At 39.1% G+C, this 60,948-nt stretch overlaps 5 protein-coding genes across 5 annotated transcripts; 1 reads left to right on the top strand and 4 right to left on the bottom strand.

Annotated features, from left to right (window-relative positions):
* Window positions 1–1,080: 1,080 nt before the first annotated feature.
* scamp2 (secretory carrier membrane protein 2) lies at window positions 1,081–24,025 on the bottom strand. The gene is made up of 9 exons (XM_028585028.1): window positions 23,845–24,025; window positions 16,929–17,006; window positions 16,635–16,721; window positions 14,767–14,878; window positions 14,204–14,332; window positions 9,668–9,827; window positions 8,701–8,802; window positions 5,964–6,081; window positions 1,081–2,072 (listed from the first exon to the last, which is right to left on the bottom strand). The coding sequence occupies exons 1-9, from the start codon at window positions 23,899–23,901 to the stop codon at window positions 1,926–1,928; spliced, it is 990 nt and encodes a 329-aa protein (XP_028440829.1). The 5' UTR covers window positions 23,902–24,025; the 3' UTR covers window positions 1,081–1,925.
* Window positions 24,026–25,982: 1,957 nt separating this feature from the next.
* On the top strand, window positions 25,983–34,135 carry mpi (mannose phosphate isomerase). The gene is made up of 8 exons (XM_028585705.1): window positions 25,983–26,046; window positions 26,852–26,979; window positions 28,731–28,931; window positions 29,710–29,851; window positions 30,508–30,687; window positions 31,210–31,383; window positions 33,114–33,322; window positions 33,533–34,135. The coding sequence occupies exons 1-8, from the start codon at window positions 26,031–26,033 to the stop codon at window positions 33,749–33,751; spliced, it is 1,269 nt and encodes a 422-aa protein (XP_028441506.1). The 5' UTR covers window positions 25,983–26,030; the 3' UTR covers window positions 33,752–34,135.
* A 4,293-nt stretch (window positions 34,136–38,428) lies between these two features.
* Window positions 38,429–43,459, bottom strand: LOC114560270 (protein PML). Its single transcript, XM_028585544.1, has 2 exons — window positions 43,026–43,459; window positions 38,429–39,923 (listed from the first exon to the last, which is right to left on the bottom strand). The coding sequence occupies exons 1-2, from the start codon at window positions 43,102–43,104 to the stop codon at window positions 39,271–39,273; spliced, it is 732 nt and encodes a 243-aa protein (XP_028441345.1). The 5' UTR covers window positions 43,105–43,459; the 3' UTR covers window positions 38,429–39,270.
* A 1,136-nt stretch (window positions 43,460–44,595) lies between these two features.
* On the bottom strand, window positions 44,596–47,519 carry LOC114560662 (uncharacterized). The gene is made up of 3 exons (XM_028586195.1): window positions 47,150–47,519; window positions 46,907–46,952; window positions 44,596–45,198 (listed from the first exon to the last, which is right to left on the bottom strand). Exons 1-3 carry the CDS (start codon window positions 47,195–47,197, stop codon window positions 44,672–44,674), a joined length of 621 nt encoding a protein of 206 aa, XP_028441996.1. The 5' UTR covers window positions 47,198–47,519; the 3' UTR covers window positions 44,596–44,671.
* Window positions 47,520–49,787: 2,268 nt separating this feature from the next.
* Window positions 49,788–59,787, bottom strand: LOC114560459 (exonuclease DPD1, chloroplastic/mitochondrial). Its single transcript, XM_028585845.1, has 3 exons — window positions 59,444–59,787; window positions 54,877–54,928; window positions 49,788–50,958 (listed from the first exon to the last, which is right to left on the bottom strand). Exons 2-3 carry the CDS (start codon window positions 54,926–54,928, stop codon window positions 50,420–50,422), a joined length of 591 nt encoding a protein of 196 aa, XP_028441646.1. The 5' UTR covers window positions 59,444–59,787; the 3' UTR covers window positions 49,788–50,419.
* Window positions 59,788–60,948: the final 1,161 nt, after the last annotated feature.

The raw sequence follows: 60,948 nt of genomic DNA, 5'->3' as shown, positions 1-60,948 counted from the left end.
GTGAATTCATACAAGTCTTGTACTATATAATCAATGTAAGCTTAAATTAAGCCGCCGTCTGTTGCGAGAACATCACACCCATGATCGAAGTTTGCAGTTGTTTTCCAGGAATGCTAACGTGTGTTACATCCAAGCTGATGTTTTAAAACAGTACATCAAATAAACACACGACCATGTTTTCCAACACAAGAAATCACATAGAAAATATACATCGGTACACAAATAATTTAGAGCTTTGTGGTCGTTTTAAAGAGGTACTAGGAAGACTTGAAATTCTTTCCAGAAGTAAAACAATCTATAAGAAAACAGCAAGAACATGCAATACCTTAGCTGCATACTGGTGATGTTGAGACACTGGTTTTCTTCAAAGGAAGGTTAAGTGTTAACTTGTGGCAAGATTACACCGCTGTACTAGAAATTTCAAATCAGATACACATCAGGGAAATCTGATTTAGGTCCTGCTTCTCCTGTCAAACCTCACTAGAGCTGAACACGGGTACATTTCTACACTGTTAATCTTCATGAAAAATAAAACGTTCCTCCTCTTGCATTCACCGTTAGTCGTGAAATTAATATAATAGGCTCAGCCCATTAAACCAAACTGTATGAATTGATGTCAATCTAACTTTAGTGCATTTTATTAGCAAAATGTTCAATTTTTAATATAATCCGTAATGCTTTGGTTTCCTTAGAAACAACTCTTGAAAGGCAGTTATCAAAGAAGTTGAAGATACTTCATAATGATATTTATGATAAGAAACACATATCTGATGCTTTAATATGTATTACGTAAAATTTGGCCTCAAGTGAAATCAAATTATATACTCTGTATTCTTAATTACAGTAGAAATTAAATTAGCTGTTTACAAGCATGACATGCAAAACACTCTAATTTCCTCTTGGATGGGATCTTTATGTAGAAGCTTTTTCATGTGATACCAAATAACAAAATATACAGTATTTCCACTTAGTTTTTGACACCACAGTAGTTTTTCAGAAAGATCTTGGCAAAAGTTTGGCTTCAGACAAAAGTCAAAAGGCACATGTTTAAAAACATAGTACTACAATCTGAAAGTGATGGGGGGCAGTTTGAGTATTTTTTCTTATTGAATAATTAACCACAGATTTAAATGAATAGTTACAGTAACATCCCAAAGTCTAAGGCCAGACAGATTACAATAAACTGCATGATTTATCGGTTACTTTTCTTCCTTATTAGACTGAAACTTTGTGACACACAAAAGAGATGTTTTGCCAAAATAGGTTCAACATCTTAGAAATGCCTTGGAGACATAACAAAAATGCAGAAACACTTAATCTTGTTTATATAACAGGATCCAATAGTGATGTGGAGAAACAAAAGTGTACTGCACCCACATGAAGACATGTGATCAACACACACACACACACACACACACACACACACACACACACACACACACACACACACACACACACACACACACACACAGAAGAGCATTGCCAAAAAAGTGCGCACAAAATATACAAAGCCAGGACAAACTGAAATAGCTATCACTCAACTTCATTCATGCTTTCCACCCCAGAATGCACTTGATGTGACTTTCCCCTCAACTGCTTTTTACAAACAGAGCCGACGCAGTCACTTTGCAGGAGACATGCGGAATGTGAGAAGCAAAGTTAACATGGGGAACTACATGTGCATCGATAGTTGGGGTGAAAGGAGGGAGGCTAATAATATAGCCTCACCTAGCTCAAGGTCCATACATTAAAAGGTTAGATTATACAGCCTCTGGCTACAGAAGACCAGTTTACAGAGTCACAAAAACTCTCAATGAACCTCAACTTCCTGATTCTTTTTTTTTTTTTCTTTTTTTACTGAATCATCTAGACCTGATAACATATAGACCATTAAATAAATGGAGCTTCGCTCGGTCTTCCATTAGTTAGTTTCTCTGGAAGGCTCCCTGTGCAGCGGAGGATGCTGCTCCAGCAGCAGCTGTTTGGAAGGTTCTACTGGTGAAGACGCCCTGCGAGAATTCCTGCTGCGCCATCTGGAAACTGGCCCCGGTCCGGCGGTATACGCTGTGGACCTGAAGAGAAAAGAGAATGTGAGCAAATGGCCTTTGAAACCAAACCTTAGCTCTATGCTCACATGTTTAGCCACACTGGCAAAATGGCTCTATGAATGGATATATGCTGGTCAGTCCACCACTTTGGTCCAGACTGAGATATCTCAACAACTATCAGAGAGATTGCCATGACATTTTGTAAAGACATTCATGTCCTTCTAAGGATTTCGGATTTGTTTTGGAATAACTTTACCGCCAGCGGGTCAAAACTTCAGTTTGGTAATTAATTTGGTTGGCACCTCCATCACTCTCAGCTGTACTTTGTGTTTAGCGCTAAGGAGCAAATGTTAGCATCCATAAAACATTCTAAGCATTGGCATGTTTTCACATTGCAATTGTGAGCAGGTTAGCATTGAGCTGAAAGAACTGCTGTGCAGAAGTACAACCAGGGTTTCCTGCAGCACTCTGCAGCTAAGGCGGCCGCCTAAGCAACACACGCCTGCCGCCTTAATTACGTCGTCAAATAAAATGTATATGAGCAATATCCGCTCAATGGTTAATGATCGGTTAACATTTCATTTCATTGTTCTATCTTTTGGAAGGCTGGCTGCCAAAAATCGCCACTTACTAGCTGATTAATTAGCCTGAGGTAAACGATAGCCATCAGTAAACAGAAGTGACGTGGTGGTTGGCGTCTGGTGTGTGCACAAGTGTTTGTGTGCGTCGGCCCGCCCTCCGAAGCTCCGACTTGCAGACAGCAGAGCAACAGAAGAATGGCAACCCCAACGCACCCTACTATGGAGCTAAATCAGGGCAAAATGTTTTGTTCATTTGAAAAAAATATATATAGTTGAAAAAATAAAGCTTGAAATTGAAAATTTAAGTTTTGGTCAAAACTTGGAAAAAATAAAACCATGTATTCAAACTTAAAATAAGTGTACCAATTTTTCTTTCAGTTTGAATAAAATATAGATTAAATTCTGGAATTATTTTGAATAAATTATAAATTTTCATTTTTCACTTTAATATTTGTTTTCAGTTCCACATTTCATGTTTTCAGATTCAAAAGTTATTTTTTTTACGCCTTCAAATCTTTTTTTTCGGTTTCAAATCTTTGTTTTTCGTTTTCAGATCTGTTTTTCACTTTCAGATAATTTTTTTTCGGTTTCAGACTTTTGGCCCGGATTTTGCGTGGGGGGCGTGGCTTCAACTCAGAGGGGCGTGGTATTATGAGTGACAGCCTAACAACGAAGGCAGAAGACTCCTCTGTCATGTTGACTTCAGGAAATGGTGTTACTGTGAGAACTATGACTGAATGCTTTCTATCCACTATATACATGTGATGTTTACTTAAACTGATGCAAGTGACAAAGTTCCATTTAAAAAATTGTATTGGACAACACATGGTACCAATTACACTATAAGAGCAATAAACTGATTGTGCAGTTCGGCAGGAACAATGACTTCTCCCACTTCCATGTATGACATTGAATGTAGCACCACAGTATTCACTCGGCAGTCAGCATAGCGTCCGCTCCATTAAGGCAACCTGCTGGCGCAGCCCACAGGTAAGACATGTGAAAGATATTAGCCTTTTTGAATAGATACTTTGGGACATTATCCCCGCAGTGGCATTTTTTTGTCATTAACACATAAAGGGAAAATAGGTGCACAGCTGGAAATGAAGCATCGCTAGCACAAAAGTTAGCATTAACTAACGTTAGCTTCACACTAGCTGGTGTTTTTACACCAATTTTAGTGTCCAGCTCAAGTTTTTTGACTTTAACGTGTAGTGGTCTTTGTTAACCTCTGTTTGTCAGAATGACCATAACTCGACAGTGGCTGCCTGCAGCCGTACAGCCTTATAAATGTAAAACATTATAGATAACTAACATTGCTAGTGTTACCTTTTCATGGTTAGTTTAAACAACATAACTTGTCCTGGTCCGCTTTGTTAATCAATCAATCAATCAATCAATCAATCAAAGCTTTTATTACGGACACACACGGTCCAGAAAACAGACAGTAAGACATACAAATACAAAAAGACAAGTTAGTGTATTCTGATACTTAAGTTAGGCTGTGGTAGAAGCCTTCAAAGTTTGCCCACTTGGCATATTTTGTAAGGCATAACTGTCATGCTGTTACATGTAACGTTATAGTGTAAAACGTAATTTATCAGGCCAGAGCATTAATGTAAAGTCATATTTGTCTACTCTATAAAAGGAGACCTTCTTCACTGCAGCCAGTGTCAAGTTATGGTCATTCTGACAAACCGGAGGTTAACAAAGACCAATACACGTTAAAGTAAAAAAAACTTGAGCTGGACACTGAAATTAGTGTAAAAACACCAGCTAGTGTGAAGCTAACGTTAGTTAATGCTAACTTTAGTGCTAGCGATGCTTGATTGCCAGCTTTGTCCAGCTGTCCACCTATTTTCCTTTTATGTGTTAATCAAAAAAAAAATGCCACTGAGGGGATAACGTCGCAAAGTATCTATTCAAAAATGCTAATATCTTTCACATGTCCTACCTGTGGGCTGGTGCCAGTGAATACTGTGGTGCTATAAGTCATACATGGAAGTGGGAGAAGTCATTGTTCCTGCTGAACTGCACAATCTGGCACAGTTTATTGCTCTTATAATGTAATTGGTACCATTTGTTGTCCAAAAATTTTTTTTAAAATGGAACTTTGTCACTGGCATCAGTTTAAGTAAAAATCACACGATATAGTGGATAGAAAGCATTCAGTCATAGTTCTCACAGTAACACCATTTCCTGAAGTCAACATGACAGAGGAGTCTTCTGCCTTCTTTGATAGGCTGTCACTCATAATGCCACGCCCCTCTGAGTTGAAGCCACGCCCCACACGCCAAATCAGGGCCAAAAGTCTCAAACCGAAAAAAAAATATCTGAAAGTGAAAAACAGATCTGAAACGAAAAAAAAAAAAAGATTTGAAGCCGAAAAAAAAAAGATTTGAAGCCGTAAAAAAATAACTTGAATCTGAAAACATGAAATGTGGAACTGAAAACAAATATAAAAGTGAAAAATGAAAATTTATAATTTATTCAAAATAATTCCAGAATTTAATCTATATTTTATTCAAACTGAAAGAAAAATTGGTACACTTATTTTTAGTTCAAATACATGGTTTTATTTTTTCCAAGTTTTGACCAAAACTTAAATTTTCAATTTCAAGCTTTATTTTTTCAACTATATATATTTTTTTCGAATGAACAAAACATTTGGCCCCGAATTAGCTCCATACCCTACCACCTTAACTAATACATATTCTGCGGGAAACCCTGACCGCATCACAGATCTGCTAGCGTGGCTGTAGACTCTTGTTGTTAAAACTCTGCACTTCCAACAAGTTGGACAGAAAATACTGTTCCAATAGATCCAATATGTTATGGGTTAACCTTTAAACCACTGTTGTTGCTGCTGGAAATGTGTTGCTGTCAGTTTTGGCAACTGTTCATAGAGGATGGAGATGTGACATAACAGGTGTTACAAAACATTTTCTTCTCAAACCAAAAAAAAAAGCAAATGACAAAGCAGTTATTTTTTAGTGTTTGCTGTGTATACGGCTTCTTTATTTCCTCATCTGTGGACTGAAGTTGCAATTTTAACCACTGATAAGGATTAATGAGTTTAATTTACTGCATGAATTACTATATACTCAATTCACATAAAATGGTAGGCATGCATCAAAACTCCCTATGCCAAAGTTGTTCTGAGATTTGAATGCAAACCTCAATTTGGGGGTCACAATTCCAGACTTGTATGTTAATATAACAAAAACTAAATCCCCAATCCGTCTCACAAGTAAAAGCACAGATTAATCAAAGGACATAGCTGCTAACCCACACGTTAAAACTGAAAATATGAAGAAAGATAATGAAGTCTCACCATCTTGAGCAGGATGACTGACAGCACAGCGCAGATGGTGAAGAGGATGGCCACTACAATCATGATGGCTCCCACTGCTTTGTTTGTACTGATGGCAGTGAAGGCAGTGATCCAACCACTGGAGTCAACAAACATTACGTTTTAGATGATCTCACAAACACTGATTAAACTGAAGGTCATCTTCAACAGTCTGAAACATTTGTGTACAGGTACACACAGTGTCCATGTATTCTGGACGAGAGTTGGGTTACATTAAGGGAGGGAAGGAGAATGTGTTGAAGAAGCAGCGTGAAAGAAAAGCCGAGAAGAAGAGGCAGAATAAAAGGTTGCCAATCGTAAATGGGACATTTCATATCACTTAATAATGAACATAATAGAAGTGGTATTATTACAACATAAATGCATGCTCCAAAAGATCAAATAAAACGCATTTCAAAGTGTGGGTACATTTTCATATTAACATCCTAACAGTGCCTTTGTTGTTCACAGAGTAGGTTGTTCAAATTGTGCTGCTTTGTAATTTGCATCTCATCTGCGGGGGAAGCGCTACAAAACAAGAAAGGGTCCCCTTGACTGTGTCTGTTTTGATATTGTGCGAAGCCATGACAAAATGAGAAGCATCATTCTAAAAAGGGAAATGAGGAAAATTAAGTGCCAATAGGACATGGGTCATTCTAGAAAGTGCCGTTTTGAAATCAAACGGCGTATTTAAAGTGTACATCACCAAAAGAGTCTCTGCACACTTTACAGGCTAAAATATAACATCAGACACACAACTATGAGCCTTCACATGTAAAATACACACTAATGGGCCCCTGGTTAGCTTACCTGGTAGAGCGGGCAACCATATATAATAGGGGTGGGAAAAAAAAATTGATACAGCATAGTATCGCAATATTTTTCATGGCAATACTGTATCGATACACAGACGCCAAGTATCGATCTTTTATGATATATGTGTTGGTCAGTCTGTCTGCTTGACAATCCCATATTACAACATTTAAAATTGAGGTGAGATGAACAAACAGAGAAAAGTATCTTTTTCAATAAAACAGATGTTGACAACATTTTCCTTTGGGGACATCATTTGAAATTGGGAAAAATCTGAAGTTGGAAAAAAGGTAATACATTGCAGTATATCGCAGAATATTGCAATAAGTTTAAAATCGCAATAATATCGTATCGTGACATAAGTATCGTGATGATATCGTATCGTGATGATATCGTATCGTGAGGCCTCTGGTGATTCCCACCCCTAATATATAGAGGTTACTCCTCGAACCAGCGGCAGCAGCTTCGACTCCGACCTGCGACCCTTTGCTGCAGGTCATTCCCCTTGTCTCTCCCCTTTCAAGTCTAAGCTGTCCTATCCAAATAAAGGCCTAATAATGCCCAAAAAATACACACTCATACATAAAGACAGAATCCCAAACACATATGTAAGAATGTTAATATAACATGTCTGTTAGTGCAAGTTAGGACATTAAAAAAGTTCATACATGGGGCAGCCTCTAGCTCACCCAGTAAGAGCGTCAGTTGAGTCCGACCTGCTGCCCTTTGCTGCGTGTCATTCCCCATCTCTCTCCCCCTTTCATGTCTATCCACTGTCACTTCATAATAAAGGGAAAAGCCCCAAATCAAATAATTTTAAAAAGTTCATATATTGTAGCAACAATAACTAAATCCCTGTGTTCACAGTGCCCTTGTCTTTGTTGTTTCATGTAGCTAACCATATGCTTGTTTTTTAGTTACATGCTTACTTGTGTTTAATTTGTAGATTTCAGAACTTTTGTTATTTCTTTAGGTGAGATTCCTTCTATAAGCCCCTAGAGATTTTTTTTTTTGGCATTATAGGCCTTTATTTGATAGGACTGAGCCTCTGCATATGGGCATGCGCTCTACCCAGTGAGCAACCAGGGGCCCCTTAGGGGTTTTCTTAATCTCACCTGCACAATCTTTTTTTCCTGTTGTGTTCCTGCTGCCTTCATTTTATTGTGCAAAAATGAATACTAATACTCTCCGTAATGATGGTATTAAAAATTGTTGTTACCATCAGAATGTTTTACCACGTTATATAGTAAACCGGTACACTGGCACATTGTATAAAGCCCATAATTTTTCCACTTAACTCGTATTTTCGAAAACCAAAATACAAGTTAATAAAGACAAAGCAAGAAGAGAATGAGTGTTGGCAGAACGTAGCAGAGACAGAGAGCAGCAGAAACTTACAGAGTAACCAGCAGACAGATAGGCAGCAGGCTAGAGGCTGAAGGATGAAAAGTCTGTCAGAAGAGATGAAAGAATGCAGAAAATGAGTAAAAGAGAAAAAGAGAGAGATGACAGTAGCTTATAGGCCAGCTGATTGGCAGTGCTTCTGATACTAAAGGCAAGGAACCAAAAGTGCACAGAACACTCCTTCAAATCACTCAGGAGTCAATGAGTAAATTGTTATTATCATGTTCAGATGAGCCATTATTTAATTGCAAATGTGCCAATTTGGATGTAAATAAACACAATTAATTTTCATGTTTTGTTCTGATGGTGTGTTATTGTGCACACAATTTTTTTTTTTACGTTTTTTAAAATGTACAAACCACTGTTTTTTTACAATGTATTTGTTTATGAATCCCTACATCAAATTTGGTGGCCAAATCTAACTAAATGACTGGGATTGAGAATTGCCATTATTATGTGAACCCTCCAAATGTCAACATGAAACATACAGCGTGTGACTCACCTGTTGCCCCAATTGGGGATGCCTACAGACTGGATGATGAAGATCACCACTTGGCAGAAAAACACAAAGAAGAAGAAGAAGAAGCTGAAGGAGCTGTCAGTCCTGAAAATGAGAAAACAAACATTTCACTCAAAACATTGCAGGTTTGAAAATATCTTTTCAAAGGGTCGCTGACAATTTCAAAATAAATGTGACGAAATTATCATCTAACGTGTTGTTGTGTTATGATTTTTTTCTTCAAGTTACATCTTCTTGGCAGTCCCTCCAGAAAAACGTGATTATGCGATCGCATAATTCAATGCATAATCAGCCAAAGTCCACATATTTATGCGGGGCCGCATTTTTTCAAATACGCCGCACAAATTGCCGATTTCTGCGCAAAATATGCGGGACTTGCATGATTTCATAATCCCCCTATTTTCGTTGCAAAAAAGTCACATATATCTTAGCAGAAAGTTGAAAAATGTTGCGTTTACTTCACACAAGAGCAGCCATTTTTCCCTGTTGCCATGGGAATGTTATGAAGTGACGTTATAAAGTGACTTTATGAAGTGACGTGATTGAGCGACGTGAACATCATCAAAAGCAGGGTGTTGGGGGAATCAGTTTTTGCAAGTTCCCACAATTTCATCACATCAAATTGCATAAATATCCCGCATATGCTTACTGTGCATTAAAGGATAAAACAATAAGCCACAGAGCTTTAATAGATATGTCCTTAAATAACTTGTACATATGTATGTGTTGCTCTTAATTACAGATGAGTGGTTGACATGGAAACATAACGGTTAGAATTATAAGATTTGATCTCACAGTTATTTAGCATTGATTTCCTCTTAAAGAAACGGGCAAGGTTATTATAATTATTATACTTATTATAGACTGCTACATTAATCGACTGTGGTATTGCAAAGGCCACACATACAGATTTTCAGCCACATGGTGTCATTGATGAAGGGAGACTCACTTGAAGGCCTTGTAGATGGGCCGGTACCAGCAGAGGAAGGAGCAGGGAGCAAAGAGGACAAGCCAGAGAATGGAGAGACCAAAATCCACACCATAGGACGTTGCAGTGGTGAAGAAGGCCAAACAGGCCAGCAGGTTGAGGAACAGAGTCACACAGTTGACTGCAGAAACAGTGGAGAGAGACAAGAGTCAATAATAATACTACTAATGTAGCTCAGCGTAAATTCTTTGAGGGAGATTTCAATAACTTTATCACTTTTCTCGTAAACGGATAAGCTGTTTTCAAGAGTTGATTTTCAGTTAAACCAATCAGATTCGGCCTCGTATTTCACAAGCCAATCACAGCATGACATCCTTGTCTTAACCCTTGTGTTGTCTTCCCGTCAACCTTGAAAAAAACACTTTTTTGACGCCTTTATTTTTTCCACAGTTTGTATTTGTTTTTTTCAACGTTTTAAATTGTTACATTTTTCTTCTACACATTTTCAGCGCTTATTTCTACGTATAAAACAAAAATTGAAAACGGGTCAATTTGACCCGAAGTCAACACATGGGTTAAATCTCTCCTCTGCGGCTGTCAGTTGTCATTTCAGGCAAGAGTTTGACCCCCCTCCTCCCCTTCCCCCTCCAGGCATCTTCACCCACGGCACTCTCGGTTTTCTTTCCAGCTGACAGCTCTCTTCGACTCCTTCGTTCTGGTCTTCGTGCCCCTTTCACCACCACCACCACCAGTGTCTAGACTCCATCGGGGATATGTCTGGGTTTTTTCTAACCCTAAATATATAAATCTTATACGATGGAGTCTAATCTCCAAAGACTATGTACATTTCATATTTACAAATAAATCTTGCATATCTGCATCAGTTTCTCCTGATTGAAATATCAACATCCTCTTCATTTATATAGCAGAAATACCTCAATTCCAACCGCTGTAAATACTGATAAACATAACAAAACTTAATAACATTATAGTAATTGTTACTAAGCACTTAAGAAACATAATGGGATATTAAGCAGTACCAATACCACTGTGGAGATCTAAAAACAATATGACGTCATAAAGAGTTAAAGTGCTCATATTATGCTAATTTTCAGGTTCATAATTGTATTTAGAGGTTATATCAGAATAGGTTTACATGGTTTACTTTTCCTGCTACAGATTTCCCATAGTGGTCAGAAAGCATGGGGGAGACACTTTGTTTCCCTCACTATTCCCCCCCTCAATGCTAATGTCAGTATTTTTTCTTTTTGAAATATATTCCGTGACGGAATTTATGTTTATGTTTTGATCTGTGTGTTGTTATCAACGGCCCAGTTTGACAGGCAGGCCGGGTTGCCAGATATACCTGTAAAAACGTAAACCCAGCACGCTACAGCTGTAACGGTAGTACAGCCATGAAAGCAGCAAACAAACGAACAGGATCAACGGAGATAGATTCTACATGACATAAAAAAAGAAAACAGCATGTTTCTAACAGTTGCGTGACCAGAGACGTAACAACCCCCTGGTAAATATTGGAGATGTATTTGAAAGATGGAGACAGCTTAGATCCCAAAAGGACGCAGAGTTGGCTTATTTTCTCCTGAACAGGTAAGCATAAGCTTCAGGCTAATTTATCACAGCTACTAGGGATGGGCATTTTTTGTCATTTCAACATTTGTGTACTCACATTGAATTATATAGCTAGAGTAACCGAGTTGGTTACTCGCAAAAACAATTGAGACATAGCCAGTAAAGTGATCCCGACTGGTCCTGGCTAACGCCGCCATGCTAACCCTGCTAACTGCTAACGTTACCGGGAGGACCAGGCAGGCAGCCCATGGCTGTTTACAACATGTAGTTCAGAGGCTGGAACCGACAACGGTGAGTTATTTTAAGCCACGAGAGGGGGGCTGTAAATCGGAAAGAGAGGACTGTGAGTTTGCAGTGTGTTTAGCGATTGTTGCCATAATTCTAAGCCAATGAAGTGTGTGTCCGTCGGCAAGGTAGTGGTATTTTTAGCGTTTCGTATTGTAATTCTAAGCCGAGGAAGTGTGCCTGACTGGCGTGTGGAGAGGACAGTGAGGTTGTTGTGTTTTTAGCGGTTCATACGGTCATTTTAAGCCTAAAAAGTGTGTCTGTCAGTTGGTTACAGAGCTCCACGTGAGCACGGGCTTTTATGACAGCATCTAACGTTAGCTACTCCGCTGTGCTGTGGAGTAATGTCTGGCTATGTGAGACTAGCATCTATCGTTAGCTACTCCGCTGTGCTGTGGAGTAATGTCTGGCTATGTGAGACTAGCATCTAACGTTAGCTACTCCGCTGTGCTGTGGAGTAATGTCTGGCTATGTGAGACTAGCATCTAACGTTAGCTACTCTGCTGTGCTGTGGAGTAATGTCTGGCTATGTGAGACTAGCATCTATCGTTAGCTACTCCGCTGTGCTGTGGAGTAATGTCTGGCTATGTGAGACTAGCATCTACCGTTAGCTACTCTGCTGTGCTGTGGAGTAATGTCTGGCTATGTGAGACTAGCATCTACCGTTAGCTACTCCGCTGTGCTGTGGAGTAATGTCTGGCTATGTGAGACTAGCATCTACCGTTAGCTACTCTGCTGTGCTGTGGAGTAATGTCTGGCTATGCGAGACTAGCATCTAACGTTAGCTACTCCGCTGTGCTGTGGAGTAATGTCTGGCTATGTGAGAAAAGCATCTAGCAACATTGTTGTGAATGCTGCGGTCTCAGCCTGGCAACCTCCGTGAACTTCGAGTCTGGGCAGGAGGGGGCGGGGGAAACGCCTCTCCAGTATTTTGAATTGGTAGTGCAGTAACTATTTTAACCGCTAGCTGCCAGTATTACACACAATATTACATATTGCACCTTTAAATCAAAAGTCACATTGTCCACTACGGAGCGCAGGAGGAGGAGATGGCCCAACTGCATGGAATACAGGAAATCATCAAATACCCTAGCATATAACTGCAGAACACAGTGTAAATAACTAAATATCTGTCTTTAAAACTGTGCTTGTATCATCAAATGTCAAAGTCTGGAAATACAGCCGTTAAGCTATCGCGAAATCGTTACGCTCTATGTCCTCGTTATCAGTCCGAACTTTAATACTGTTCATAACAAAACCTGCATGAAGAAAAGTGTGTTTGCCTATTACATTTCGATTTCAAATTGTATCTCAGAGTGGGGGATACCACTAGTTGTTGATTTTAGCAAGGTGTTAATAATCGCAAATTGTTGTAGGTTAAACATATAAATACTGCAGTGAACCAGTGCGTAATGCTGCATGATGGCACTGCTGGCCCTGCAGGAGAACAGCAATGGAAGAATCAGGAGAGAAAGAGACTTCAGGGACCATGACGATGACTGGCTTATATGCCGATTTAAATTCCCTAATATATCTGTAATAGTAATATAGCTTCGCTCTTGGATCTATGTACTGAATTGGGTCCAGTAGAGAGGGCAACGCGCCGGAACCGTGCCATCCCGGTCCAAATACAGGTCCTCGCCACTTTGGGTGAAACCGGCTGTTTCCAGAGGGAAATGTCAGACAGCTAAGTGTTTTTTTAAATAAATATTACATATAATCTTCAACTTCATTACCAAGGCTTGTTTGGATATAATATACAGCTCTTATTATATACGTCTGGTATATCGAAGCTGTCCCCGAGTGCCGTAATGCCTGCCGTTTTGGAAGATTTTATTAATAAAGGTAGTCTATAGATCCGGTTTCCCTACACTGTGCGACAACAGGCCGAAATTATAATTTGATTGCCAGCAATTCCCGAGCGTCTGAGAGGTTGTTTTTTTTGTTTGTTTTTTTTCTCCGCCAGTCGTCATAATTCGGCATGATTCGAAAGAATAACTGCCAGGGTTATTAACATACTTATCAGCATTCACGAGGTGCCCTGCATTGACTATTTATGGTTAAAAATGGGCGTGTACAGGGCAGGATAAGAGGCTGATCCACGTACACACACTTGTAGTCAATCTGTGATTTATAAAGGGAACATTGCTTACAGGTGTGTGTACACACGGTTTTATAAATCTGACTTTTTTTTAGCGTATGCCAATTTGGGCTTTTGGGCGCACGTACATTTATAGTAAGGATCCTACGCACAGTTTTATAAATGAGACCCCAGGCCACTACGTCGAAAGCTCTGCATGGAGCCTCCGCACAACCATAAATCAAGCTTTAGATGTTAAATGCTCCACATCACCAGCAGGTGCCAGTATGATCTGCATGCAGAGTGTTTATGTTGGCATTTTTACAGCAGCACTGTTATTACTGAATGACATCCATGATCACAATTCATGTGTATACCAGCCCTGGTTACTATATATATATATGTTTTGGTTTTAAAAAATTTCAGAGGATTTAAACACATTCAAGTTTTTAAATGCTGCATAGTGAGATATCTCAGGTTTTGTGCCATTTTCTGTCTACAAAAAGTTAAACATGCCCATACACATAAAAGTGCAAAACACGTAGAATTGCTGCTTACATGTCTGCCCTGGTGCACACTTCTCATTTGAATGTACTTACACATCCAGAGATAGTATATCATCTTGCAGACTCTCTGGGACTCTGGGGGGATTTCTTCGGAGAAGTCCTGATAGAAACATGGTTTGATTGGGAAGCTCTTGGGAAGTGGAGGCCAGTTGTTCTCTTTACCTGTCAAGACAAGAGACACCATCGATCCTGTTAGCAAGGAACAGCTTGTCTCTGTCTGTGGGGATTTTATTTAAATATTGACACATTCATATCAGATACAAATAAATAATAAAATTGTGTGAAAGGTCATTTTCTTGTCTCCTGATTATTCATATATTCAAAATCTTCTATAGATCTTTTTATAATTTTAATAATAATAATTAAGAGAGAAAAAGAGAAAAATAATACTACACTAAGCAGAACAGCAATAACATAAGTCGACAAACACAGCTGGTAGATTTCCCGCGCTGCAGGTTAAATACAGTTTACTTTGCAGCAGCCATTGCAGCAGTGCGATAATTTACAGCATGCGTATGTACTAGACAGCACTGGCTCTGGACTAACACGCTATGCAGCACTGGAGAGGAGGAGAGAGGAGAGGAGAGGTTAATGACCTGTGGGGCCTCTGCTCTGTATCTCCTGCTCTCTGCGGTCCAGCTCGGCAGCTTTTCTCTCCAGCTCTTCCTGCTGCCTCAGCAGATTGGCCTGAGCTGCAGCAGCAGTCGCCTGAAGAAGAAGAAGCGGCGTCAGAAACACTTTACTCAACAAACGCATTGAATGTACAGGAATTTATTATGCTGACATTTAGTGCAGAAACACATCCGCAACTCTCAGGAGTTTCACATTACGTACAAATGGTAGAGATACAACTGGACGGATACAAACTGCTTGGGAACAATGCAAAATGATTCACTACACATCATTATATTTTACATATTTACATCTATGGAAGACGCGAGCCACTGTAAATTATTTCTCAAGCTGCATGTAGACTTCAACAGCCATTCTGTGTTTACAAAGGCATACATGTATTTTTAAAAGGCCATCATACTGTATGCAAAACCAAAAATCCATATTTATGATCCTCATATCGGATGTCTGACTTGGCAGAAAAAAGGAAGGACACAGGTGTCATCTGTAGTGCTGTTCATGAATATTTATTTTAAGATTACAGTGGAACAAGGATGCTCATTATAATCTTGATACCAAACAAAGTCAAGTAACACTTGCTATCTGATGAGGCAGAATGGATGGTTAGCTCTTAGTCACATCCTGTTATTATAGATATTACAGCCTTGTGTCTGAAAATGAGCAAACTGTTAGCTAAAAGTAACATTCACGCTGATTCTATGCTGTGTATCAGATGTTGTTGCGCTCTCTATTCTTATGTCTACGTAAACAACTACTGAGTAAACATGACATCTATTAATAATGTAGTCAGTGCCTTGAGCCAAATAGCATACATTGTCTCTCCAGGGGTCTTAAAAACAAGATGTGGTTTGTCTGTTTTGCCTTTTAGAGAGTAATGTCTGACTTTAAATGATTCATGATCTGTGTCATTGTTTTAACAACAGGCTTAAAAGACAGCACCAAGATGCATCATCCACTAGGTTTGACAAAAGTTGATTTGGTAGCATCTCAAATATTTCATTTGATGTAAATGTTTGGATGTTTGATTGTAGAGCCCCCATAAGACCCGTTAGTATTGTTTACTTCAAAGTCTCTCAGATTCCAGATATCTTTACGGTCATTTTTAGCAAAATCAGGAGTAAGTAGGAAATGGTACTGTATCGGTCAATAGTGGCTACTAGGGCTGCGTTCTGTTTGTTTTGTGACCTTGTACACTCCTCTCTATGTCCACTATGCATTCTTGTGTGTTAAAGGTCGAGTCTGCAATTCCAATCCAACACATCTTTTGTCAAAATCAGTGAATATCTCCTCACGGTCCGCTAGCTGTTCGTTCTGTGTGTTACACACAGCCCTGGCTTCGTGAAAGGGAAACAAACAAAGTGGCTCGGGCCAAGACACAAAACTCTATTTCATTCGTGTTATGAACGAGACAAGGTAAAGGCCATGGATGTATGAAGAAGAGAAAGTCAGTGGGAGCGAGAGGGCCGGTTAATCTGGCTCATGCTAACGTTCTGAAGGTGCGCTGACGGGAGGGGTGTATTTGTTTGGGTGTTGAGTTCAAATATCAACCGTCTTTCTCCAGAACCGCAGATTCCACCTTTAAATCATGCTCTGTACCGCCTTTATTTTGTGGAAAACTGGCCCATACAGCTGCACCAACTGTGTGAACATTAACAGAGCTGCAATCTAATCTAAAAATACAGTATATGACACACAAAATAGGAAGAGAACCCAGGGAAGTAGCATCCTGCAAATCTACTTCAGAGCAGTATTTTTCAACTGCAGCAGATACAGTAAGTGGAGGGTTTGGCAGAGAGAGAGAGTATGCAGTCTCCAGTAATGTGTGACTCACCTGCGGACTGGGCTCTGTAGATGGCTGTAACACAGCAGGCTGGTAGGGAGCGGTGGAGGCTGGAGTGGTATGAGAAGCTAGGTTGTCCTGAAAAACAATAATAGGCAAACAAATGACATGATTGTGAGGAGATGTACAAGGATGAGATAACAAGACAAAACAGGAAAATGACAGAACAAGGAAATTAAAAGTGAAAGAGAGTAAATGCAAACAGGAGGATGGGAAGGACAAGAAAAAGAAGAGGGGGGGGATAAGGATGGGAGATAAGGAGGGCACATGTTTCAGAGGTCTTACTGTGGGATGGGCAGGGAAAGGGTTGTACTGGTCCACTGGCTCTATGTTGGAGGTGGTCACTTGTGTGACTGAAGGGTCCTGGAACACAACAAACACGTGTCACTCTTCATTATCAGTCAGTTCATCACCAAATATATTAGGGCTGGGATGACATGCTTTTGTCCCGATTTGATTCTTTCACAAGAAAAGGGTGCCTATTCGATTTGTGTTTCGGTTTTCAATTAATTTCCGATTCTAGAAGTATTGCGGTTTCGATAGTGTTGAGTATTGTGATTTCCTTTCCCTTCTTTAACAAAAGGTAAATAATACACTTCTAGAGTCAATATATCATGAGATATTTCTAAAAACTAATTGTTTTCTAAAAAAAGAATGCACATCACATGTCAGTCAGTCATTCTGACATTTGTTTCATTTGTAAAGAAGAACATAACATGTTTTTTTTCTGCTTTTGGTCTGTTTTGCTGGAAACAGATGTGATGTAGGCTAGTCGCCGTAGGTGGTACCGTTAAACCAAGGTTTTATAGTTCTTCATTTTTCATTTGTTTTAATTTTTATTTCATTTTGACTTTTTGTTTTCAGATTCAGTTTAGTTTTATTTATTATTATATTTTAAAGCGGTTTGCTAGTTTAGTTTTTATTTTTTGAAAATGCTTACAGTACTTTTACTTTAGTTTTTATTAGTTTTAGTCTTTTTTTGTAATATGGGTTATATGTCAGGGGCAAGATTCAAAAAGGTCAGAAAATGTTTTGTGTAATAACTCAACAAAAACATCATACAGTTTTAAAAATATGTATTCAACAATAACACCAGTACATAAAATGTACATATGATGAGCACAAATATGTAAACAGTCTACACAAGACGCCACAGTAAAGAGCAAAATGTGTAAGTAACGTGTGCCAGGAAAAAAACTAAATAGCCAACAGACTAAAGAAGACATACATCAACAGGGGTTTTGAACTTTGGGGCGAGTAGAGTGGCGAACTTTTTGAAGTCAAATCGACTCACACAGTTGTGTAGACATCCCAGTATCAATCCACACATTAACCCCCGCTTCCTCCCGCTTGTGGTGTTCCTGCGTATTTACTAACCAGCAGCTATCGGGTCTCCGGTGAAAGCCCTCCTGTAGTGTTCCGTCCTACGGTTGTCTCCGTCATGCTGCCTGGACCCTGTACCCATACATCCATGCGCTGTACCGGGGTTAGCTTCTGTTTAAGGGGAAAGGGGGCTTTGCGTTCTCCTTTACCTTGTTAATGTAAACTAGGTTTTAGCCTTCTTGTGTGCGCTTCTCAAATGTACTTTACGCCATGATGCCAGGCGAGGGGCATGGACTACGTTGTGTTCAATTTGAAATGGAATATCGGAATTTCTGGGTTCCCAGTTTTAGTTAGTTATTGTTTTTTTTGTAATGCCTCGTTTTTATTTTTATTTCAGTTAACGACAATGTTTTTTCCCACCCAGTTTTCTTTATTTTGTTCGTTTCCGTTAACCTTGGTATAAACAGAACATATTTAGGTGAATCACTGGGAATAAAATTAATACAAAATATCGATTCTGGGGAAAAGAATCAATTTAAAAAATATGCATTTTTTTCCCACCCTTAAAATTATACACACATTATATATATATATATATATATATATATATATATATATATATATATATAAATAAATATGTGTGTATAATTTTATATATATATATATATATATATATATATATATATATATATATCAACCTGATCAACAAAATTAATTCGAACAATCTTACTTGCTTGACTTCTGTTACACTTCATACCAATTGTCTAGTTCAAAGACGCTAGCACAAAAGAAGCTTAGCTAAACTGCATATTGGGGGTCATTGTGAATACATTTGGGACCTTCCAAGTACAGTGAGCGGTTAGCAGCAGATCAGTGCAGTTAAAGAACTGCACTTCTTAGCATTTAAGTGGATACAAAACTCTTTAGATACACCTTTCAGTTTGTTCAAATGAACTCAAACCTCCAGTCTTGATATTTCACCTTCGCAAACATTTACTGCTGTTAATCTTATCTTCAGAAGAACTCTTCCTTAGAAACTTTCATTTCCTGAAAGACTGACGGTAAACCTAAAAACAATATCAGCCCAGACTATGAAATCTGGTACCATGCATTGACCAAGTCATAAAATCAAGTACAATAACATCCAGCTGTTGCAATAACCTCTCAGGTCCTGATGAAGCACTACCTGGAAAGAACCGTTTCTTTACAGGTATGGTAAACATGAATTGACTCTAGTGTGTGATCAACAACGTGACGATTAATTCAGTGGTTTCTAACTGATGTGAGAGGCCGGTCTGCCGCGCCTGAAGAGTTTGAGGGCCAGTTTAAGTTAGTTTAAGACCGACGCAGTTGTCAATTTCCCGTCCACCGCCCACGTCGTTTAAATAACAAATGCACCTGCACCCATCTTTGCACCCACGGGCGTGCTGGTCTTACAGGGAGGTGTGTTCAGGTGAATTTTTGGCGTATTGCTATCTTGAGGCAGCGGGAAGTGATCGCGCCATTGACCAACAAAAATCTGGTCTAAAGTCAATAGCGCAGCATTTCATTGTTATTTTAACAGCGCATTAGTAAAATGCTCCTAGGCTCGTTCACAGCGCGCGCACACTATGCTTGACACACACACACACACACACACACACACACACACACACACACACACACACACACACACACACACACACACACACACACACACACACACACACACACACACACACACACACACACACACACACACACACACACACACACACACACACACACACACACACACACACACACAGGAACGCGCAGCAGCACACAAACATGCAAAAGATTACAAATAAAAATATTACGTTGCAAATCAGTCATTATAATAGCAATGCGCCAATGGGAGATGACACTCTGGTGCGCCCGGCGCACAGCGCTGAGTCTGATAAAAGCAGATTCTGCAAGGCTTTGGCCCTCATAAATTTTCAAGACATTCTTTGACTAAATCAGAGCACTCCTGTTACCTAACAACCTAGATTTCTAACACTATATGCCAGTTGAACAAGTAAATAAATAATCCAAGACAAGTTTTAAGAAAAACTACCAAAAAGGATCTGGATACAAAATTGATTAATTGAGAAAACAACCAACAGATACTATGTTTTGTTACTATGCCATTTGGTTAACAAGGGATCGGTGCAGTTTGGAGTCCAGCCCTGCTATAAGCCATGCAAAAACACATTTGTAGTTGCGACGAGTGCAAGTTCAAATTTTTCAAATTCCCTAATAATCACATTCTGGAATACATATAAACATCCCATGATATTCAAGAAATGTAACGACCGTTTTCCTTCATGAACAACTTCTTACACTTATCTGCATATTTACAGTGGAGCATTTTTAAATGGCTAGGTTTTAAAGTGTACACACAAACATTTTATTTCATGATGCCCAAGTACATTACAGTGCCCAGATTAGAGCTGACTGATTAATTAATAAGTCAATCGAGAGAAAATTTATCTGCAACTATTTTGATAATAAATTAATCGTTTTAGTCATTTTCAAGTACATTTTCAAAATCTTTGCTGGCTCTTTTACATATCTGATAGTAAACTGAATACCTTTATTTTGTGAGATGTTTGGAATAAAATTCCAATTTTGAATATTTTACCTTGGGCTGTGGGAAATTAGCCTACATTTTTCAATATTTTCTAATATTTCATAGACTAAACGATTCATGGAGAAAATAATCTGCGGATTAATCAATAATGAAAAGAATTTTTAGTTTCCGCCATAGCCCAGATAACATCTGTTACTGGAAATAAAATAGGCCACAGAATGGATTGTGGGTATTGTAGGACTTTTGTGAGATTGATATACAGTTAAACTAAAGCACAGCTAAACTAAACTAACAACCGTCTGAACCGTTTTTAGAATCGGAGTCAATTCCCTTTAAAAGATATGAGTAGACAGAACAAGAATCTCACATGATAACCAAATACGTCACTCACTGGACATGTGATTAAAAGAGTGACGTTACTCACTATTACTTATCTACTCATGACACAACTGTAAACATTCCCAGCAGGAAACAGAGGGATGCCTGAGCTGTTTCATCCCTTAACACTTTAAGAGGGACAAATGGAACGTACTATAAGTAAGGACAAGCCAAAACAAGACGGCGCCATGTTGAAAATAACAGCAAAGGAGGTGTGGAGACGCACAGAAAAACACCTCTCCATTGATGATGATGTAAAGTTCTATATTGGTCATGTCTGAAAATGTAATTCTAACCTAAAACAGTGTGATTAAAGTAAATTTGGGATTAAATCCGCATGATAGTCTTGACTGTTAAGTCTCTGTAGCAGCGAACAGGACTTGCTGTGATAACCATTGATTGCCTAGGTGTGGCTGTTGTACCCATTTCATAACTGCACTTGGAGATTGCTACCAAATAGACTTACAGTGCCAACTATTTTTAGAAGTACATGGGGGGGGGGGGGTGGGTGGGAGAAGCACTTTAAGGTCACAAAGGTACAGATTTTCAATTATTTTTCAATGTTGCCCTCCTGAAATTCTTTCAAAAGTTGGCAGCATATTAACTGTTTTAATGTCACCGCAGACTGCAGGCTTGTAAGAATAATACAACGGCTTGATAGAGAACTGCTACACTACAGCATAGACATCATAATACAGCTGCTACAAGGTTATTTATTCAGCCACTTCCACACCCAGCAAACATACTGGTCTCCACTGACACAGCCATTGTGCACCTGATATAATAGTGTGACACTGCAAAACTACTGTAAAAGTGACTGTGTTAAGTAATGTCACTGAAACCATCAGTCTTAATTGTAAAATATAGCCTAGCGTGATATAATTAATTTAATATAACATTTGTTACACTGTATGTGAAGCCTGGTTGCCCTTAAGCCATTCACACTTGTTTTACCATGCAAACTGTAAAGACTATGTGTCTCTGCAACAAGCTGAATTCCTCTACATATTGGCTGCAGTGATGTATGTGTGACTAATACTACTAAATAATATTTGTGGTACTGTGAGGTTTATTAGATGTCCATTGAACCATTGGATTGGATAATGTATGATTAGGTTTCTATGTAGGTTAACTGTATGTTTATGCGCAATGTGTCGCCATTTCGTTTCTCTCGAATGCCCAAGATGAATTTCGCCTATAGGACACAATAAAGGCGTATCTTATCTTGTACTTAACAAATGAGGCAATCCTTATTTTAAACGATTGAATTCAGCAAGTGTGTTTAAAAGATATAAAAAGGTAATATTATAGCACACAGACCTAATGTGGTGCAATAACCTAGATCCGATCTTATCTTGCGTACAGTTTTCAAAAGGCACTGTAATCTGATTGTGCAAGTTGCTCAGCGGGCTAACTAACACATTATACACTCTCTATAGTAATTAATGAGTTCACCTTTTCTGTTGCATGACAACCTCTTCCCACATTTCTGAGGAAGGTCCTTGTGACCAAAATGTCATGCTTCTAACACTCCTATCTAAGCAGTTATAGAGAAGGAGTTTCTCTTCTTGCCGATTTATTTTACTTCAGCTACTTTGTACTACATAAAAAGAAAAAACAGATGGAGTAAATATACAGCTTCATGACTACTGCAGAAAAGTAGGCTAATGTGTTCATGGGTTTACAGCTACAAAGAAAAAACTATCATCCTTGACAAAAAATACATATACCAGACAAGGTTGTCTTGTGTTAGGAAAAAGCAAGGCCAAGAAGATTAAACCTGTGTGTGTAAGTGTGCAAATAATATTAATGATGATGATAATTATCAAAAGATAGCTAATATAGAAATACTCAAATCTTGCTGAAATAAGTGGGAATTTATTAGGCAGGTCTATCAAGGTCTATCAAACATACGATGCAGCGGTTATTACAGCATACGTTACGGTAAAAGTACAATCAAGCATTATTGAAGTTTGACATATATTAGAAAATAAAGGTCGCACTTTGCTGCTTCTATGACAACCATTATTTTTTTATTGCGTTTCTCGAAAGTTCCCAAACTTTATGAACGTGCAATATTAAAGTCACTTGAGGCCCATGTTGACACAATGCATCTAACTTGTCTCAAATTTGGAAAGTCTAGAATGCATCCTTCATCCTAATGTGAGGATACATGAAAATATATCCCAAGGAACACTGCATTTCAAAATACTAAATCAGAAAAGTCCACTTTTACATTATTTGACATTTTTCATCTACATAATGAAACACTTTGTAGGTGAGGAAGCAACAAGTGTTAGATGGCCTACTTCTAAACATTGCTAACAATACTAACTGAACACAACAGGCCAGCCGTTTCAATACATTTTTAGGACATTAAGACAATGAAGTTACAGAGCTTTTTATAGACTGAATAGACTTCTAGGCTACATCCTGTAGGTTAACAAAAATATTTTCAAAGAGCAAACCAGCAGCACCAACAGAGGTACGGTTAGCTTGAAATTGAGTGTCTTTGCATAATGTAGGTGACATATAGGACTCAAAAAAAATATCAAATCACATCCAACCTATCATGAAAATACACCAATGATACAAATTACTTTCAGTAAGTATTACAGTTGTAATGTGTAAAAAAAGGTTTAGCACATTGCTAGCTGGCTACAGTTTAACTTCCTGCAACTAGCACGCAGAATACCACGCCCTCTTTTTGACAAAGACCGCTGATTAGTTGAAGGACTGCCAATCATGCCTTCTTTGTCAAATGGCTTTCAATAGAGCAGAATTAGATCCCTCCCCCGACATCCACCCAACAGTTTCCTGACGTGCTGGCTACCTTTTCACGTATGATATGTCAGCACCAAGGCTCAACTGTGCCTTCCACCTACATATTAAAAAACACACACTTACATTGAAAGGGTTGTCGTTGGCAGGCTCTGCGAACGGGTTGCTATCAAATCCCGACATTTTGAAAAGGCTTTGGGCCGGTTTGTCCTCTCTGAACGGGGAATAAGCAACAAACTCTTCTACGTCGTTTGAGTTGCCTCTTCTACCACTTCCTCGAATGAAAGTACAGCGCAGGCGCACTCAGCCAGTTGGACAGTGACGTGTATGACACACATACAGCGTTCACGAAGCAAAGCGCGCCACCTTTGGATTTCAGTTCGATAGTGTAACGTTAAAGCTGCAATCTAGAAGATTTTAATTTAAACAAATGTCCCTATCTTTCGCAAAAGGAGGTGACACAATGGTACCTGAGCCTATGGCCCACTGATGAAAGTATTGCAATAGGCCTGCCGCCTATTTATATATTTGCAGTATGAACTGGTGTCTGGCATGACATCTCCCGGAATAAAAACATACACTTTTCCCCCGTTGTATACTTTGGCTACATTTTTTTAAATGATGCACTCAATTCTGAAGTCTTGAAGCTTGTGTATCAACAAAAAGACTCCAGACCATAGAAATACGATATTTTATTTTAAGTGAATGATATTCTATTTCTATGCTCCAGATTGCTAAATTCCCAGCACAATTCCATTGTTTTCACTGAATAATATCCCACCGCCATGTAGCCTAGTTCTTGTAATGAACTGCTTTAATGAGTTTGCTGAGCGACAGTAGGAACTGGTATTTTGTCAAAGGTCACGATTGAAGATTTTTTTTACATTAACCCTTGGATGCTTATTTGAAAAAAAAGATTATCCAAACATATTTATTTACACATAATTTTACAGATAATAAGGTCAGTTTACTCATCATGAAGATTATTACTATTTATTTATATTTTGTCTTGTTTAGCTCTGGTGAGAGCATTCTAAAGTCTGAGAAAACAATCACCAGGTCTAATGAAAGATGCATTGAGTTGCTTAAGTGTAGGATACAGATATTGATTCATAGGACTAAAGAGTAAGGATACCTCGACCTTTGCGGCAATGATTTTCACCTTCTTTTTAAAATCTGTCTCTCACAAGTCTCTCCACTCATTGGGAGTGCAATACTAAATTGCATGAGCAACCCTTTTAGTGAACTGCTAATATGAACAGACATGGTTTTGCTGTTTTTTTTTCTCTTTATTGAACACAGTACAAACAACAATGTGAACCAATACAGAAAATAGTACTACTACTACTATTACTACTACTACTACTACTACTACTAATAATAATAATAATACCGTTATAGAACATTCAATACAACATTACATCAGAGGTTTATTTTCAACAGTAAATGTTCCTAAGAATAAATATTAAAATAAAATTATCTATTTTATCCCCAGAGCCAATTTGGTTGCTGCATCAGCAGCACAAAGATAGACATACCTAAAACCTATAATAATAGGTAGGCCTATATAAAACTAAAATTGAAACCAAATATATATATATATATATATATATATATATATATATATATATATATATATATATATATATATACTACAGCTACTACAGCTACTACATTTGATCCTTGGTCTTTTTTCTGTTTTATGTTATGTACCTTGTACTGTTTTTGTCTGTAAAATGTACAAAAAGTTCAATAAATACATGGTTTAAAAAAGAAAGAATAGAAACTATACAAGACCATTAAAGAAAGAATTACAAAAGTCATGGCGTATATAATATGATTACCACTATATAATATGATTTAGTAGTGATAACATAAGTTAATAGTTAATATGAAATAAATAGATAAACAAAATATAAAAATGCGCAGTAAACATAAATAATAATCAGAATATCAAACATTATGTATTTTTTATTTGCAATATATAAATACCAATTAATCAAGCTTCTGTACAGCTTTAAGGATTTTTGCGAGCAATATGAAAAAAATACTAATAGTTAAATAGCATAGATTAGACAAAATTAGTCTTAGTGCCTTCTTATTTTTAAAGTCTCTTATATTGTTGCCATATTAATGCAGTTCTTGATCATAATAAACAAGTCCAACCTTTGGTTTGGAGTCCGCCCATATTCCTTTTTGTGAATTTTCCTAATAATAAAATTAACTGAGAAAAAAAAATGAAAAAAAAAATCTACGAAGTCGCGAGCCGAGTCGTGACGTCACCAACGGGTCTGACAGCCGACGTTGCAGCCATGGAGGAAGTGAGAGGTTAGTGAGCTCTTCTCCTTCATAACTGTTTTAAATCCTCTGTTCCGTCGATAAACATTTAGCTAGCTAATGGTTCAACGCTTTATTTATATTACATGATACCTGATACAGGTTTTTGGCACGATGAGATTGAACCAAAAAGCTCGTTGTTCAGCATCCACATCAATATTTCAGCCGGCGTTTTGTTCAACGTTAGTGTTTAGAGCAGCACTGTTAGCACCCCAGTGAAATAACATGTAGATAAGCCGTTTGACGACATATCAAATGCAAAACGTTACAGACATACGCAAGGTATAGCTACATTTTATACAAACCGGGGAACAGACTAGTGCTGCCTCGCAAATGTAAACCTGCATTACTGTGTGCGTTTCTGTCAATGGACTTTGCATCGTCAGCTGGCAAATAATGAATCCCCGGCGGAATCTGTTTCCCCTGTTTTACTGTTTTGTAGTGAGGGTACATATAAGGCAGGCTGTACGCGATTATTTCTCCCTGTCAACATATGCCACGCCTAAATAAACTTCACAGCTGCTCGAGCAGCTTTAGCAGACTTTAGTCCAAACTGTGTGTTTTGGAATACCTGCTTTCTCCTGTCTCCTACTTACATGGGGTAACCGTGTGACAATGTAATAGGTAGTTAGACAATCAGTGATAGACACACAGACTCAGGTACAAATGATGTAGACCTACACCTGTACACCTGCAAAGTTTAAAAGGGATTAAAGGCCCCTTGATTATACTCAATTCAGTTCTGTATTCACTTTTTGTTTTAAGAATTGCCACACTAAATTTGGTCTCTCCTCAGTGTTTCCTCTGACCTGTGCCGTGCAAAATTATGCGTGGGGGAAGGTCGGGTTGGATAGTGAAGTGGCCAAACTCGTGGTTGGTGGAGACCCAGTAGCTGTTGTAGCGGATGGCAAGCCCTATGCAGAGGTAAGGTTATTACTGGGAAAGGTACTGGTTCAAATCACTAGACTGGTCCTTCAGCAAGACCCTCTGATAGTGGTGTATTTGTATCTGTTTAAGATGACTGGCAAACATGCAGATATATAAAATTCATGAACATGTTTTGACTACAAATTGCAGGTTGCAATATAATTAGTTTAATTTAAAACGAAGTAAAGTTGTCAAAATAACATGTAATCCCCCCCCAAATGATTTGAAATTAAATTAAAGGATCCCCATTAGACATTTAGTGTAGCTTGTTAGGATAACTACCCTTGTGTGGAGATGGTAACACCCATTGTCAGCATCTTTTAAGATGTAGAAATGTTGCTCTACAGTGTTCACACACACTGCCACAGTTCTGTACAAAGATGCATCATTCCTTCCAAATAGGACAAATCAGATGAGCCGTGTGAAACTGGTATCATTTACAGAGTTTAAAATGTTGTGTTATTGTGCAGCGTGTTGGCAGAGAGCCTTGTTCTCTCCATGCCTTTCACAAGTCTTTCTTTATTTAGCTACAACAGCTCTGCGAGGTTTGTCATAAAGGTCATTAGTTCAGGTTATGGTAGTGGTGACATTTTCACGTAGAGTAAGCCACATGTCACATGCCATGGTTGGTTATATAATAGTTCTTGCTTATAGTCAGAGGGTGGTATGGATGTCTGATCCTGCATTACAGTATCTGATTTATTAGTCTGCGACATGTTAGGCTAACAGTTTTATTCCTATTATGTTGTATCCCTATTATTACCATAAATGTTAGTTGGGAAATTAGCATGATGCCTGTTTGTCTATACATTTATTCAGTTGCATTCCAGTGTTTTTATTGATTAGATTTGTTTTGCATCCAGGGAATGGACATAACCCAGCAGTGATAACAAGTTTAAACCGTGTGTGTGCATTGTTATGCAACATGACAGGGTTTATTTAAAAATCAGCAATATGTTAATACAATAGAACATGATTTAAAAGCACATAAGTAATCTGTGGGAATAAAAAAAAAAGAGAATCAGTGAGAATCTGTTGTTAGAAAGGCTACAGGTTTGAGCCTCACTGATGCAGTCAAAAAGTGTGTGTGTGCTTGAGAGACCGTATCCTTCATCTACATTTAAGGCATTAGTGTAGCACTAACACCGAGTGAATTACACTCACTGAGATACATTCATATCCTTTAAATACATTGATTTAATGTAAATGTAAGACACCAGGCCTTTCTCTCAGCAGGCCTGGGGACAATTGGGACTCCCTTAGGAAGCTTGTTAACCGAGGATAAAAGAGGGAAGTAATAGAACTGCCATGTTTAAAAAAAAAATATATATATTTGCAATGACGTCTCCCCTGCCTGGTCTGGGAGGGCATGTATGCCCTCAGGAAAACCCCGTGCTTTAGACAAGGACAAGCAATGGCTCCAGTTATCTTGTTTAGAGTATTCAGTATAATATTATTCTATGCAAACAGTTTTATAATAACAAGAGAGAAAGTATGTAAATCAAAATTTCTCTAACAGTTTTATTTATTCTGGGATTAGTTATACTTACTACTTACAGTATATTAGTTATACTGTACTTTTAATCAAGATTAAGCACTCGTCGTTAAATTTCACATTCGCTGTCCAATTTATATTTTTCCCAGTTAGATCAGGATTTTCACTCATCAACTTTCCAGTCACAAACTTATTTCTGTAACCTTGGGTCTACTGCCTCAACACACTAACTTGAAAATGCTATCTCTTCCAGCTGTGGATGGGTGCCCATCCAAAAGGTGATGCCCAGATTAAAGACAACAGGATTGCACAGACCACTCTGGGCCAGTGGATCGCCCACTTCCCTGCCTGCCTTGGCTCCAAAGTCAAAGACACCTTCCAGGGCCAGCTGCCCTTCCTCTTCAAAGTCCTCTCTGTCAACACAGCGTTGTCCATACAGGCCCACCCCAACAGAGTGAGTACACAAACGTAAATGCGTAAAATGGCTCAATATTCTGAATTGGAAAATTATTTAGCATGGATTAAAACAGTGCACTGTTTTTTGCTTTTGACTACAGCCGATTCAAATATGAACCAGAAATCATTAATTGTGATAAACTTCACCACTCAAGAATCAACACGTCCAAATCTCAGAATTAACTATCGGTGGTCGAGTTGGATTATGGGTATTTTGTAGCCCCCAAGTTTTCATAAAATGAAATGAAAACAATGATATTTCTGGTTCTGCTGCATCGATTTTAATCGTTGGACTAGTCTTAAGACATGTTGCCTTTTTTAAAAGAAGAGGGCTGAGTGATTGGGGAAGCTAATACCTATTTGATTTGCAATGTAATTTGAACTGTCAAAGTATCTTTGTATTATTTCGTATAGTTGCTTAAAACGAGAGGTTCATTCCCATTAAACAAAATCCACTGTTCAACCAGTAGTTAGTTGGTTCAGTTCAAAGCTTAAACTCTTTATGTTGCATCTCTTTTTTTAATCAGTATTGTTACGAGAGTGCTATGCACAAATCTACGTAAGGAAATACTGTATTGAACATGATTTAAATACTGTAGTTTAAGAGTGAACCATGAATGGCATGCTAATATTTTCCATGTAGTGTATTTGGCCCAGTTGGTTTGAACAGTATAACCATTGGCTTTGTGTATGAATGGAATAGAGTTTAGCCTACACGCTTTCTTCCCTCTCTTCCCTTTTCCAGTAACTCTCTTGCTTTTCTGTCATTTGGTCAGGAGTTAGCTGCTCGTCTCCATGCTCAGTTTCCGGAGCACTATCCAGACAACAACCACAAGCCGGAGATGGCCATTGCTCTCACCCGCTTTCAGGGCCTCTGTGGCTTCAGACCAGTGGAGGAGATCCTGGGATTTCTTAAATGTGAGTTTTACAGGTAGTTACTGGGGAAACATGGAAACAAAAGATGCTGTTTCATGGTGTCAAACCTAGAGGTGTTGAAATTAACCAAATAATCGATGCATCGAATCGGGGACATGGACAATGCGGCATCGATAATCGGCAGGCTCATAATCGATTATTTCTGTTTACAATTTAATGTAGAACTAACAACATTTCTGTTTACATATTCTGTTATGTTTTGCACATTCAGGAAGTGCCATGTGCTCAGTGCTGTAGTTTTTTGTATCCAATTTATTTAGTATTAGAGCACTGCAGAATGTTTTGTTTTTGAAGCTTGAAAAGCTATGTATTAAATATCCTATATGGCTTTAATAGAAAAATGTATTTGACGCATCGTGATGCATCGAGATATCGAATTGAATCGCTGACATGATAATCATAATCGAATCGGGAGATCAGTGAAGATTCACACCAGTCAAACCTATACATATACTGTATATTTTAAAATGGCTAGGAATGGTGAAGTACTGTACTTTGAAGGGTAAATGTTTGGCAAGAAATAAAGTGTGTGTGTGTGTGTGTGTGTGTGTGTGTGTGTGTGTGTGTGTGTGTGTGTGTGTGTGTGTGTGTGTGTGTGTGTGTGTGTGTGTGTGTGTGTGTGTGTCCGCGTCCATCAGCTGTCCCAGAGTTCCATGCTCTGGTGGGCAACGAGGCAGCAGGGGAGCTGCTGTGCAGCATGGGAGATGCGGTTCTTACGAGCCAGGTGCTGAAGAAGTGCTTCACCAGGATGATGAACTGTGAGAAGAAGGTGTTCGTAGATCAGCTCAACATGCTGGTCAAGAGAGTCACAGAAGAGGGTGAGGAGGTGGAGGGGTGTAGCTAATGATGAACTTTGGCAGAAAACAAATGCCAAATCCCTGGTTTTATTCAGTTAGTTTAGTTGGTTAGTCATTAAGCAGTACCAGAGTGTGGAGGTAAATGTGTAGCATTTCATCCAGTGCTTTTCTCTGTTGCATGCACACAGTCTATTTGACCATGAGAGGATTGCTCAATATGTGGAAACAATTTTTTATTTGATCACAGTCAACAATCTGGTATCTGATGCATGTGGGTTAGAAAGAGAGATATGCACACCGCCACCAAGTTGTCTTACTGAAGTTCACCTAAAAACTAATACAGAGGAGGGCCAGCATCCTCGCAGGGTTAGAAAATACAGCTGCAAGTTAAGACACTAAAATACAACCAGGAGGCACCAACATCAGACTTTTTTCTAATCCTACAAATAGGGGGCTTTAAAACAAATTTTATAAAAGGCACCGATCTTTTGAAACATGTTTTACTGGCATTCTCACACTCGTGGGTGTTTATGACCCGTGCAGGTGCAGCAGGGAAGGACACATCAAGCAGCAACGGGGATATGCTACTCCGTCTCCACTCCCAGTATCCCGGAGACATCGGCTGCTTCTCCATCTACTTCCTCAACCACATTGTCCTGGATCCAGGCCAGGCCATGTTTCTGGGAGCCAACGAGCCTCACGCTTACCTTTACGGAGGTCAGATGACGCTTTTTGTTTATATTCATGAGATTTAGTGCTATGGATCTTATCCAGGCCAAATGAGTACAATAGTAGAATGTGGCCAAATTCTGTTAGAATAATTTACATTATCAAAGGACAGAGGGAACCACTGAAGTTATATCAAAGTTTTGATTACTTGCAAGTAGGGTCAGTTTACAGCACTCACAGCATAAGTACAGAAAGTGACTAACGTAAGCCTCAAACAGTAGCTTATTTATGTGTGAAATACAATCCTAACAGAATTTGATGTCGTCAGATGTCTGTCTTGTCAGTTTAGATGGCTTTTCCTCTGTTTGGTCAGACTCGATGGCGTCCCCTTTATCTGGTTAGAGAGATGCATGTTCTGTCCTCGGGCCCCAGTCAAGATAGCCAATGACTCCATGTTATCTTGTGTTAGTTAGTGTTATGGTTTCTTACTATGCAAATGGTTTAATTTAACAGAGAGCGAAGAATAGTAATCACTATAATATTATTCTATGCAAACAGTTTAATAAATAACAACAGTAGGGCTGCTCCCTCTTAGTCGACTAGTCGACTAATCGGTCGTTTTGGTCTTATTCAACTTAGATTTCTTTAGTCGATTAGTCATGTTTTATGCTTTTTTCATGCTGAATGACTTATTTCCAAGAAACGTACAAGCACATCTCTGGTAAACTCAAGAATTAAAGTGGTGCTTTTGCGTGACTCTTTGCGGAGAAACTCAGATTTACAGATCTGTCGATTAAATCCACTAATCGATTAGTCGATACAATTGAATGATTGTTAGTCGACGAAGAATTTCTTCAAAGGAGTACAGCCCTAAACAACAGAGAAAGTATGTATCATAATTTCCCTAACAAATTCCTAAATTGTTGTCACTCCAGCGTCTCTCCGGTGCTCCTGTATGACAGAGAAGCTGCAGTATTATTAAAGAATAAGGCCGATATTTTTCTTATTGTCAACCGAGCCCATGAAGCCAAAAACTGACTTAGTTGACCTGTGTAAATCCTTTCTGACTTTCCTCCCCTGTCTGTGGCACCCTGTCCCAAGCCCATTAGTACCTACTGAGTACATACATCTTTAAGAGTGGGTCACAAATATATAGTTAAATTTTTTTTTTAAATGCTCGGTAATTTTCTAAAACAGCTGGCCACTAGTTTTTAGCAAACATTACTCAAACAGGAGTAAAATGTGCATTTATTTGGGACTATTTTTAGTTGTGGATTAATACACATTTGGTGCCATGAATTTCCAGCACCTGGACAGTGTGTGTGGGATTAAGTCAAAATTAAAAAAATGTGTGTGTTAATGAAGAGACATGTTGGCTAGTGTAATGATGTGGTTCATTCATGTGTTTTTAATGTTTTTGGAGCTGTAAGATTTGTTGTGTTTAGTGGTGGAGTCCACCTTTATCTGACAGTGTTGCCTTTGCTATCACTGTTCCTGTCCACCTACATGTTCATCCTGCAGTTGTGTGTAAATTCACACCCGTTGTCAAAAGGCATTCTGGGAAAATCACTTACTATAAAAGTAGATAAGGCATGTGGAGGAGAAGAAATAGCTCCTGTAATGAATTTAACCCCACGGGCTGGTCTAAGCTATATCTAATATTGTAAGAGTATTTGAGAATTGATTTTTTTTTTTTCTCCATTTGAAGCAGGGTAGACTGCCTACTTTGCTTATTTAAAATTTGCTTTCCTTTTTCGTCTATTTCTCCATCCATCTAGACTGTATCGAGTGTATGGCCTGCTCAGACAACACGGTGAGGGCCGGTCTGACACCGAAATACATTGATGTCAACACGCTGTGTGAGATGCTGAACTACAGCCCAGCCCCCGCCAGCTCCAAAATCTTCCCATGTGTCCAGGATGCTTCAGATCCCTGCGTGTCCCTGTACGACCCCCCAGTGCCAGACTTTACTGTCATGAGAATACAGGTACAGTAGGAAACCTCAGCTAACTAAATGATTACCTATTACGAGGCCAAGGTGTAATTCAAAAATGATGTGTCAATATGCAGAGAGCACAGATAAGCTTGTGCTTACGCGCACAGACGCTTTTGGAACTGATATTTGGCACCGAAAGATAAATAATTTTTAGTATTTTTTTAAACGTTCTCGCCTTGTTCCGTCCCGTCTGTCCTGCAGGTCCCAGCCTCGGTGAAGCAATACACTGTGGCTCCGGTCGACAGCGCCAGCATCCTCCTGGTCATCGAAGGCGACGCCACGGCAACCTCCGCTGCCGCCCTCTCTGACGTCACGCTGAGGCGGGGCACCGTCCTGTTTGTCTCGGCCAACGAGAGCGTCTCCCTGCACATCACCTCCCAGTCAGGGATGGACATGTTCCGAGCCTGCTGCCTCCTGTAGGCGTGAGTCTGTGTGTGAAAGCTCATACTACCTGGGTTTGGTTTCCTCTGGTTTGAATCAGAAAGGTCTACGTTAAGGATTGAGTCCTGATGATGATGATGATGATGATCGCTGTGCACTTTTTAGTAGGTAGTATGTTAAAGGAGCTTTCAAACACAGTGTCGGTGCCCGTCTGTGCCCGCTGCTCCCCCAAACCTGAATCCACCTGCAGACTGCACTAGTCGCTGCCCAAGTTCTTTCGCTTTAAAAATCCAGCTGTAATCCATTGCTGCTGGATCTTAATTGGTTTGAACTTTTTTACCTGTAGTGGTGCAGTGACTAGGGTTGGGCATCGAGAACCGATTCCTACTTGGAATCGTTTGGAGGATTTGGTCTCAAATCTGATCATGGGTTCCAAATTTAACATACGCAAGTTTTGGTTTCCGTAGCGGCCAGGCGCTTGTTGTGTTGCAGCCACGGAGCACAGTAAGCGGCGCTCTAGTGTGGCTTTATTTTACGCTGGAAAAAGCCCCGGTAAAACTGCAACCCACCATTGAATCAAAATAAAACGTTCCTCTTATTTGTGAAATAAGCATGTGACCCGTTTCAACTCCACCCCTCAAAGAACCGGAATAGAGAATCGATAAGAAGCGGAATCGAAAGAAAGAATCGCAATTGGAATCACAATCGTTAAAATCCACACGATGCCCAACCCTAGCAATGACATCTTTTTTTAAAAAGCAGAAGATGTGCATATCCCAAATTCTTTATAGGTGCTAGACAGAGGACCCATACTAACAATAAAAAGTAAAAGATGTCAACAACACTGAACAGGACCGGATAGAAATAAATAAAAAGTGCACATGACACCGTTTCGCCGACTTGACTTGATTATGATGAAGATTGAGTGCCTGAAATGTTGCATGGAAGTTTACTCTTGACCTTGGAAACAGCAGTTGAGAAAAATAACCTCATAAGGTCAGTTTAGTAGCTGTTCTTTAACTGCTCAGATGAAATGAAAATGTGAAAATCTGCAGTTCCGTTATAACAGGGTAAATACTATCTGACGAAAAGCTCTAGAACAGCTAATAATTCAAACTTTTGGTGAGATAGTTTTCCAAAAGAAAAAAAAAAGAAATCTTCACAGCTAACTCCATCCACTGATGAGGACTGCGATTGTTGAAAGCCTGGAAAAGGCTACCAAAATCACCTTTAAAATATTGTCAATGTGCATTTTTCTTTGTTTGTAATTGGTCCTTCAGTGTTTCTGTAAGTTTTCCTTTTTATTCCTAACACACACTAACAGCTGCATGTTTTTATCCTATTAATATACATTCAAACAGCACTGAAACAGGGTGGGGGATATGTTTACACTGGTGCAGTACACTGCCACTCACTGCTTTGTACAACTACAGTCCAGAGCCACCTTGTTGAGGACTGAGCATGTCTGTTATATGAGCCAGCAGTTAGTCTTTTCACTGGTGCAAACTAACAGTTTCATCATTTTAGATTAGCTTTAACAAGTAATTATCCACCTCTGGGGGGAAAATACATTGTTAGTATATCAACAGTAGTGTAAAACTGAGATGCCTGTGCATGTTTGATTTAAAGCAGTGATACTGGAGAGGGCCTTTTCAATCTTAACTGTCAGTGAAGTTGACCCTGGAAAGTATTACTGCTGTTAACTGTTACCAGCGCATGTTTACAGTCTGGAAACTTCTCCTCAAAGTAGTAAACAATCATAAAGATAAAAAAAACAAAGAGGGCCTCTAACCATGGCCGTCCCAGTAAGCACGACTACATGGGAATCAGAATTGCATATTAATTCAAACTTTAAAAGTCATATATGACTAATATTGTCCTACTACTGCTGCTTGTTGCATAGTTATACAATTTGAGCCAAACCTGTTAACACGTCCACATCTTGTACAGTTGTAGAACAAAATGCTGCAATCAATTTAGAGTATTATAAGAGGAAACTTAGTCAGTTTTCTGAGTATTTGAAAACAATTGTTTTTACAGACTTTGCATGTTTTGTTGTTTGTACTGATACTTGACATTACATACTAAGAAATATGAACTCTGAAACAGCGCTGTACGAGGTATTTACCTGAACATTATATCATGAGGTGAGTTAATCGTGACAGTCAAATCTTTTCCAACATATTAGATAGATAGATTATGTCAGTATGGTGCACATTTCTCCACAATATTCCAGTTCAAACCAGGATCCATCTGAATCATGGAGTGGATTTTCTTGTTGTAATAATTTGTATGGGTTATCTTGACTTCAATATTTGAGAACCAGTGACCTAATTGCCTGCCAGCCTACCAGTGAGTAAATATTTAGCTTAGTTGACCTGAATGAATGACTAGAGTGAAATGAGCCAACGCTGGTAACCCTTTGACCTACTTCATGACCACGTTAGTGATGGTGGTGGATCTGTAAGCTTGTCCCTAATGAAGATGCACTAAAACGTTGTTTGTTTATTGCTGAAATTGTTCAGAAATTGAAGACTTGTCAAGAGAGGGATGTTTATAGTAAAACTTCCTGGTTTTTTTTTTCCGATCATAGAACCATTAACTACCTTTATCTCTAGAATTGTAGAGCCTCCAAATATTTTTGTCAACAAACGACCTACTATTTGCCATCTTGTCAAAATGGTTTAATTTAGTGAAGTTGTAGAGGTCACGGTTTCAAACATGATCTGATTTAGATTTTTAACTTTTAATTTAACTATCACAGACTTTTGTTACTGATCTTGCTTTGTGTCACCTTTTAGTTTGAATACTGTACGTCTAGGACTTTGCACAGAATTTCTTTTTCCTTTGACTCATGGCCTTCAAATGCACACAAAGCTGAAGGCCACACTGTTTTACCTTCATGGTTTTATTTAACTATAGTGAGAACAATTTTTGGAATATTTCTCTAGTGAGGGCATGGTTTAGCATTTTAAAATGGTTTAATATGGTGATGCTGTCGTCTGAGACTGCAGAGAACGTGTATGTAAACATGATTTAATAAAGCCTGCTTCCATTACTACTCCATCTCAACTCCTTGTTTTTTGTTGGATCTGTACGGTTTGTTGTTTAAACCAGAGATCTTCAACAGGGGGTCCGGGACCCCTAGGGGGTCCTCAGAGTTGCTGCAAGGGGGCCACCAAATCAGTTTGAAAATATACATTAACATGAATCCAACAGATTATTTGTAAAGCTAAATCTTTTTTTAATTTACACAACATTCATGATAGGCTTACTGGCCTGTAGGTAAGGTAGCCATCCACAGATAGAGGTAAGCTCAAGGATTCACTGTTCAACATTTTAACATTAAAACATGATGTATAAATATTATATATTAATACATCAATATACAATATTTTGACAATTATGTTAATAGCTTAGTATTGTATGCACCATAAAAAGGTTAACCAAAACGCTCTAGGCCACCCTACACGTTATTGTAGGTCCAGTTTAATAGGCAACTCAATTTTATACATTACATTTAGTAGAGGTGTAAGAAAAAAATAGATACGCTTGAGTAACGCAATATTTTATTTTGCAATACTGATTGATTTTCAAAAACACTATACTTTAAAAAAAATCCCACTATATCGCCTTACACACAGTATCGAAATCTATATTGCAATATATTGAATCGTGACCATGTATCGTATCGCCAGATTCTTGCCAATACACAGCCCTAATATTTAGTGAGGGGGGTCCCTGCTGTGTCTCTTTTTTCAGCTGAGGGGTCCTTGGCCTAAAAACATTGAAGACCCCCGGTTTAAACCCTAAAGCCCAGTTCAGACCAAAGATTGGATTAGACTAACCTGAAGCCGCCAGATGGATTGCTTCACATTTGCTCGGCATATCCATCTGGGAACTTTCCGTTGGAGAACTTTTGGGAAGGGGCGAAAATACTGGTTAGCTGATTGGATAAACCATCTGTCTATCACCACCTGTAGTTGGTGATAGACGGGCCAAATAAACCAATCAGATCAAACTCTTGCCAAAACCAGTCGGGAGAAGAGCAAAAACATCTTTTCCTCCGAGAAAAGCCTCCAGTGCCGTTTTTTGCACGATAGCTACGCTCATCTCATCCGTGGAAGCGGCCATGTTGCTTAGACTAACAGTCGCTTCTCGTTGCGTCACACCTAAACCCGCCTCAAAACCAACGCTGATTGGTCGGTCGTTTGGCGAACGGCTCCAAATTTTCTCTATCTCAAGATGCCAGACTGATCTGTGAGTGGAAAACTGGAGCTCGCCAGATCAGGACGGTCTCACGAGGCTAAGATTAGACACCGGTCAAAATACATTAAAGGCCTGTTAAAAGAAGCAGGTTCAGGGGCGCCTCCGTGGCTCGCCTGGTGGAGTGTGCGCCACACGTGCAGAGGCTCAGTCCTCGCCGCGGCAGCCATGGGTTTGCTTCCAATCTGCGACCCCCCTCCTCTCCCCTTTCATGTCTAAGCTGTCCTATCAAATAAAGGCCTTAAATGCCCCAAAAAAAGAAGCAGGTTTACTGAGTTATCTGGATAACTTCTCAGAATCTGACCGGACTTCCTTTTAGAGTGTAAGAGATTGCCGGAGGTCAGGCTTTATCCCAGCAATCTACATCCGCTGAGCCAGACTAAGATCTGGGCAATAATTCAACACTATCGCGTGATGACTTTGAGTAAATGTTATTGTATTAGGACATTCTTAATATTGTGATATTTATTGATTGAAATATTCACAAATTTATCAAGCACCAACCAGCAATGAAGTATATAATTTGGGACACGCTGTAGAAATATAACATTTATTTGCACATTAATTTACCTCCAATAAAAATGTTCTTTAGAGCTTATCGAAACCTTGAAGTAAATTCAGAACAGAAGTACATACCATTTTCTCAGTAACAAACCTTTATACATAACCTAGTCACCACTATTACCACACATTGATGACTAAAAATCAAGCTGCCGGGTTGAAAGTGGAATAAGAGAAAAATCTGCACACCATTATATACATTTTTACCATTTATAACCACAAAAACAGACGTTTGTTAAGGAATACTCTTTATGCCGGTTTGTTGTTCCTGAAATAAATAGTGAATGTGTTGATAATGGTGCAATAAATTGAAGTGCATGTTTTTGGAATAATAAAAAAGGGGGGGGGAGATTGAAGTTTACGGATTTGAAACTGACTGACAAGGCCAATCAAGGTAGTCTAGAAGAACTAAAGGCCCTATTAGGCAAAGTACAAACCCATCTCACCCTGATCTAAGTGCTGTATCAGGCTGAAGTAGTAATGTGTGACTTCCAGATGTGCAGGCATTGTCTTTGTACGTTTCCCCTCACCTTTCTAAAGCGTCCATGAACTGTTGCAGGAATAATCCATTTGCGCTGTGGTTGTTTCCCTTTATGCTTCACCAAAGAGGATGTTCAAAGTGATTTTCTCCAGTCAGTTTTTCCATTTGTTCTTTGGCTCTGTATGCACAGAAACAACAAAAGCCCTCTTTGTTCTTTTGCCATCAAACAATCCAGTGGGTTTCGTATGTTTTAACTTGTGGCTTTGTCTTCTTTCTTCCCTGTCTGTCTGAAGTCCTCCCACAGGGTGCGCTGTTCTGGCGGCTTACAGGGCACTTTAGATTTAGCAGCTTTGACATCAGGTTTGTTTTCCATGGTGTCCAGAGTAAACCTATGCCTACAGATCAATTCTGGTGTGGGCTGAAGCACACTAAACAGTGCTTGTAATGCCCGCACATCCTCCAAAGCGTCATGGGCCTTGTAGCTCACACCCAGGAGTTCCCTGACCAGGTTCTCCTGTCGAAAACTCTGGAGGCCGCGGTCCTTCAGCATCTCCCGAGCCAGTGGTAGAGTGTCAACACAGCCGGAGACTGCCGACTCAAACTCTGCCCTGAGGTCCAGTTCATCGAGAGCTCGAGCCAACAGCGGACAGTCGAAGCGGCGGATGTTGTGGCCAATGACAAGCGGGCCTCTGAGCATCTGAAGAAAAGCTATAAAGGAGACCAGGACTTCTCGCAGGGAGTTGGTGAGGACAAGTTGTCGATGGAGGTACAATCTCTGTCTGCGGACCCTGAAGCCGGTCACTCTGGCTGCTCCTCGCTGCATTCGACACCGAGGGATGACGTAGAGGTTGAGAGAGTGGCTTCCACTCACTGCAGCCAGCTGGACAATCTCACAACTCTGATCTGGTGAAATGAAACATGACCATTCATATCCAAAAGCTTTTTTCCCCTTTTTTCCAGGAGAGGGACACTGGGTGTTAAAGCAGCTAATGTAAAACATGTATGAGATTGTAGGCTGAATCACAAACTGTTGTTAGGTTAGACAGTACTTAATTAACAATAATTAGGCATGGGAGATATGGGTAAAATCATACTATATCATGATGATAGAATAAATTACAGAGAAAATGTTAATGAATAAAGTACCCACTCGGTTTTTGGCTAATTCAGCAAAAATAAATACCTCACAAATCAAGGTTCTAAACTGAGTTGTATGCAAAATTGCTCAGAGGGGTCTAACAATGGAGAAGAAAAAAACTAAAGTTATCCATCCATCCATCCATCCTCCTAGATTCCCCCAGTCCATCTCCTCCCTCATATTAACCCACTTTGTCAACTACTTTCTAAAAAGATAGATGACATATGCTCTTCATTCTCCACCACCTCTTCCCATCCAACACATCCAGTACTCTTTCCTCTTTCACCCCTCTATCTCCAAATCAAATTACCTGCTTTGATTACCTCCACCCACCCAACCACCTGCCCCCTTGATCCTATCCCTTCTCACCTTCTCCAGTCTGTATGGACCTTTTTCACAGCAGACATTTTGACTTGTCATAGTAGGAAAAGCACAGCTGAAATTGATAAGCTTAACGATGGCTCCATTCCATCAAGTGCCCCAGTAAGCTATTTCAGTGAGTCAGCATGCACAATACCAGGGCCTCTCCTAAGTGCAATGCAGCCATCATTAAAGGGTTTTATTACATGGCTTGGTTGAATTCTAATGTAGAATGCGGTCTGTTATTTCTTGATAACAGACCGCTGCTAAGGATAACACACCGTTGCCATGCAAAAGCAGAGCGTTGCCATGGACGCAGTTCTGTTCACTCTGGAGGACAGCTATCAATCAATCCGCTGAAAGAAGTCCGGATAATTTAGCCTATCAGCTGTGGCAAAAAGTGGGAAAACGTGGAGCAACTTCTGTCCTCCAAGCAATGACAGCAGATCTGATGAGCGTCTATCGCTAATATACCGTCTATGATCGCTAGCTACGCAGTAACAGCCGTAGGGACAACAACGCTAATTAGTTAGCTTACATTGCAACTTGTTTAACGTTAAATTACAGGTGTGTCAACATGCAGCGGCTCTGCAAAAAGGAAACGAGATGAATGAGGACATAAACGTCCACATAAATATTCCCAAAGAAGCCATTCACCGTGTCTCACGTCACCGTCAACAGAAATGTTCAGTTTAATGTAAATTAGAGCAGCCGATAGCCCGCTAGCTCACTACAACGCTTCAGCTAATGTTGTGTCAATTCCTGCAGTGATTAAAACAGCAGATGGGTCATTTGTCCACCACGGCAGCACCCCATAAAATATACGGCTACTACCACAGCCCGTAAGGTGGTGTTGAGTAGCTAATAGACGAAGGATTGCATTACAGAGTTTTTACGTTGATATGGACTAGAGGTCGACCGATTAATCGGCCGATTTTTGGCATTTTTTTTTTTACATAATCGGCATCGGCCAATATCCCAGTATATCAAGCCGATTAATAGGCAGGCGCATCTGCGGGCAGCCTAGTGTTAAAAACATGAATAGGCGACATTTTTTACAGCGCACTCAGACCACCTGCCTCCAGCCCCTCCCCTCGTGAATTCTTGCTGTGTGTCTCGCACAGTCACTTCAGGCTCCGACGCTACCGTTAGTAGTAGCTAGCATATTGCTGGTGTTCTTGCCTTGGGATTAACTGTACTAATAAAACCGTACAAAACACCGCGGCCACACCGCTGTGGAAGCTCCCTGAATGTCATTTATCAAAGCCTGGTTGTTACCCCTGTGCGTGGCAGTCTCATCCACTCCTATAACGGAGCTAACTGGAGCTAACCACTAACGGAGCTAACCGCTAACGGAGCTAATCGTTGCTAACAGAGCCTTCAGTTCTCCATGCCTGTATCAGTTAACTGCATCTATGGACTCGACCATGAATAAAACCCTTAATTTTATTAAATTGGCTGGACGAGTTTTAAATTACAACTCAGAGTTTTGATCCTAATGAGTGCAACAGGACATGTAACAGTAGGATCCCCAAAACACAGATACAACACTTCAACAAATGAACAATGATCTAACAAACAAGGTGAACAAGAATTGACTTTAGATAACCCTAGTCTGATTTGATTCAACAGGAGTTAGGAGGAAATAGTGTTGAGATTAATAATAACATGCCACTTTCTGTGAAGATGTGCAGATTTGTATTCTCAGAAGTTTAATAAATGCTGCTAAGTGCACTAAACTTTATTTTTTCATTTACAAGTTTATTTGACAAAGTTTATTTTCTTCTTACCTGTTTCGTGTATTTAATATATTTTTCATATATTATTTATACAATATACAGTATGTTTTTAAATTATACATTTTTAATTGAAGTATACAAGTGTAGATCGGTAAAGTGTTCAATAAATGTTTTTGTTGAGAAATTCTGTGTATATTAGTGTTACATTTTATCTTTCAAATAGAGGTTTAAAAACAAGCACATATCGGCCAAATATCGGGCAAAAAAAATCGGCAGCATTTATCGGCCATCGGCTTGACCTTGATTTCTAAAGATTGGCATCGGCATCGGCCAGAGAAAACCCATATCGGTCGACCTCTACTATGGACGCAGGATTCCAAACGTAGAGACGGAACGGACTATTTTCTCTAGTGGAAGCAATACAATCGTATTTAAATCAATAAACTCCGATTTAAATCAATATTTTGTCAAGTTATTAGTCAAATTATTGATTTATTTAGTAAGTAGCCATGTAATAAGTCCTGATCACCTTGTCGGGGTTGTATTCGCTATAACAACCGCCTCGCTCTACATTATCCCTTACTGAATACACCTGTGCTTTTCCTACTATGACATGTCAACATGTCTGCCGTGAAAAAGGTCTATCATTACTGGTGTCCAGCGTCTATCCCCCAATACAGGAGTGCACTGTACTGGCAAAACATGGAAGCTTTATAACCATACAGTAGTATCTGTAACGAGTCATATAACATCAGAAAGTGATCTTACTCAGTCCAGTTGTCTCCAAGTCAAAGAAAACCAGCGACTGTTGAGACTTTCCAACTCCGTCTGAATCAGATGTTTGCATCCCGCCACCACCGCCGCAGCTTCAACGACGTTTCTAAAATCTGACAGCCACAGTGAAGTTTTGTAAAATAAGCGAAATAAAGACACACTAAAGATACACTCGCAATACGTAGTTAACTACATACTGGCGTCGGTAAACCACAGACTGTATATAAGAAGTGGTAAACAGTCCAGTCGTGTCGTGTCTTGTGAAGATTTCTCTTTGTGTATTTAAACGATTTAAACTCCCGCGTAAAACTTTCAAAATAAAAGCCTCGTTGAAGATATAATAATAATATAAAACAAGTTGCAGTGTAGCGCTTAAAAGATGCACTGACCAAACCATATGTAGCTTTACACTATACAGTTTATGTTTGTAGCAAATTAAAGTATTATCTTTTTTATTATAAGATAATTACTTTCTAATTAACTTTCCAGATTTGCGCAAACTCAGAGAAACCCTTTCTTCTTCTGTGAAAAATGAACCAAATACAAGCGCCTCAGGCACAGTGCTGCCCCGCACAGGAAATAGATGGCAACGCAACGTAAACAAAAAAAATAAAAATAAAGGTGAATGCACATGATATGTATATATATATATATATATATATATATATATATATGATTACAGTTTAGTAGGTAAGTTGATATAGCAGCACTGATACTTTCTACATATTTTGTAAGAAAGACTAAGAGCAACCAATACACTTGACTTATTCTTATAATAGTATTTTTTTTATGTTGAAATGTACACGCTTGCAAATCAGCATAAAACATCTACACTTAAAACTAACTTAAACTTTTGATGGGTCAACTTTAACTCACCTCTCTCATCTCATTCTAGATTTCCTCAATTTCCCTAAATGCTGTGTGACATACCATTGGAGAAAAGTGCTGAAGATTACACATGTACACTGCTGTATGAGCAGTTAATGAAAATGATAGCAGAAAAAAATTACCTTTTAAACAAAGCACATCATGCCTTGTGGCTCCATTCCATGTTGGTCTATTAAGGAGAGATTTCTTCCTGTATGGTTGCAAATCGTAATTCAAAAAATACCAAGTTATCAATTGAATGGATGTTTAATGTTTACTGTGGGGAAATTGTGCTACAATTCACTGGGAAAACAAAAGATACAACAATTGTGAATATGACATATGTTACAGTACTATATTAGACAACAAAGCTGAATAATACAAATTATTATACAGTATGAACATTACATATCTGTGAGTTTGGGGTGTAACATGCATTATTAGTCTCCAATCACAAGGCATTTATTCTTCCCATCATTTCACTTTCTCCTGAATGTTGAAAATATCAATCTGTCGAAACAAACAAGGACATGATGAGAACAAAACTTGTTATTTTTTGCCTGATTGTTGTTGCTTTTTGCAGCCTTTTTTTTAAAGATTATTTTTTGGAGGCATTTTAAGCCTTTAATTCCACAGGACAGATATGCAGTAAAGGGCCACAAGTTGGAGTCAAACCCGCAGCCGGTGCGTCGAGGAGTAAACCTCTATATATGTGCGCCTGCTCTACCAACTGAGCTAACCCAGCCACCTTTTTGTAGCCTTTAAAAAAATGCTTAGGTGGAAAAGGTAACTCTTGAAATGTGCCATGTATTGGGACTCCATGAGTTGAACAGCTCCTGCAGCATTGTGGCGTCTTCCACTGCATCATGGGCGTTGTAGGTCTTTCCTAGGAAGTGGCGGACCATGTACTCCTGAGAATGACTGCGCAGACCTGGGTTGAGGTTCTTGCTTAGCAGGAAGGTATCCACATACCCAGACACCACCTTCTGGAACCCCTGCCGCAGGGAGAGCTGTCGCAGCACTCTGTTGAGCACAGGTGCATCAAAGCGCTTTGCATTGTGGGCTGCCAGCAGCACGGGCCGTCGGAAGGAGCGCAGGAAGTCAATGAAGGAGGTGAGAGCATCAACAAGAGGGATGGTGTCAACAGGAGCCCCGCGGAGAAACAGGATGTCGTCACTGACGGTGAAGCCCGTCACCTGCCTGGCGCTCTCGGTGAGGGTCTGGCGGGGGAGGGTGTAGACGTTAAAGACCCTCTCTCCACAGACGGCTGACACCTGGATGATGTCACACGCTGTAGTGTCTGAGCAGGGGATGGATTAAAGGAAATATAAAATATGAAAACATGTAGGTTACAATAGGCCAGAGATCTTCAACAGTGGGTATGCGCTAGACTATTTCTTGGCCGGTAGCAATGACTGGAGCTATTTCCCTCTGTTTCCATTCTTTGTGCTAAAATAAGCTAAGCTAAAATAACATACTGTAGCTTCAATCCATAAGATTAATGACATCTTGTTGCACCTTCTACTTCTGAGTCTGAGTCCAGATAAACTGAAAACCTAACATACTCCTTGTTAAGATTGATAGATGTAAGAAGCTGAAATTCTGAGGAAAAGAAACTTTTTGTTTCTGATATTTCTAACTGAAAAGCAAGATCCAATATAAAAATATATAGATATGTTTAAATAAACTAAATTAAATTTTCTGATAGATATTTTCAATTTGATTAGGCTCCATATGGTGTTTTGTTGTCAAGTGGCCTGAGCTTGTTGGGTATCATCCCTTAAATACAGACAACAATATTAAAAATGTTAACAGCAATGTCTTTATGTAAACATCTTTGATGTAATTGTCGTGATTTCTCTTCACTCAGAGACCAGCTTAAAGAGTGATATGTTTTTTTGGGGGGGTAGGTGGTGCTCTCTGTCTGCCTGTGCAGCCATTGCATGCAAATACTAATTAAACATAAAAAAAAGTTTTCTGTCATGACATCCTGCTAACTGTGTGGTGGTAAACCCACAGAGTTATTTCACACTTCCACACAAAGTGAAAACCACAGACTCAGGAACTTTGCTTTAAAGTTACAATGAAATCCGTCCTCTCAGCACCTGGTTTCAGCCGCACTATTGCTTCAAAGTTTCAACACCCACCTAGGGTGATTTTGACAGGCATACTTAACAACCAGGGCTGCAACTAATAATTATTTCCATTATCAATGAATCTGCAACCTTATTTGCGTATTTAATCAATTCATCGTTTGGTCTTATAAATGTCAGAAAAAACTGACAAATGCACATCAAGTGTTCAAATTTGGTTTGGGTTCCAGAAAAAGAGAGCCTTAATCTTGCCAAGCTTGCAGGTGTCTATATTTAATATTTTAGATAATGTACCATTTGTATAACGTACTGTATCCCAATTTAATCTATATGTTGCAACTTTCCTATAAATCTGTCATGTAGCAGAGGCATCCGGTGGCAGCTATGAAAAAAGCATCTGTGGCTGGTTTGTGGTTTACCAGACATGTCCTGTGCTGTAATCTATTCAGTATCTGTTCAAAGTGTAATGTAGCCAAATGACACCCTTTTCTAACCAAGCTTTAACTTTTCAAGACATCATGAACTATGAGACAGATGCATTCGTGAGATTAGAAACCAATAAAAATTGAAAGGACTGGATGGAAATAAAAAGAAGATAATGTAGTCATTTTAGGTGCCGTCTACAAAATTAATGTATTATTCTGACATAACATTCTTAGTAATGAAGGCAAAATGAATGGCTCTGGAAAATCTCCAGTACAGTAAGTAGACTATTTCCAGGACCAAATATCAACCTTCAAGCTCAATAAAAGAATTAGTAGGCTATACAAATACATTGTTAAAAAGGTGAAGATTCTAACAATAACTATCCTATATAATCAAATAAGGTAAAAACAAACAGTCACATTTAATCTAATTGATGATTTTGGCACTGATGAAGTATTAATAGGCAGACAGACATAAAGTTAGGGTTACCTAATCCAGTGGTCTCCAGGTCAAAGAAAACGATGTTATGAGCCATCTGCAATTTTTTAAAGAAATAGACATTTAAACATGAACTAATACACCCAAGTCATGTTTATATGCATTCAAATAAATACTATTTAAATTAGTAAACTTTCACAATTTAATAGCTATAGCTATTTAAAAGAAAAATGATATACTGAACGTGATAGCTGATAAAGTGACAAATGTTAAAAAACTAAAGGCTGAACTCACCGTAGACAGTGTGATGTTGTGCCAGTTGAATTGTGAGTCAGATTTCATATGAAGTCAGCTGTGTCTCGGTTATTATCTTCATGTAGCGACTCGTTCGGGAGGAGTCAACAGGTGAATCACTGCCACATCATTTCAAAACTGACAGAAACTGAACTCTACTTTCATTTAAGTGGAAAAGAAACTCGATGTATTTAATTTTTTTTAATCTGATGAATCACCGCCCCTGCTCGGTAACGCTGCTGTGGTCGGCTGCTTATCAACAAGGTCTCAGTTCAGTTGCCAAACAAAAGCTATTATCTGGGAGAGTAGAAACTTCCCCGCTGTTCGTTTAGTTTCAGTTCTGACCCGCTGGGTGACGCAGAGTTATAACATCGTGGTAGCCGAGCTGTCGCGTGACAATCTATGAGAATTATATAATTATATTATATCATTATATAACTTTAAAAATAAACAGGCCTACAATTTCAAAAATGAACATGAAATATTATGACTAGCCTACATTATAAAAAATAATAGCATATGCAATATTGTATGCAATTTTGAAAAAATAAATTGGCTAAACGTTTAGCATATTTTTTCCCCAACATTGAATATATAGTTGATTTTTTTTTTTTACATTTTATATTTTTTATTTATATATATATATATATATATATATATATATATATATATATATATATATATATATATTACTTATTTTTATTTATTTATTTTATTTTTTTATTTTTTAAATTGAATTTTTTTTTTTTTTTACTTTGGGTCTTGATAGCTTTGAAGTTCCTCAATAAATAGATACATTTAGAGCTGGCTGTACAATCCCTCAATTAATCAATATGTTCACTGTAAAATAGGTATATAGTAACATTTAAGGTCACTGATAAACATTTAAATCCATTTTAAATAATTGTAGCTTAAGATAAAACATATAGCCTAAAAATCGACTGTAAAATGGCAGAGTACCTCAGCCACATGCTACACTTTGTAGAAGAAAATACGTCATCTACAAAGTAAGAGTTTTAGTTCCTGCTGTTCTGGATGACATTTGGCTCTGTGCTGAGATAAACTACAGGCTGTTAGTGTATCCTGATTTAATTAAGTGTTTATATCTTTCTGTTGAGAGAGGAGCTCTTTTACTTTAATGACAAATCACCTACTTTGTGAAAGACATGTATTGAACCCTTTTAGTATGTACTGCAGCTGTGTTTACAAAGTATGTACTGTTGCATGCACTATGCTTGTTATAACATTGCACCTTGCAACTTTGACCATCTTGCTGCTATATCCATTGCAGGCTTTTGCCAATAAGATGTTAATAAGCTGTCATCTGTCTGCGCTCTCTCGGCGGCTTGTCGATGTGACCCAGGGGCGTCGGACTGGGGGGAAAAAGGGGACTGAGAACCCAGGGGGCATGCTGCAAAATGTGACAGCATGCAGCAGCAGGATGTCCAGGTATTTTCGGCATAGGCCTACTGCATTTGACATACTTTGTATTGGGACTAAACTACTACTACTAAATATTTTTCTGGCATACTAAATAGTATTGTAGCTATGGGTTTAGGAATGACCTAATCTTTTGATAAATGAAAGTGATGAGTGCCAGGACCCTAAAACTGAAGCATGATAATTCAGCCATTGTTAATTCTATCCATCCATCCATCCATCCATCCATTTACCTCAGAAGTCGGAACTAGGAATGATATCACACCTAGGTTCCAGTACGAGTTGGAAAAAACGAGAGTAGGGGGACTCTAGCCAGGCCAGCCATTGTAAGCAATACCAGTTGATAACAACTCATTTAGTTGTATTTTGCACGTACAAACACCATGTCTACAGATAGAAGATAGATCTTACTGTGTGTACGGCTGACTTAAGACACAAATAAGAAAGAAGTGCTAATTAACAGTATATTCATACAGCTTTGACTACTGTTGATGCAGCCATGTTGGATTGTGATGTCGGGGTTGGTGAAGTCCTCCTGACTTTCTGCTAGGACAATCCAGCTTCAGGGGGTGTTCGAGTTTTTGGCTTTTTCCCTTTCCTTTAATGTGTTATATATATCTTTATTTGTGCATGTTATAGGTTTACAAAGTGAAAAAGCCCAAAGTCCACCCCAAAGGGACTTACCATCTCCAACAGAAAACAGCTCTATTTGTCTTTGTAACACACGTTATAATGCTCGCCTAGCTGCAAGCGTGGCACACCCTTATACTCTGCTTCTGACTGGCTAGTAGTCCTTACCTAGGTACTGTGCATGTGCGACTCCCAACAAAGATGGAATAGAAGTGAGATGCCTCACTCTGTAGCTAAAACAGAGAGCTCAACACACAGGGTGAAAGGAGGAGCTGCAGCAATGTGCAGTACAACAAAAACATGGTGTTTTTTGAAAATTAAACCATGTAAACCTATTCTGATATAACCTCTAAATACAATACAAGAGTGTCCTTGTGAAACCGGACATCACAGTCCAACACAGTATTGGTACTGACATTGTTGGCAAAGTCCCCCTACCCCATGAAATATGTTTTTACAGTCAACCTGGTGTGACCTAATTCCCAGGTCTGACCTCAAACTGGTGTGAAATGGAAGGAAGCATATCTACCTTTACGTGACCAAAAGTACGTACATAGCCCTGTCCACATACTCTTGTGTACTTTTAATGGCTGCTCCATACATCTGCATAAATATGACTGGCTGTTACTAGTCCGCTGGTAGCCAAATAGCTGATGAATGAGCCAGTGATTGTAATACACAAATGAGGCAGATGCTGCTAATCACCCAAACAAAGTGTAGGATATGCTCCATTAAAAAGGTACCCTGTAGGATGTGGCAATGGACACACATTCTTGTTGGTGGCTGTAACATGCAAGGAAACGCAAAACATTTGCCAGCAAAGTCAGTGAAGAAACAGACTACAAGCTAGTGAGTGTGGATGTTAAAAATACTGAATTTAAAATATATATAAAATAATCATCTTTGTTTCATTAGGCCTCAAGGATACACACAATGTGTTTGAGTGAGAAACCGTATATGTATGTCACATACAGTAACAGGGCAACTTTAACGGTGCATCGTATATTGAAAAGGATCATAAATGTTTCAAGATACTCAATGTGTTGGAACTGGAAAAGACATTCAAACTACTTTCAAACATCATTTCAAACGTCATTTTCTTCTTAAAGTTCACAATATCAGTCTGTCCAACCAACCAACCAACTGGAATTACATGGTTTAGTTGTTGTGGCCTGATTGTTGTTGTTTTCTGTAGCTTTTTTAAAATTCTTCAGTGGGGAAGGTAACGTCCGCAACGTCCCAGCTGTCGGGTTCCCAAAAGTTGAACAGCTTCTGCAGCATCTTGGCGTCCTCCAATGCATTATGGGCATCGTAGTATTCTTCCAGGAAGTAGTCGACCAGAGAACCCTGAGAATACTTGATGCCCAGACGAGGATACAAGTTCCTGCTTAGCATTAAGGTATCCACAAACCCAGACACCACCTGCTGGAACCTCTGCCAGAGGGAGAACCTTCGCAGCAATCTGCTGAGAATGAGTGCATCAAACCTCTTTGCATTGTGGGCCGCCAGCAGCACGGGGCCGCGGAAGTCGCTCAGGAAGTTGATGAAAGACTTGAGAGCACGAACGAGAGAGACGGTCCTAACAAGTGTTCCACAGAGATACAGCCGGCCACGATAGACGGTGAAGCCCGTCAGCTCGCTGGCGCGCGGCTCGATGGGCCGGCGGGGGAGGGTGTAGACGTTAAATTCGTTCTCTTCACAAACGGCCGACAGCTGGGTGATGTGACACGATGCAGTGTCTGAAAGTAGAAAAGGGATGGATTAAAGGAGGAACCAACCCAAATGTGGGATAAAATATTTTAAATTATAAAACCGGTTATGTCCTTGATTGGCGCTTTGCTGGCCACTTTTATTATATCTTTCATAATTCAAACAATGCTTGGCTGGAAGTTCTCATTCTTTGATTTTCTTTTACTGCTGGTAGCGCATTTGCTGCTCATGATCTGACTATAGTCCTGAAGCAACAATGTTGTTATGAATGCACAAAGGATATGTAATTTTACATGTGCGAGTTCTGTCTGATGTAGGCTATTCTATGTCATGCAGTATGTACACACCTTCTCCGCTGTTTGGGTTCATGTTTAGTTTGCCACTTTGTGCAATAAAATGGTTAATTTTATAACAGTGCTGTGCAGAGCCAATGCTGCTGGTCCTGCCGGTGCAAATACATTTTAGCCTCAATAGGTTAAAATCGACAGGTTTTTGTCTATATTGTTGTGTACAAACTTTTTAGACTGAGCTTTGTTGGTTGAGCAACATGTAGACAGTACTGCTATTGCCGTTGTAATGCAGTATAAATGTAATGCAGTATAAATGTTTTTTCAGTTTGACTTTTTGCTACTTCTACGTCTTTTTGAAAAAGGCCCACTCACTTTTGTACTGGCCCGCCCAAAATACTTTTTCTGCCTATGCCATAGGCTGTATGTATTATTATCAGCTAGAGCATGCAGTGCATGCTTGACGTCACTGTTTTTAGAACATTATCGCTCAGCAGTGTGGATGCTCACACCATTATAGTTATGGTTATAGTCATCGTTCTTGGTGTGGACGGCCCTTTAAGGCGAGGAACGAGAAGCTAATTGCCTGTATGTGTGAAAAAAGCTTTATCTGGTGCATCTGTTTTTATTGTGTGGAATATATAGCATAATTAGATAATTTTGTCATTCTTTCAATGGTAGGAGAAACCTATAAAAACCTCTCTATTTAATCAATATAGACTTCTTCAATAGTCAAAGAAACTCTGTTCGGTATTTTTCCATGTCCTTCAAAATCTCTCAAGTTAAGAGCTTTTTCATACACCCTTGGTTACAGATAATCTGTCTATTACTCCCCAACTCTGGTCTGCAATGTTTTAGTCTGATCCTTTGCCCCCCTTATCTCTGGAATTTCCTACCAGTCATAATAAAAAAAAACGTTTGACTCAAGGCCTTAACTGCAGTTATTGATTTGAAACCTATTTTACAACACTCACTGATTATTATAGAACAGAAAAAGAATACCAGATCATGTAAGAAAATGATTGATTTTTTTCAATTTAATTACAAGTGGCATGGAATTTATAATTTAATTTCTTATAATGTGTACTCTTTATTGATTTAATTACAATTTACACTAAGTTGTTATCACCCACTTCAACACAGGCCTGAAATACACACAGATTCAGGTCCTATACATGCACTAATGGAGAGGTGTCAGAGTGAGTCAGCAGCGACTGCTGAACAGGGCCCCTGAGCTGTTGCTGCCCCAATGGAGAAATTACAACATATATTTTACATTTATTTAGTTCCTTGCATAACAGCACCTTGAACTGGCATCTCTCCAGCTATCAGTCCACACTCTTGACTTGAACCAGCAACCCTCCGGTTCCCAACCCAACTCCTTACGGACTGAGCTACCGCCACCCCCATGTACAGCATGGTGCGTATTAGCTCTTCATATAGATTACAATGTTAACATCTTTGGTGGAGAGAATTTTCAGTGTACTCTCTCATGCTGGGTAAATTGAGAAGGAGGTACCCCAAATCAGTGGCCAACATAACAGCAGTAAGTCACAAGCTGTCTCAGACAAAGTGTTCAACTCTGTGTCTCAAAGATGACTGGAGAAGAAGCAGCTGCTCTGACAAGAAACCATCCTGCCTGCCGTCCTTCCTGACTATCAAGGCCATAGGAGATAGATTACACTCCATACACACACAGAGAAGACACAGAGGAGAAACATACGCAAACACCTTAGAGCGATCTGTACTACTGTAGGAACTTCAGAGTTGGGGTGGCATAAGATGAACCTATACTTTGTGGTTAACTTGTATTTAGGGATGTCTCGATTTGCTTTTTTGGCCCCCAATCCCGATCCAATTTTTTAAATCATGAATATCTGCCGATACTGAGTCCCGATCCAATACTTGTATTTGCTCAGATAATAGAGCTGCAAACCGTTTTTTTGTTTACAAAAATAACTAAGTAAACAAAGAAACTAAATATGTCTTGAGCTTAATACATTTAGTGCGGCAAATGAGTCTTTTCACCACCAAGGCAAATTCCACGAGTGTACTTATTGTGGCAATAAAACCTTTTCTGATTCAGATTTTTTTTTCTCTCAACACCAAAACAGTTTTCTTTAGGATCCCAGTAAACCCGCAACCAAAAAATAAAGTCTCAAGTTCCCCGCTGGACAGTGGAAACTAAATTTAGTGACGCCTCTTGCGCTTAATAGTCAATTTAGATTTTCTTCTTGCGTTAAACTCTGACATCGGCTCCAGGGAATAACAGCCTGTAAAATGGTTTCCTGGTGAAATTATGGAAGAAGTGTGGAGAATTGATGTACTGGTAATCAGCTTCTGTAAAACGGATGACTAAGAAAGACAGAAGGACTGGCAAGCTATGAGACACTCTGTGGACGGACAGTGGTGATTGGCTGTGCGCCATCTTGGTTTGAAAGTGCCAGCCTCCAGGCAGTGTGTCTGTGGAGCAGGGTGTGTGTGATTAAAGGTGGCGATCGCTACAAGCTCATGTAAATGATCGGAATACGGTAATCGAAAAATGCCCACATCAGCTCCGATCCAATACTTGCAATCGATTTTGGGACATCCCTACTTGTATTGCTTAATCCTAATTTTCCTCAATCAAGGTTCATTAAATGCTTTTGCATTAGTCATCAGAGTCTCATTCATGTTCTTCAGTCTCTGAGTCAATCTTCTCCTAACATTTCTTCATCAGTGTGAACAGCTGACAGTCATACTTTCTCTACAGATCAGCTGACAGTGATATATAGTGATATATATATATATATATATATATATATATATATATATATATATATATATATATATATATATATATATATATTGTGATTTGGATAGGTGGTGCTTTCTGCTGTGCAGCCATTGCATGCACATACTAATGAAACATTAAAAGAGTTTTCTGTCATGACATCCTGATAAATGCGTGATGGTAAAGCGTGAAGCCTCTGAGTCCTTTAACACACAAAATCAAAACCACAGACCCAGGAAGTCAAAATAAAATCTGTCCTGCTGTCAGCTTCTGGTTTCAGCCACACGGTTGCTTCAAAGATTCAAGAGCTTTGACAGTAAACTTCCATATAAATCTGCCATGTAGCAGAGGACGGAAGAACATCTCTGGTTAGTTTGTGGTTTGGCAGACATTGTGTCTGCATCGTGTCATCATATCCTCCTGATTACATAAAGACTCCAGCTGATGCGTGCCTGTTAACAGGTGGAGCCATCGGAAAAATATTGATTAAACTATTATGATGTTGGCTTTATGATCAGTTCAGTATGTAGGCATACTGACACACAACAAAGGAAACATTAAAGACACTACAGGTTTATCTAAAAACAAACAGTTCAGTGGTTCCCTAACCTGGGGTCCGGGGTTAAAAGTGCTGATAACTCCTCTGCATCAAAAAAGAAACTTCAGTTTCAGGGGGGAAGGTTGGGAACCACTGCGTTAGTTGACTACATGCAAATTGATGAAATGGGTTAATTGAAGATACAAATAAAGGACAGTGATTTTAGTCACGCTTTCTACACAATGACAATGGTAGCACATAAAATTATTATTTTGACATAGAATTCAGTATAGTAAGTAGCATGACTTCAAAGTATTAATAAGACAAACAGACATGAAGTTAATGTTACCTAATCCAGTGGTCTCCAGGTCAAAGAAAACGATGGTTTCGTAATCAGCCATCTGCAAGAATTGAAAGAAATTGATTTGAACATAAACTAGTGCACCCCTCAGTTATGTCTGATATGTCTGACAATGAATTCAAAATAATAATCAAAACAGTAAGCTTTCAAAACTGAATAGCTATAAAAGGAAATGTTACAGGTGAATGTCATGGATGTACTGTATGGTGAAGGTAGGGTGCGACCTTCCTGTCTGTTGCCCCCTGTGTTTTTCTCGTCTCTCAGGAAATGGCTGGCACACTGGTGTGTTTATTTCACACATCATGAGGAACGTGCAGGCTAAAAGGACTGGAGAATTGATGGTGCCTTGTGCAAGTTTAGCAGCTTCTGCATAAATACTAGAGTTGGTGTACCGGATTGTGCAAACCTTTACTTCCTTCCAGAGGAAATGTGTTGTACTTAGTGTTGTGTGGTAACTATTTTGTTTGCTCTAGTTACCACTGCTTCCCTTTTTATTAGAGTAGTTTTCAGTTAACAATTTGAAACATGGTATTTTGGTCAGGGCTATGAAGAATGGTAATCTGTTCGCAATATTTTTATGGTCTAATATACATTGATTTATGAGTGGATTATAATCCTGTAGGCCACTGCACATCGTAGTATTTGAGTGCGTGTGCAAGCGTATGCCAGAGTGAGGGTACTTGAAAGTGCTCGGTGTGTGTGCACCCACATAGTGAGTGTGTCTGTGGAAGTTTATATCAGAGCAACGGTGTCTAGAAATACTCTCCCTGATTGTATGCATATGTGGGTGTGTATGTTAGGGGGATGGAGGAGGTTGAATGGCATACATATTTATATTTAAAATCAATATTTATATTTGGATTTATGTCTGTTTTTATGATGACTGCTTTGTGTATGTTTTTTATCTGCACTTAGACCACCAGAATGTGGGTTAATACAGTTTACCTTGATTTTGTTAATAGGACTCTAGATGCTCACAGGTATACAATGCAAAAAATATACTTAATAATATGTAGGTTTATGTTTCTTTTAGACATGACTTACATTTTAGTCATGTATAAAAATATTATAATAGATGCTCAATTCAAAGCAGATAACCAGAAATGAAATAGTTGAAGACATATTACTCAAATCTCTGTTTAAACGTGGATTTGCACATAAGTAAAATGCAACAATATAGAATCAAATCAGCTAATACAGCTTAATCAGCTGAATGCATTATTTCTGAGCTACAGAATTGCTCTTTTTTATTCAAACGACAAAATATTACCAATCTAGTAGCCAAAATAAACGCTGCCTACAAAGAACAATTAACTAATAATTGTCAAGTTAAGGACAGCACTCAGGGCTTGTAAAGCAACACCGACCAGAAAATGCATTTCCTGCAGAAAATGTGTGTGAATGCTGAATAGCTAAATTGCTAAAGCTAAACTGGATTAATAGCTTAAATCTGTAAGAGTGAGTAGTGTGACTACATTACTGTTTGTTTTTAGATAAACCTGTAGTGTCTTTAATGTTTCCTTTGTTGTGTGTCAGTATGCCTACATACTGAACTGATCATAAAGCCAACATCATAATTGTTTAATCAATTTTTTTCCGATGGCTCCACCTGTTAACAGGCACGCATCAGCTGGAGTCTTTATGTAATGTAGTGAGAATAGTTGGAAAAGTGGGAATTGTTTTAATTGGTATGACTTCCATTGACAAGTTGAATAACACCACTAATGTAAAAAAGAAGTGGAATAATTAAAGGTTTTTTGAAAAGCTAATACTAAAGTGGATTGCTGGTTAAAATGTGTAAGAAGAAGGTGAAGTTGTAAGATATGTGGAAAAGTGATAATTGTTTTAATTAATATATCTTTAAAAGTTGAATAATAGCCATATTGATCTCTGATGTTTGTAATCAGCTAACGACGCCTGTGATCACCTGTGTCAGACTGCTGCCATTAAGGGATGTGTGGGCATTGCAGCGATCCAAAAAAGTGGTTTGCTGTGCCTTTGTGTGGAAATGTCAAGGATGATTAACATGGGCAGCGAATGGAGGAAGATTTGGAACTGTTGTCATTTCATTTTGATAAGTTATTTTATGCATGCAGCCACAGCTATTCAAGATTGTTCTGCTGCGAGGTGCGTGGAAAGATTCACTCGGAAGGCAGAGTTACTAATTTCCAAGCTAGGTTATTGACCAGCATAGGGCCGATGTGCTGCAAATGCCATGCAGGGCCGTTTTTTGATCCAACCTGGTCTCAGGTTTCGAATCCGTGAAACTGCCACAGATTTTGAGGTAAGGGGTCGTGTTCATTTCACGGAATTCTGTGAGACCAGGTTGTTTGATCCCAGTCCGTCACTGCCCACCAAGCAATACACACACCCATTATAAACTTCCTGAAAGGAACACTAAACTTAAACTTAATGTTCACAAAAACAAAAACTTCTGAGATAGACCCAAATAGGTGAAGTTTTTGTGAATGGTTCAAGTTTGACTGGTGTCTGTAGGTGAAAGTATGAAGTAGGAGATAGATTTTGAAGTAGAAGAGGATTGGAAGCCTTCTTTTTTTCAGACTTTAAAGGGACGTTATTTATGGTATGGACCACCGGAGGAAAATAGGGGGGGCTCATGTCTTTTTATTCTTTATTGAGGGGAGGGTCATCCAACATTTTTCAGTCCGGGGGATCACCCAACTTTTTTATTGATGAAACAGAAAAATTTCAAAGTGGCTTGTTTGGTGCATATTTTTCTGTCTTGGCCCCCGCTACCAGATGGGTCTGACCCATGAGTTTGCTGTGGGACAGGGGGAGCTGCCCCCCTGGTGGCTGAAATGGATATAATTGCATTGTTTAAAAAATTTGTGGAATATAATTACGTCTGGCAAGATCAGATATTTTATAAATATCTTAAATAACACAAAACAATTAAATGGTGGTAGGTAATACATCTGATTTCATACACTGGCTAACGATGCGAGCAGCAGAACGTAAAAAACGAAAATGACTGTTGCACTATCTGGACATCTTACCGTGCCAAGGTTGCAATAAAGGTTTCCTAAATGCCACATTTGATGTCAGCTTACTAATTGATTGCGGGTTTTTATACGTTTATTCCACTTTGTTTAAACGGGGAAGTGGAGGAAGCCTAGTGACGAGTCCATAGCAACCAGTTTGTGTGTTGAATGTTACCCAGAGTGCTTTGGTGAATAGTCTCAATGTTTTATTGTTTTATTTCATGTGAATACTAGTTTATAGTATTTGAAGTAATGCAGTAATCCAGGAAGTGTGCATTTAGTTTCCATGCTTATTGTGTTTCCACAACAACGTTAGTGAGTAAATCTACTGAAATAACCACCACACCATAACAGAGGAGTGGGATGCGTCAGATGAGATTGCAGAGGTTTGGTTACGTATGTCATGGCTGTTAAAAAACCATAATAATCTGTATTTGCCAAGCTCAAACCAGGACAGAAGGTATTAATAAGTTATTGGGGGAAGGTCATGCCTTCTTTCCAAATTGTATTGGAAGGTCATAGAAATTTTTTTACTGGCAAGGGGAGGGTCATGTCTTTTTTTGGCTAAAGGTCCCAGAACTCCTCCAGTGATCCCTTAAATAAATAACGAACAGTCCCTAATTGGAGAAGGAAAATGTGTTTAAAGCTTAATATTTTAAAAAGGTATAAATAGCAGAACAAATGTTGAAGAAGTCACATCATGTGTGCTTAAAGAGCTGAACATTTTGATATTTGAATGTTTACAGAAGTTAGAGGTGACCAAAGAAAGTGGAAGAATGAAGAATCGGATAACAATACTGTGAACGCAGGATTACACCCTGGTTGAACGATTAAACGTACAGTAACGTTACTCTCCGCCATTATACAACAATGAGAAGCAATGCCAAACGAGATTACAGTGCAAACCACAAAAAAAAAAAAAAGGTATTATGTAAAACTAACAATAAATATCGGCATTACTTAATGGCAGTTGATTGCAAACACTGCAAAATAAAGTTGAGATAGGCCCTGCAACACCAAAATACTACAATATCTTTCTGCAACCGCAATCTCGTCCGAAGCTTTTACGAACTGAATTTCGAGTGTAGGCTACCGTTCCTGTTGATGCTTCTCTGAAAGCCAATTTGACCTGAGACCATCCTTCGTCACAGCTAGGAAATTAAGGGGCTTTCCATAGCAAGGAAGCTTTATGAAACAGAAAACATACAGAAAACTGTATGAATTGTGGACGGATTTCATCATGTTTTACAGGAATGAACATTGACGCTTAATGATGAACAATTTTATTAAAAAAGGCTGTATAGTCAATCGTGTGTTGCCTGAGCAAGCGCTGGCGCTGTGTAGCCTATCATTTGAGCCAAACTACAATAAGGGATAGCCTACTCTACATTTCTTTTTAACTTTTTTATAGGCTACTTTAAACCCGCGGTGTCTTCTTTCCCTCATCCCCTGTACATAAACGGGAATGTAACATAAAAGTAAGTCACGCTATTTTTAACTAGCTGACAAAGTGAGAATTGTAAAGAAACAGAAAAAAAAAAGTCTTAACTCACCTTTGACAGTTTGATGTTGTTTTCACTGAGTTCTGGGAAGGATTTAAAATGAAGTTAGCTGTAATAACTCGGTTGTCTACATGCACCGACTCTTCAGTCCGACAAAAACGGAGCCAAAGGTTTTTTACGCGAACGGAGGCGCGCCGCGTTCGCGTTCGTCTGATGAGGCGGCAGCAGCAGTAGCAGGAGGGGGCGGTGACAAAACGTTTCTAGCAGTCTTCAGTCGCTCTCACAGTTGTTTGTTTGCTTTCCTCACTAACCTTTTCTAGCCTCGTCAGACCGTCCTGATCTCGCGAGCTCCAGTTTTCCACCCATCTGGCGGAGTCAAACCCTATATACTGTCTATAGGTTAAAGCATAGACAGTATATAATGGACCAATAGACCCCGTTGCTCTGGACGGAGACCAGTGAAGGCTATTAGAAGCACTTTTCCGGTGATCTCTTGCTTTACTGCGCAGTCTCCAACTGACAGAGACAACGTAAATGTGACGTGAGCAACGTGTCTGAAAGTTGTAAGTCTTCTGGTAGCTGTGACAAGAGAAATCTCAATCATTTCCAATCTTACAGAGACGGAGAGCGTAGGTATATGTAAGGAGATAACATAAGCACAGGCTAATTATTGCTAACTAACATGTTAGTTAACATTAGTAATTAAACCTAAACAGCTAATGTAAGTCGAAACTGCCTGCGAGCTTCTCCTGTACTAAACGGTAATTCCTCTACTGTGCGACAGTAAGTCACTTGGTTATGACACAATCGTTAGCCTATTTTTTCAAAAACGTTTACTACGGAGCCATAACGTGAGGTACAAGGTAATGGAGCCTTTTATACATTGTCGTGTTTCTTTAGAAATAAACAATGGACAAATAGAGTCTTTAAACGCTTCAGATGTAAAGTTATTCGCAGTCAAGTGACGTAAAAAAAAAAATGGCGGTCAGTGTGATGCTAACAAGAGGTGATCGCTTTGTAGCAACAAAATGGCGCCATCGGAGGTTCGCGTTCTGAAGTGAAGCTTACCCCCTTGGGTTAAACCATAGACCGTATATAAGAAGGGTTAACCTTTTCAGGCGGAACAGCCAATCAGATGGATTGCCTTTTCACCGTGGCCGAAAAGGCCGGCAGGTCGACGCGCGGCAACGGTGCAGGACACCCACCATGACACCTTTTGCAAGAGTCTGCAAAAGTATATAGCCTACTGTTGCATGCACTATGCATAACCTACAATTGGATATACTTCATTTTAACATTGCACCTTAAACTTTGACCATCTTGCTCATATATCCATCACAGGCTTTTGCCAATAAGCTTTCATCCGTCTGCACTCTCTCTGCATTCTGGCTGCATACTGCAAAATGTCATGCAGTAGAACATGCTGGTATTTTTGGCATACTGCATTTGACATACTTTGAATTGGGACATATTACATAGTATGGTAGTATACAGCAATGGGTATAGGAATGCACCCAAAGTCTTTAGAGAAATGAAAGTGATACCACATTAGATTG

The sequence above is a fragment of the Perca flavescens genome, chromosome 8 (genome assembly GCF_004354835.1).
Source record: "Perca flavescens isolate YP-PL-M2 chromosome 8, PFLA_1.0, whole genome shotgun sequence".
Classification (NCBI taxonomy): Eukaryota; Metazoa; Chordata; class Actinopteri; order Perciformes; family Percidae; genus Perca; species Perca flavescens.
Note: the sequence above shows the minus strand (reverse complement) of the source record. Positions and strands in the feature narration are given on the sequence as shown.

What these genes read in the sequence shown, in the direction of transcription:
- scamp2 (XM_028585028.1), bottom strand. Translation starts at nt 23,901, where the DNA reads ATGTCGGGATTTGATAGCAACCCGTTCGCAGAGCCTGCCAACGACAAC. An exon ending in GATATACTATCTCTGGATGT is followed by an intron (nt 9,828 to 14,203) that starts GTAAGTACATTC and finishes CTGTTTCTGCAG; the next exon opens with TCAACTGTGTGACTCTGTTC. An exon ending in ATCCCCAATTGGGGCAACAG is followed by an intron (nt 6,082 to 8,700) that starts GTGAGTCACACG and finishes TGTTGACTCCAG; the next exon opens with TGGTTGGATCACTGCCTTCA.
- mpi (XM_028585705.1), top strand. An exon ending in CAAGAGAGTCACAGAAGAGG is followed by an intron (nt 30,688 to 31,209) that starts GTGAGGAGGTGG and finishes TGACCCGTGCAG; the next exon opens with GTGCAGCAGGGAAGGACACA. An exon ending in TTACTGTCATGAGAATACAG is followed by an intron (nt 33,323 to 33,532) that starts GTACAGTAGGAA and finishes TCTGTCCTGCAG; the next exon opens with GTCCCAGCCTCGGTGAAGCA.
- LOC114560270 (XM_028585544.1), bottom strand. Translation starts at nt 43,104, where the DNA reads ATGCAAACATCTGATTCAGACGGAGTTGGAAAGTCTCAACAGTCGCTG. An exon ending in CTTGGAGACAACTGGACTGA is followed by an intron (nt 39,924 to 43,025) that starts GTAAGATCACTT and finishes TCATTTCACCAG; the next exon opens with ATCAGAGTTGTGAGATTGTC.
- LOC114560662 (XM_028586195.1), bottom strand. Translation starts at nt 47,197, where the DNA reads ATGAAATCTGACTCACAATTCAACTGGCACAACATCACACTGTCTACG. An exon ending in ACAACATCACACTGTCTACG is followed by an intron (nt 46,953 to 47,149) that starts GTGAGTTCAGCC and finishes AAAAAATTGCAG; the next exon opens with ATGGCTCATAACATCGTTTT. An exon ending in CCTGGAGACCACTGGATTAG is followed by an intron (nt 45,199 to 46,906) that starts GTAACCCTAACT and finishes TCCCCTGCTCAG; the next exon opens with ACACTACAGCGTGTGACATC.
- LOC114560459 (XM_028585845.1), bottom strand. Translation starts at nt 54,928, where the DNA reads ATGGCTGATTACGAAACCATCGTTTTCTTTGACCTGGAGACCACTGGA. An exon ending in CCTGGAGACCACTGGATTAG is followed by an intron (nt 50,959 to 54,876) that starts GTAACATTAACT and finishes TTCTACTTTCAG; the next exon opens with ACACTGCATCGTGTCACATC.